The 59,526-nt window shown below is 44.4% G+C and overlaps 1 protein-coding gene and 1 non-coding gene across 2 annotated transcripts; one reads left to right on the forward strand and one right to left on the reverse strand.

The window, feature by feature from the left end:
* Positions 1-15,081: 15,081 nt before the first annotated feature.
* Positions 15,082-15,204, reverse strand: LOC122702361. Its single transcript, XR_006343229.1, has one exon. It is a non-coding gene; the product is annotated as a small nucleolar RNA SNORA26 (small nucleolar RNA).
* Positions 15,205-20,353: 5,149 nt separating this feature from the next.
* On the forward strand, positions 20,354-56,042 carry LOC122701651 (integrin alpha-M-like). Its single transcript, XM_043914823.1, has 30 exons — positions 20,354-20,490; positions 23,023-23,128; positions 26,425-26,528; positions 27,044-27,114; positions 27,261-27,378; positions 28,069-28,199; positions 28,616-28,761; positions 29,742-29,895; positions 30,907-31,057; positions 32,487-32,560; positions 34,646-34,775; positions 35,305-35,447; positions 40,733-40,873; positions 40,957-41,166; positions 45,476-45,606; positions 45,689-45,852; positions 47,763-47,917; positions 48,013-48,144; positions 48,376-48,449; positions 48,651-48,792; positions 48,889-49,011; positions 50,400-50,479; positions 51,561-51,644; positions 51,969-52,044; positions 53,116-53,223; positions 53,406-53,489; positions 53,644-53,757; positions 53,846-53,947; positions 54,172-54,282; positions 54,937-56,042. Exons 1-30 carry the CDS (start codon positions 20,463-20,465, stop codon positions 55,006-55,008), a joined length of 3,459 nt encoding a protein of 1,152 aa, XP_043770758.1. The 5' UTR covers positions 20,354-20,462; the 3' UTR covers positions 55,009-56,042.
* Positions 56,043-59,526: the final 3,484 nt, after the last annotated feature.

Consider the following 59,526-nt stretch of genomic DNA (forward strand, 5'->3'; position numbering starts at 1 on the left):
GAGCAACTGAACTGAACTGAACTGTGGCATAAAATTGGAATGGTTTTTTCAAAATGTGCTTTAGTGCTTAATAAAACTATATCCTATTTCTGAAAGTTAATTCTCCACATACATCTATTATTGCTGCCTTATTAGTTGTCTTGTTTCAGATTAATCACTTAAATCTTATATTTAGACCTCAGTCTGAGTTTGTTTTCCATTTCTACTTTCTAAATGTTGCCAAGATCCACCTTTCCATCCTTTGTTCTAACTGGACATGAGTCCAACATTTCCTCAAATTCCAGTTTGTTTCTATACTCAGTGTTTTACCTCTGAGATGTTTCTACCTTCCAAATAACCTTCATTATCGAAGGTTCTGTAAAAAGACCCCCAGGCCCTGGCTTTTCTGTCCCCACTGGTGGGCCCCCCTTCCAATCCCACTTCCTCTTGCTCTGTCTGTGAACAGGAAGTGTCTGAAACCAGATGTTCCTCTTTTGTAGGTGCTGTCAAGATCCAGCCTCCTTCCCTGCCCTGACCATGGCCCTGACACTCAGCTTTTGACCACGCGATTGCTCCAGTTTCCTGTTGCAATGGTTCTTACACTTTTCTATCTGCAGAGTAATTATGTGAGAGTAAAAACCACTATGAAACCACCTGCTATAGTTTACCCAGGCTTCTTTGGCACATTTATGACCAGGAAAAGGAATTTTCAGTATCAGCTAAGGTGCTAGGAGCTAGACCCATCCTGCGATAATATCTTCAGTTCGTCTCTCTACTATTTCCTTCTTTCTACCCTTTTGTTACCCCAGACCAGTGGAAGTCTTGCCCAGAGCTGAAGTTTCTATTACTTACTTATTCAATCTGATTTGCTAAAGTGTTTTAATGTGGCACATACCATGCTCAGTCCTGGGAATATACATTTGTATAATTCAAGACTGTTGCCTTCACAGGTTCATAGATCTAGGGGACAGACTAGTGGTTACCAGTGGGGAGGAGGAGAGGGGCAATATAGGGGTAGGAGAGTGGGAGGTACAAACTACTGGGTGTAAGATAGGCTACAGAGATGAATTGTACAACATGGTGAATCGAGCCAATATTTTATTATGGCTGTAAATGAAGTGCAACCTTTAAAATTTGTATAAAAAATAAAAAGTTAAAAAAATGCCTTCAATAAACAATAGTGGGAGAAATAACCTCTTAAACACTTAATGAGATCCAGAGTGAGAACTATTTTTATTTTTTAAAAATTTCTGGATGTTTATATTCTTTTAACAAAAATTACTTATTTATTTATGGCTGCACTGGCTCTTCCTTGCTGTGTGCAGACTTTCTCTAGTTGCAGCGAGTAGGGGTCACTCTCTGGTTACGGTGCTCAGGCTTCTCACTGTGGTGGCTTCTCATGTTGCAGAGCACAGCCTCTAGGGCCCATGGGTTCAGTAGTTGTGGCGCAGCGGCTTAGCTGTCCCGTGGCATGGGAAATCTTCCTGGACCAGGGAGCGAACCTGTGTCCCCTGCATTGGCAGGTGGATTCTTAACCACTGGACCACCAGGGAAGTCTGAGAACTATTAACAGAGCTGTGTAAGAGAGTCTGGGTCTGAGTAAAAAATCAGGGTAGGCTTCTCAGAAGTAGTGACAGCTCGAGTTGGCTCTTGGAGGGCAAATAGGAGTTCCTGAGGATGACAAAAAGCGGGAGAAGAAAGGCATTCTAAATGTGTTCAGTGGTAGGTTGAACTAGTTATGTAAAGCAGCATGACAAATGACCCCAGACTTAGTGGCTTAAAATAACAATAATCATTGCTGATGGAAATGTCAAATGGTGCAGTAACTTTTTAAGACAGTTTTGTGATTTCTTACGAAGCTAAATATACTCTTACTGAATGAATCCAGCCACCTTGCTCCTTGGTATTCACCCAAAGGAGTTGAAAACTTATGTCAACACAAAACCCTGCACATGGATATTTATAGTAGTTTTATTCATAATTGCCAAAATCTGGATGCAACCAAGATATTTTTCAGGAGATGGATGGATAAACTGTACATCCAGACAATGGGATATTATTCAAGGCTAAAAGAAACAAGTTATCAGATCGTGAAAAGACATGAAGAAGCCTTGAATTCATATGTCTCAGTGAAAGAAATCAATCTGAAAGGGCAACATACATATGATTCCAACTTTATGACTTTTTGGAAGAGGTAAAACTATAGAGACAGTAAAAATATCACTGGTAGAGCTGGTTGATGATGGGGGAGGCTTTGCAAACATAGGGCTAGGAGATGTATGGGAAATCTTCATATCTTTCTCTCAATTTTGCTGTAAACTTAAAACTGCTCTAAAAAAATAAAAGACTTGGAAATTCCCTGGCAGTCCAGTACTTATGACTCAGAGCTTTCACCATGGTGGCCCAGGTAAATCCCTGATAGGGGAACTAATGTCCTGCAAGCTGTGTGGTGTGGCCAAAAAAAAAAAACCACCCAAACTTTATTAACCTCCACTCCCCCCACGGCCCACAAACCAACACTAATTATTCCTTATCTCCCCTGATTTCTGTGGATCAGGAAATGAGGGATGGCATGAGCAGTTCTGACTCAGTCTCCCTCATGAGGTTTTGGTCTGATGATGGCAACCAGGGCTGTAGTCCTTTGAAGGCTGGACTGGTGTTGGAGGACCTGCTTCCAAAGTCACGCACTCACTCTGAGGGTGAGTTGGTCCTGGCTGTTGAGGGACGGCCCCTGTTCCTCTCCATCAGGGTCTCTCTACAGTATAATTTGAGTGTCCTCACAGCATGGTGGATGGCTTCCTCCAGCCTCCACAGACAGAGTCATTCAAGAGAGCAAGACCGAAGCTGAAATGCCTTGAGGATCACATACATTCAGTTCTCCTGTATTCTATTGGTCACCCAGGTCAGCCATGATTCAACACGGAAGGAGGACTGCTAAAGGGTATGAATAGTAGGATAGAAAGATTGTTAGCAGCCATCTTGGGTGTTGGCTACCATATAGGGCACACTAAGAGTAATGGATATATTGTGCTTGGGTTATAAATGGTTAGAAATGGATCCAAAAGCTACTTATGGACTAAATTGTCTGGGTCTATGACTTTGGCTTTAACTGTTGGTAGGAGGAAATTATTGAAAGGTTTTTAAGAAGGCACCAAGAGGGTTGGACCGTCTCTTCTTAGCCATATTGGACTGCAGGAGCTCTCCAATATGTCCAAAAAAGCCCCCTGATGTTCTCTGCTTTTTGGCTTGGGCTATTTTATATCTCGTGTAGATCTACACACACTCTGTCTTTCAGTTTTGTCTTGGACTGCCTTGTAGAAACTGTCTGTGTCATATATCTGCTTGGATATGCTTCCACTTTGTAAAACTTAAAAATCTCTGTATCAGTTAGGGTACTGTTGGTTGCAAATGAAAAATTCAACTCCAAATGATTGAACAAAAAGAGTTCATTGACTCATGCAACTGGAAAGTCCAGAGGTAGAGAGGATTTCAGGTGAGGTTGGATCCAGAGTTTCACATTTTCAAGAGGGATCTGACTCCATTTCTGTGATATGTTGATTCATCATTGGGTGGATTTTTTTTTTTTTAATAATAGTAAAAATGGCCGCAGTGGTTCCAAGTTTTACATTATGCTGGAAAGAGCAAAAACACCTTTTTCCTCAGATCCACTTTGATTGATCTGGCTTAGATCACATTCCCATACTTAAGCCAATCATTGATGTCAAGGGTCTGGAATACTGAAATTCTTAGTTTAGTTCACATGCTTCACCTTTGGACCTGGGGGTAAAGTCAGTTGTCCCCTAATAACACAGTCCTTCAAACAGGAATTAAAACTCACTGAGAAGAGGGAAATAGGACACCAGGGAGGAAACCACAGTGTTCAACACAAAATCAAATTGTGATGTGGTTCATCCAAACATTATTTACTAAGCCCCAGTCAAAGGTAATACTGGGCCCTGGGACAGAGCCACCAATTGGACACAATCTCAACCACGTGTATCTTCAGGACTTGGAATAGCATTTGGCACATACTAGACAGTGGGTCAGAGGTTAAAGTGTCTGCCTGCAATGAGGGAAACCTGGGTTCGACCCCTGGGTTGGGAAGAGCCCCTGGAGAATGAAATGGCAACCCACTCCAGTATTCTTTTTTTTTTTCCTTTATTTTTATTAGTTGGAGGCTAATTACAATATTGTAGTGGTTTTTGCCATACATGGCCCACTCCAGTATTCTTGCCTGGAGAATCCCATGGACAGAGGAGCCTGGTAGGCTACAGTCCACGGGTTGCAAAGAGTCGGACACGACTGAGCGACTTCACTCACTCACTCACTCAGACATCAGGAGGAGAAGGGGACAACAGAGGATGAGATGATCGGATGGCATCATTGACTCAATGGACATGAGTTTGAGCAAGCTTCGGGAGTTGGTGATGGACAGGGAAGCCTGGTGTGCTGCAATCCATGGGGTCGCAAAGAGTCAGACACGACTGAGCGACTGAACTGAACTGAAATATTTGTTAAATGAATAGTATAGGGGAAAGATAGATGTGTATGTAATTCATCATCTCCTGTAAGGTCTATTTCTGGGTCTAGGGACTTTGAGAGGCTGGGGCTATGATCTATTCTCTTCCTCCTCCTATTTTTCCTTCTTCAGATTGTAGCTCCTCCAGGGGGAGAGACTGGGAGGAAGAATCAGAGAGATGTCAGAGGGTTTCCCACGTGCCTGACTGCTTATTTGTGATTGGAGGTGCCCCTAATCTCACTCATGTGCAGGCTCTTGCTTATGGTCCTCAGGATCTGAGGTTCAAGCTATTCCTGGAGGTGATATTTAGCTTTACCATGGGTCCCTTCTCTGCTGAGGAGCCCCTTGGGGGCAGTAGTGCCTGTCTTTTTTGGCCTCTCCAGGCCTGTTTTCTAACCCTTGTGCTTCATTTGGAACCATGAGGTCCCCACTTCTTCCTGTTTCTTGATCTTATTTAAGCCACACAAAACTTCTCTAGAGGAAAGCTCTTGTATTGATATATGCAGCCTTTATTCAAACACCAAGGCTTATAAAGTGCTGAATAAGGGGGGCTCTGAAGCTGGATGTGACAATAAGGATACAGCATCTGGTCAAGAATCAGGCCAGGATTTGACGAACTGGAGATATTTCATACAGAGGATGCTTAGTGTAATGGTAATAATAGTGTGGGTGACTCAGTGGTAAAGAATCAGTCTGCCTGTGCAGGAGATGTGCATTCAATCCCTGGGTCGGGAAGATCCCCTGGAGAAGGAAATGACAACCTACTCCAGTATTCTTGCCTGGAGAACCCCATGGACAGAGGAGCCTGGCGGGCAACAGTCCATGGGGTTGCAAAAGAGTCGGACTTGATTTTGTGACTGAACAACAACAGTGATAAAGTGGCAGAGAGAGCTAGTTGTCTCCTAGTATCTGTCTTTCTCTTTTTCCTTTACTAATTCAATTCCAAATTTTAGCCAAGCATGTGGCTAAATCACACAGAATGAAGACTATATTTCCCAGCCTTCTTTGTCACTGTGTATTGCCATGTGTCTGAGTTTTGGCCAATGAAATGGGAAGGGAAATGTCATGTGCAACTTTTGGGTCATACCCTTAAAGAGTCACACCACATTTTCTATTTTTCCTGCCAGCTGCAGGGTGGACATGGTGGTGGGCCATCTTCGATGGAGTGGATGAGGACAGTAGCTTGGGATAACACAGCAACTTGCTAGATGGAGCCTAAGTCTCTAACACTGTGGGGCCTCTCTATCTCCCTGGACTGTCAGCAGGACAGTCTGACTTAAGTCTCTGAGATTTGGGGTCTAATTACAGCAGTTGAGGGGCTTCCCTGGTGGCTCAGATGGTAAAGAATCAGCCTGCAGTGTGGGAGACTTGGGTTTGACCCCAGGGTTGGGAAGATCCCCTGGAAGAGGGCATGGCAACTCACTTTAGTAATCTTGCCTGGAAAATGCCATGAACAGAGGAATCTTGTGGCTACAGTCCATGGGGTTGCAGAGTTGGACATGACTGAGTGACTAGGCACGCCACAGAGCAGTTGAACCTCACCCTCGGCTAATACAATTACCATTTATCAGTCACATCCTACATGCCATTCACTGTGCTAAGCTTTTCACATACATTATTTAGCTTAATCTTTAAATTTTTTTTTTTTTGGTTGTTGTTGTTAAGTAGTGCATCAGTTAGGGCATTTGGGGCAAAAATAACAGAAACAGACTCTGGCTAACAAGTAGAGAGTGGAATTTCCTGGAAGGAAATAGAGTAGCTTAAAGAATGTAAGAGAGGGCTGAAAGACAGACTCGGAGGACAGAAACCATGACTTTGTAGGTCCTGACAAGAGAGAAATAAAGCAAATGTTAGTTTTCTACCCTTGCATCATTGTGCTCAGAATTCAAATTAAGAGCAGAGTCCACTTGACCTAACTTTGGGCAAGAGGCTACCCATTTAGTTAAGGAAGGGTAAGGCACTTTTGGGGCTTCCCAGGTGGCTCTGACAGTAAAGAATCTGTCCACAGTGGGGAAGACCTGGGTTCGATTCCTCAGTTGGGAAGATCCCCTGAAGAAGGGAATGGCAACCCATTCCAGTATTCTTGTCTGGAGAATCCCATGGACAGAGGAGCCTGGAGGGCTACAGTCCATGGGGTTGCAAAGAGTTGGACACGACTGAGCAACTAACACTCGGGAAGATTCCACATGCCTAAGCCCATGTGTGAGTGATCTGGGGCCCACGAGTCACTACTACTGAGTCCCTGGGCAGCAACTACTGAAGCCCATGTGCCTAGAGCCCATGCTCTGCAACAAGAGAAGCCACTGCAATGAGAAGCTCATGCATGGCAACTAGCGAGTAGCCCCTGTTTGTTGCAACTAGAGAAAGCCGGCACACAGCAACAGAGACCCAGTGCAACCAAAAATTAAAAAAAAATAATAAATAATTAAAAAAATATCCTATAGAGCTTGGAATGAACATACACACAATACTATATATAAGATAGGTAACCAATAAGGCGCTTCCCTTGTGGCTCAGCTGGTAAAAAATCTGCCTGCAATATGGGAGACCTGGGTTCAATCCCTGGGTTGGGAAGATCCCCTGGAGAAGGGAAAGGCTACACACTCCAGTATTCTGGCCTGGAGAATTCCATGGCCTGTTTAGTCCATGGGATCCCAAAGAGTTGGACACGACTGAGCAACTTACTTTCACTTTCTTTCAACCAACAAGGACCTACTGTATAGCATATCGAACTCTCCTCAGGATTCTGTGATAGCCTATATGAGAAAAGAATCTAAAAATAATGAATATATGTACATGCTTACTGAATCACTATGCTGTACATATGAAACTAACACAGCATTGTAAATCTACTATACTAAAATTTAAAAAATAAAGTCCTCTAAAGCTACATGAAACATTTGTGCTAAGATGTTTTATGACAAAACCACGAAACGCAACCAAACCTATCCTATCATGACAAACTTGTAAACAGTATATGTGCAGAAAAGCTGATATATTATGGTGCTGGGACTTTGTGTTTGTTTTTTCTCATTTTCTTTAATATTGTCACCATACTGTTTGCATAGTTCATACAACTTGGAGAAAGAAATACAATTATAGTGGCTTCCTAGGTGTTGTTCGTTGGAGTTGAACAGCCAGGTATCTTGGGACATAGCTGATGTGATCATGCTACAGAAAAGACCTGTCCTGGGACTTCCCTGGTGGTCCAGTGGTTAAGAATCCACCTTGCAATGGAGGGGATGCAAGTTTGATCCCTGGTCTGGGAATTACTATCCCACATGCCAGGGAGTAATTAAGCCAGCACATTGCAACTAAAGCGCCTGTGTGCCACAGCTAAAGATCCTGCATAATGCAAGGAAGATCCTTCTTGCCACAATTAAGACCTGAGGCAGCCAAATAAATAAATATTAAAAAAAAAAAAGACCTGTCCTTCGGGGTTGGGGAGGTCTTTGCCCTCTGACATTTGCCTCCCTTCCTTCACCTCTGGAAGCCAAAGAGGCCTCATAAAAGAGTTTCTGGTTCTCCAGTGACTGAAGCACAACTTCCTTTCTGACTGATTCCAAGAACTAGCAGTTTTCACCTCTGGCTGCTCAGGTCAGGTCCTGAGCTACTTCTGCTTTCAAGGATGGAAAGGGTGGAGCAAGTATTTCAGGGACTGTGGCAGTGAACATCTGTCCCTGCCCTGCGATTGACCTCTGGCCAGCTAAGCTCTTAGTGTGATTTTGGTGGAGATGCTCAAGACTCTCATCAAGCCTACGGTAGGAATTTTTCTCAGAATCTGCCAGACATTTGGCTTCCTGCTTGGACAACTGAGAGAGCAGGTAGAAAAGTCTAGAATGCTTTGAACTGGGCAATAAGCAACTCTGAGACCAATATACCCTTTATGTGTCATTGGGGCCATGACAGCTGTATCATGATCAACCCAGTGGGTAGAATAATTACATCTCATATTGACTAAATATTCACTAGATGCACATTGACATGTTATCTCATTTAATCATCACGACAACCCCAAGGGGCGAGTACCATTATTACCATCATTTCCCAGTTGAGTGAGGACAATGGGAGAATAACTTGCTCAAGGTCACAGGCTTATAGATTTAGGATTTAACTCCCAGACTAGCCCCAGACATCAAAGGCTCAACCAACTTGTTGAAGATGATGTTCAAGTGGAACTTTCCTTGGCAATTCAGTGTAATGGAAAAACAATATTCTAATTTTTTTAAACCTTTTTGTAATTCTCATCTCTGTGAGTTTGCCATCTATTCTTTTTTTAAAAATTTACATTTATTTATTTGGCTGCACTGGGTCTTAGCTGCAGCACACGGGATCTTTAGATGCAGCATGCAAACTCTTAGTTGTGGCATGGGGGATCTAGTTCCCTGACCAGGGATCAAACCTGGGCCCCAGTGGGAGCACAGAGTCTTAGCCACTGGATGGATCTCCAGGAAAGTCCCCCCACCAAACACAGTATTCTGTTGTTGGTTCTTGCCAGAACCTTCTTGGGAGGGTAGATCCCGTGAGGCCAGTTCCTTTAAATGTGGTATATCAGGTAAATTGGAGGGGTTTCGACAGAGGTAAATTGTGTGAGTAGGTGAGGGAAGAGAGATTTGGAGAGACTAGTCTGAGAAATTGTGTTGGGAAGGAAAGAGCCATGATCCTGGGTGCTTTGTGAGGCAACGGGAGATGGAGACCCTGCTATCTTCATTCTCTTGGGAGCAAAGCCAGAAAAGCTTGGGAGACGAAACATGGCAAAGAGGATTTGTAAAGTTGAGTATAGAGAGTCATGTGATACCAAACCCACTTGTCTGAAAGAGAATGGAGTGAGCCATGCAGATATCTGGGGGAAAAATTGTCCAATCAGAGGGAACAGCTAGTGTGTGGGTCTTGAGGTAGAAGTGTGTCTGGAGTGCTTGAAGAACAGCAAGGAGGCTACTGTGGCTGCAGTGGAAGGAGCAAGGGGTCAATGAAAAGGAGAGGAGCTCCCGCGCCCAGAGTGGCTGTCCCCGCCCAGTGACGCTGCTCACCTGTCCCGGCTGAGCCTCGGTGGGTGTGCTGAGGCCTCGCCAGGTGTCTCTGGGATGTGTGTGCTGTGTGTTCTGTCCAAACATAAAGTTGACGCACCTGCAAAAAAAAAAAAAAAGAAAAGGAGAGGCGCTTAGAGTGGTAAGGGGGGGTGCTGGGACAACAGATGACTCAGGGCCTGGTAGGTAATGGAAAGGACTGGCTTGGGCTACCAGCGAGGTGAGGAGCCTTCGTAAGCTTATAAGCAGAGGAGTAATATATGCTTTTTAATATAATAATAATATATCCTTTTGAAAGGATCTCTCTAGCTGCGATGTTGAAAACTGACTTTGTGGTGTTGGGAGGAAGTAGAGAAGCAGTGGGGCAGAGATAAGGTCTAATGCTACAGCGCAGGTGGGATGGTGGTGGCTTCCACGCTTTTGGTAACAGTGAGCTGGTAAAAAAGGGTCATATTTTTGAACATGTTTGAAGGTAGACCCATAGAAGTTCCTTGTGATTTTCAGTCTGAGCAACTAGAAGTGTTACTGAGTAGAGTCCTCAGTCTTCCCCAATCAGCTGAGATTGAGAAGAGGCCAGTCAGGAAAGTCAGGCAAAGCTTTACTGGGGCTTCTGTGGCCGCAAGAGGGGCCTGCTCACTCCCTGAGAGGGCAGGTGAGCTGGTTTTCTGATATGGGATGAGGGTAGGGGTGTGTCCAGGGGTCAGGCCAGAGAGGTGGCTTAGGTGTTTTGCCCACCCCTCTGGTGGTGTTGAGTGCAAGGGGCATGCGTGGTACCCTGCTTTCTTTTGCTCCCAACACTTTGTTTTAGCTCCTAGCTCTTCAGAAGAGGCAGTCGGGGGTTTTTTTTTGGTTTTTTTTGGTCTTTTGTTCAGAATTTGCCCCAGCCATGCAAGCAGTTATTTTTAGGCCCGTATAGATTCTTTGTATTTTGTTGCTTGAGGAGGTGTTTGCACAGGTGCAAGCACTGCAGCGCTGAAAAGGATGCCAGACCCCATCCTGTCTCAGACGGACACTGCTGCTGTTGGTCTAAAGTGGGGGAACAGCTCCACCAGGGCGCCCCAGCCACCTGGCACTACCACATGGGCCACACAGGCAAAGTCTTGAGCCACAGCTCGTCTGAGTTTCTGCAGAACGTCTGTGATCTTCCTGGAACAGAGGATAAGGAGCTGCTCTGTGGCCACGTCCTGCCTGCCTTCTTGCCTCTCGTGGGCTCTCTCTCAAATGTCATGACTCATGTCCCAGGGCTTTCTGCCTCACCCACCACCCCCTGCCCGCCAAGAGAGCGCCAGATTGAAACTGCTTTGTCTGTTAGTCTAGGACATAGCCTTCTTTGTTTTTGAAGTATCATCTTTTTTGATGAGTGGGGCAACAACCATGGAGTTTTGCTGTCTGAAAGTGTTAGTTGCTCAGTCGTGTCCGACTCTTTGCAACTTCATGGACTAAAGCTTGCCAGGCTCCTCTGTTCATGGGATTTTCCAGTCAAGAATACTGGAGTGGGTTGCCTTTCCCTTCTCTAGGGGATCTTCCTGACCCAGGATCAAATGCAGGTCTCCCTCCCGCATTGCAGGCAGATTCTTTACTGTCTGAGCCACCAGGGAATCCCTATGTTTGCTGTCTATGTAAGTAATAAACTGTCTGAACCTAACAGTGGCTCATTGTATCTTTACTGGTGGCCTTGGCTTGGCCTAGACTTGTCTTGTTTGCTGGAGGCTGACATGGGCCCAGATGCAGAAGCATGATCGAGAGTGATCAGGAGTTCAGGTCTAGCTAGATGTACTTGTTTTACCAGACTTGTTAGACAGGGGTCAAGCAGTTGGCCACCTGAGTCTGGATGAGGAGAGGTCTGGGATGGAGACAGAAACATAGGAACATCAGCATATGATGATGTTTAGAGCCCTGAGCCCACTAAAGACAGTGTGTGTTAGTTGCTCAATGATGTCTGACTCTTTTGTGACCCCATGGACTGTGGCCCACCAGGTTCCTCTGTCCATGGGATTTCCCAGGCAAGAATACTGGAGTGGGTTGCCATTTCCATTTCCTCAGTCAGAGGATCTCCCCCACCCAGGGATCAAACCTGTGCCTCTTATGCCTTCTGCATCGGCAGGCAGGTTTTTTTTTTTACCACTAGTGCCTCCTGGGAAGCCCCCAGGGGATTCTTTACTGTCTGCGCCACCAGATGTGGCACTTAAGGACAGACTGTAGGTAAAAAAGAGGCCCAAGGACTGAGCTCTGGAATCCTTCTACAAGGTTGGGGAGAGAAGGAGGGATTGGTCAAAGAACCTGGGAGGGGCGATGGAGGTGAAGGAAGAACAGACAGGGCCCTAGAGGCCAATATGCAAATTAGTTCCCGGAAGGAGTGGTTGTTGTTCAGTCCCTCCATAGTGTCTGACTCTTTGTGACCTCATGGACTGCAGCACGCCAGGCCTCCCTGTCCCTCACCATCTCCTGGAGCTTGCTCAAACTCATGTCCATTGAGTTGGTGATGCCAGTCAACCATCTGTTGTCCCCTTCTCCTCCTGCCTTCAGTCTTTCCCAGCATCAGGGTCTTTTCTAATGAGTCAGTTCTTTACATCAGGTGGCCAAAATATTGTAGTTTCAGCTTCAGCATCAATCCTTCCAATGAATAGTCAGGACTGATTTCCTTTAGGATGCACTGGTTGGATCTCCTTGCAGTCCAAGGGATTCTCAAGAGTCTTCTCCAACACCCCAGTTCAAAAGCATCAATTCTTTGGCACTCAGCTTTCTTTATGGTTCATCTCTCACATCTGTGGAGAAGGGAATGGCAAATCACTTCAGCATTCTTGCCTTGAGATCCCCATGAACAGTATGAAAAGGAAGGAGTGGGTGAAGCTCGAAAGCTGCTGCAGAATCCCTTAAGATGAAGATCACAAACCCACTCCCTGAGTCAATCAGGTATCCTTGGTGTTGAAAACAATTTTGGTGCAGTGAAAGATGGGGTGGGGCAAACGCTGGATTGGAACCAGTTCAAGGGTGAGTGGGAGGAGCAAACCCAGGCACAGCAAAAAATACAAACACATGTTTTGGAACCTGTTTTGCAAAAGGGAAGCAAAAACAAAAACAAAAACTGGGGCAGTGGTTGGTGGGGAAAGTGGGATCAGATAAAGTGTGTTTGCTTTTTCATTGAGAAACACGTTAGCCTGATGAATATCAGATTTCTTTTTTTTATGCATTAATTATAGACTTTTATTCATTTATTTTTTCTTTACAATATTGTATTGGTTTTGCCATACATTGACATGAATCCACCATGGGTGTACATGTGTTCCCCGTCCTGAACCCCCCTCCCACCTCCCTCCCCATCCCATCCCTCTGGGTCATCCCAGTCCACCAGCCCCGAGCACCCTGTCTCATGCATCGAACCTGGACTGGCGATTTGTTTTACAATTGATAATTTACATATTTCAATGCCATTCTCCCATATCATCCCACCCTTGCCCTCTCCCACAGAGTCCAAAAGTCTGTTCTATATATCTGTGTCTCTTTTGCTATTTCATATACAGAGTTATTGTTATCTTTCTAAATTCCATATATATGCATTAGTATACTGTATTGGTGTTTTTCTTTCTGGCTTACTTCACTCTGTATAATAGGCCCCAGTTTCATCCATCTCATTAGAACTGATTCAAATGTACTCTTTTTAATGGCTGAGTAATATTCCATTGTGTATATGTACCACAGCTTTCTTATCCATTCGTCTGCTGATGGACATCTTGGTTGCTTCCATGTCCTGGCTATTATAAACAGTGCTGTGATGAACATTGGGGTACACGTGTCTCTTTCAATTCTGGTTTCCTCGGTGTGTATGCCCAGCAGTGGGATTGCTGGGTCATATGGCAGTTCTATTTCCAGTTTTTTAAGGAATCTCCACACTTTTCTCCATAGCGGCTGTACTAGTTTGCATTCCCACCAACAGTGTAAGACGGTTACCTTTTCTCCACACCCTCTCCAGCACTTATTGCTTGTAGACTTTTGGATAGCAGCCATGCTGACTGGTGTGAAATAGTACCTCATTGTGGTTTTGATTTGCATTTCTCTGATAATGAATGATGTTGAGCATCTTTTCACACGTTTGTTAGCCATCTATCTGTATGTCTTCTTTGGAGAAATGTCTGTTTAGTTCTTTGGCCCACTTTTTGATTGGGTCGTTTAGTTTTCTGGAGTTGAGTTGCAGGAGTTGCTTGTATATTTTTGAGATTAATTCTTTGTCCGTTGCACTCAGATTTCTGTATAAACACCCAATATTCATTCCATCAGTCTTATGTATTTTCTTCCAGAACCAACACCTTTAACTTTTGCTTATCTGATTTTAGGGTAGTACTGTGATAGGGCATGTTTGGCTATGAAACAAAGTTATGTAAATAGGTTATGCTTCATAATTTTCTAGGCTATTCTTGTGTGTTTTCTCTTCGAGGTGAATTTTATTCATCTATTTAAATTTGTATTTTAAAAAAGAATTTATTTATTTATTTATTTGGCTGCATTGGGTCTTAGTGTTGGCGCTCAGGATCTTTGTTGTGTCGTGTGGATCTTTCATTGTGGCACATGGACTCTAGCTGTGGTGAGCAGGCTTAGTGCTGGTGGCTCATTGGCTTTGTTGCCTGGAGGCATGTGGGTCCGAGTTCCCCAACCAGTGATTGTACTGGCGTCTCCTGCATTGCCAAGCAAATCCTTAATCACTGGACCACCAGGGAAGTCCCTAGGTGAATTTTAGAATTAGCTCATTAAATCAATAATAATCCTGTTGGGTGAGGTTACAGTGAATTGCTGAGTAATCTGATGGAGAACTGATATCTTTATAATGTTAAGCCTTATCACCCAGGAATATGGCATCTCTCTCTATTCTTCTGTGTCCTTCAGAAAAGACTAACAGTTAAAAAAATACACATATAGTTTAACCTATTTTGCCTTAGATTTATGTTTGGGTGTTTTATAGCTTTTTGGTGTTATGAATGGTGTTTTTCCTATTATCTTTTCTAACTAGATAATCAGTCTTAGATGAATAAGAAATAAATAAGACTGTTATATGTTGATCTTGCTGAATAAGGTTAAGTTCAAGTTATCACTGAACGGTCCTGGGTTTTCATACTTTCTGCACATGATGACTTTTTTGCTCATTGACTCTTCTTCCTCTTTAGTAGGAAATAGAGTTTTGACTGGATGTGCCTCCTGCCAATCGTTTTTGCTCTTGGAGAGGCAAGAAAAGTTTTTTCTCTTTGAAATGGTTTCCACAGAGTTGGGCTGTGGGTTCTGGATACCTCAATTTACTCAGACTCACAGAGAAAATAGTTGCATAGGGTTGATATATAATACAGCAATCTTGCATTATATTCACTTGGATAGAAAATAGATGAGCAGTAAAAGAAAATTTTGCCAAATATAGGAAATGCAAATTTCCTTCTAAAAGCTTATTTTAAGCTCTTTTTTTTTCTTTTTTTTTTTTTTTCTTGTCAAGCCGAAGGTCAAGTTTAAATTTAATGACTTTGGTATTAACTATACACATACTAGTAAGTGCTAAGACTTAAAATCTTCCGGTTCAGTTGTGACTCCAGACAGGATCCAGAGAGGAGTTCTAAAAATCTCTTCTCTGGGTTTTATGGAGACTTCCTTTACCCTCCTGTGTTAGCCTCCTAAGGCACTGCGTCAGCCTTAAAAGGGCACTGGAAAGGGCGTTAAGCTCTTTTCAATAAGTGGAACTGGAGGGACATCTCTGGTGGTCCAGTGGTTAGGAATCCACCTTCCAATGCAAGAGATGCAAATTCGATGGATTGCTGGTTAGGGAACTAAGATCCCCCATGCTGTAGGGCAGCTAAGCCTGCAGGCAGCAACTATAGAGGCATCAAGCCACAGCGAAGACCCAGTACAGCCAAAAAAAAAAAAAAAAGGAACTGGAAAATTATTTGTTCATATGGACAAAAATGAAATTGGCTTTCCTATTTCACACTGTGTGCAAAAAATTCAACTCTACACAAAGTAAGAAATTAAGTCACAGAAGTAAAAGAAGTATTTCAGAAGAATATATAGATGAAAAAAAAGGAACTGGGAAATTACTTGCTCATACGGACAAAAATGAAATTAGGTTTCCTATTTCACACCGCACACAAAAAATTCAGCTCTATATAAAGTAAAAGATTAAATGACAGAAGTAAAAGAAGTATTTGAGAAGAATATATAGATGAAAAAAAGGAAACAAAATTATTACTATGGACAAAACTGAAACTGGATTTCCTATTTCACACCGCACACAAAAAATTCAACTCTACACAAAGTAAGAAATTAAATAACAAAAGAAGTATGTGAGAAGAATATGTAGATGAAAAAAAGTTTTTCTAACTCTGGAGATTTCTTAAGCAAGTCACAGAAAGGCTAATAATAAATTTGGTTGCATCAAACATAAGAATTTCTTCACAAGAGAAATGAGAATTATAATTAATAATAACATCTAACTCATAGTTTGAATCTGAGTATCAGAAGAGATTATGTCTGTGAAAGTGACCTATGAATCACCAGGCAAATGGTTGTTTTTATTCTATCCCAACAAGGTGCCTTCTTTTCTGTTTAGATGGATTTGATGTTAGGAACATCCATTCACTCAAATTATTTCAAGTTTTGAAGCTTTTGTAATTAGAATTCCATGATAGGCGTCATCAATGGACAGGTTCTTAACATTCACCTTGGTTCCTAATAGTTGTACACAACCTGCTCCTGGGAAGCTTGCAAAGGGCCTGAAGGGTTGTTGGTGAAGGGTTGATGGCTCAGACAGTAAAGAATCTGCCTGCAATGAGGGAGACCCGGGTTTGATCCCTGGGTGGGAAAGAACCCCTGGAGAAGGGAATGGCAACCCATTACAGTATTCTTGTCTGGAGAATCCCATGGACAGAGGAGCCTGGTGGGCTACAGTCCATGGGTTCGCAAAGAGTTGGACACAACTGGTGCAACTACACTTTGGTACTTGCCACGGTGCTAAGAGCTGAAATACACTGAAGTGAAGCACAGGTCTTTGAATAGACTCTAGAGCTCCTAAGTAGTTACATCAGCAAGATTCTGCTGGCACAATTGCTATCTCAATGGGGAGGAAGGATTCTTGGTGCTTCCTACTCTGCCCTCTTCCCAGAATTCTCTCTCTGATCAAATCAATTTCCTAGGGGGAAGATCTCATATGATCCAGAGTGGTTAGCAAAACACACAAGAATCTCTGCTCTCTGGAGCTTTTACATTCTAGCTGGGGAGTCAGACAGTAGATAAACTAAATAAATATATAATTTAATATAATGATGAATGTTAATGAAAAAACATCTGAGTATCTGTAGCAGATGCTGCAATTGCTCCATTCACATCCCATCAGCGCTTATCATTCTCATGCAAGCTGCCCAGGTTTCTAGCTGCCAGCATCTGTCTGCCTACAGGCTCTCTATGGCTCCTGGAGCCTTCTCTGTCTTGGGGCAGGGCAGGTTGGATGCACTAGAGAAGTAAGACTTTCCCAGAGAACAGTCCTCCACTAATAGCTGATGTGGGTTGTGGATAAGAATATCCACATTTTTTTTTAATTGTTTTTTTGGCTACATTCCAGGGCATGTGGGATCTTAGTTCCCCAACCAGGCAGGGAGCCTTAACCCCCTGCATTGAAAGTAAAGAGTCTTAACCTCTGGACCACCAGAGAAGTCCTGCGATCGCCCCCTTCTCTCAGGTGGATAACTCTGAGGCATGTTCTACTCTGGATTTCAGATTTCCTCAGTATATTAAACTCTGATTGTTCACAGAGGGAACTTGTTTCGTCTCACTACTTTTGGCATTGACAGGCAGACTCTTTCCCACTGAGCCGCCAGGGAAGCCCTGTCTCACTACTTTTATGAGTTCTTTTCCATCCCCATTTCTTCACCAGTGTTTCCTAGATAACCTCTCCAATAAATTACTTGCACTCAAATCCTTGTCTCAGGGTCTGTTTACAGTGGAACCCAAGCTAAGATTTTGTCAAGAGTAGGACTAGGGGATGGGTGGGAGGGAATGGATAAAAGCCTATGTCACTAGATGCCCACCTGTGATCACCTGGTCAGGTGCATGTCTAGATGGGTCATTAAGAAAGGCTCTGGGGGTTGGACAATCTTTCTGTGATTTTTCCATTGGCCTTTAAAGTGGTCCCTTGACCACTGTTCTGGGAAAGGAGGGTCTGTGATGGCCAAGCAATTTCCTGTGGTAATCAGAGTATGAAAGCCTTTCACCAAAAATAAACCCAGCTTATTTATTAAACTATGTCCCCACACCCTTGCTGGTATCTTCTCATCCTGAGCCGATGGCCATATTTGTTTTTCCTCAGCTCTTTTTCCTGCTAAAAAGTACAGGCATGGTGTCATTAAGTTATTTATTGGTGTTTTTCTTTTCTTTCTGATTTTAAACATCATTCTTTTTTTGGTATGAAAGTTTTAAGTACAAAAATATATAGAGAAGAAAATTAAAATCACCTTGTGGCAGATTAAAGGTTGATCACAATTTCTTTAACACCTTGAGAGATGAGATCTGTGCTCCCTCTCTTGGAGGTTGAGGTCTGTGACTGCCTGACCAATAGAATATGGTGGAAGTGACTCTGTGACAGTTTCCAGATTAACGCCTTAAGAGACTGGAAACTTTCCATTTTTATCTCTTGGAATATTTACCCTTGAAGTCTAACCACTCTGCTGTGAGTAGCCCGAGCCGCACAGAGAAGCCACATGGAGGTCCTACAGCTGACAGCCCCGACCAAGCTCCATGCCTACAGCCAGCACCAACTTCCAGCCATGGGAATGATCTATTTTGAAAGTCCAGCCCGGCTGAGCATTCAAGGACTCCAGCCCCAGTCACGATCTGACTGCAGCTATCTGAGTTTCCCTAGTGGGAAATGCTGGGGCTGGATAATCCACAGCATCATGATACAATGAGAGGATGCTGTTTCATACTTGTGGTTGCCAGTGGGGAGGGGGTGGAGGGAAGGAAATGGACTGGGAGCTTTGGGATTAGCAGATGCAAGCTATTCTATGTATGTAAAACTGAGTCACTTTGCTGTCCACCAGAAGCAAATACAACATTGTAAATCAACTATATTTCAATTAAACGAATTTAAAAAAGAGAAGTTGATGTTTTAAGTTGCTAAAATTTGGAGTAGTTTGCTGTGTGGCAATAGAGAAGAACAGACTCATTGTCCTGTGATCAGGCAATAAATGCTGTTAATGTTTTGGTTTTCCTACACACGTGTATCTAAAAATTTTTTTAAATAATTTAATTAATTAATTTTTGGCTGTGCTGGGTCTTTGTTGCTGTGTATGGGCTTTCTCTGGGCTTCCCTGGTAGCTCAGTTGGTAAAGAATCCGCCTTCTATGTGGGAGACCTGGGTTTGATCCCTGGGTTGGGAAGATCCCCTGGAGAAGGAAAAGGCTCCCCACTCCAGGATTCTGGCCTGGAGAATTCCATGGACTGTATAGTCCATGGGGTCACAAAAAGTTGGACACGACTGAGCAGCTTTCACTTCAGGGGCTTTCTCTAGTTGCAGCGCACAGGCTTCTCATTGCAGTGGCTTCTTTTGTTGCAGAGCACAGGCTCTAGGGCATGCAGGCTTCAGTAGTTGCAACTCCTAGACTCTAGAGCTAGGCTCAGTAGTCATGATGCATGGGCTTAGCTGCTCCATGTCATGTGGGATCTTCCTGCGTCAGTGATCAAACCCGTGTCTCTTGCCTGGGCAGATGGGTTCTTTGGGGGAAGCTCCCACACTCGTATCTTTAAACAGGTAATTTGAAAACAAAATGTTCAGAATTTTAATGGAATTTTTTTCAGAGAGTAGGCTTCCGTGGTGGCTCAGATGGTAAAGAGTCTGCCTGCAATGCAGGAGACCCGGGTTCAATTCCTGGGTCAGGAAGACCTCCTGGAGAAGGGAATGGCCACTCATTCCAGTATTCTTGTCTGGAGAATTCCATAGACAGAGGAGCCTGGTGGGCTACAGTCCATGGGGTCGCAAAGAGTTGGACACAGCTGAGTGACTAACACACATTTCTTTGCTCTGGTTATTAAAGCAGAACTAGGGCAAGAGAGAATATATTTGAGAGAGGTTGAAAAATGATTGGCTTGGGGGCCACATTATCGGACAGACACAAGGTATGGTTTGGGGTTCTATATATTTCATGAAAATTATGCTCCTGTGTCCCTGAAAACAGTTTGTGCAGACATCTTTGACTGTACTTCTCAGCTATTTCTTAGGATAAACTTAAAAAAAATAAAACAAATTTATTTATTTGGCTGTGCTGGGTCTTACTTGCAGCACATGTTTCCTTAGTTGAGGCATGTGTGATTTAGTTCCCTGACCAGGGATCAAACCTGGGCCCTCTGCATCATTGGATGTGCAGAGTCTTAGCCACTGGACCAGCATGAAAGTCCCAAGATAAATTCTTGGAAGTGAAAATTCCTGGGCAAAAGTGTTTGAGACTTTTTTTTTTTAAAGCAAAATAATATTCAAAAATCACCAGATGTCCCTGTACCTGAGTTGTCCTTATTGATGGCCACACCAGAAGACAGCTCCTTGGGTGGGAGGGAGGGACGTTTTGCAAACTGTGCTTCAGGGAGACACGTCCTGGGAGGCAGGTCCTCAGTCTATTCTTTGTTTTCCATAATGTTTTGGCCAACTCTAGAAGCAGGTGGGCAAACAAAGATAACTTTGGGATATTGACCTTGATGGTTTGGGCCAGGGAGCTGGGTAGGGAGGCAGCCCAAGCTGTGTGCACACAGCCTGGAGAGGAAGGTCAGGCAGGACTGTGTGCTCACTGAGCCTCCGCCCTCTTCCTTTGAGTCTGACAGACTTCTGCCTCCTACTTCTCTTTTTCTGTCCTTCTTGGCTTTGGTGGCTTCCTTGAAGTGGCTCAGTGGTGACTGCAGCCTTACGGTTCCTGCTGTCTCCAGCTATGAATCACAGGATCCTTCTACTAACAGGTATGCCTGGAGCTGGGGGTTCTTGGGGAAGGAGGAGGGGAGTTTTTGAGTTTGTGAGTGGAGAGAAAGGGTCCAGAATACTTAGGAGTGAGACTGGGGAGAGCCAAAGGGGATTGGAGGAAGGTGAAAGGATTCACGAAGTAGAACTAGACCGAAATGGGATGATCACAGAAGCTTGGATAAATGACTCGGTTCATAGAGTATGCCCTGGATTTGGTTGGTCCCTTCTTCACGGATGAGGAAACTGAGGTGTAGAGAGGTGAAAAGACATATTAAAGGGTGCATAGTAGATCTTGGCTTCTCTTCTCAGAGTGATTTTTTCTTGGATTCCGCCTGTTTGTCTCCTCTTTTCCAAGGACCCAGGTGTAAATGTTTGTCAAATGACTGACTGACTGAAATGATTCAAGTTCGTTTCCTTTTTTGTCTGTGTTTTGTGGCGTTTGAGTCAAAGAGGGGAAAGAAATGCTTGTGAGTTGCACAGCAAGGAACTTACCTAATGGAGTCTTTAGGAACTTACTGTTGGGCAAATCAGTGGAGTGGGAACCTAGGGTGGGGCTCAGAGAGGGGTTGAATGTACCTATTGATGGAAATAATCAATAAACAAGAAAAGAGGTTTTTTTGTTCATTTGTTTTTTGAGTCAAACTGAGGACTATAGCCCAGGAGACAGCCTCCTGAGAACTTGGAGGAACTGCTCCAGAGAAGCAGGGTTTTGGACATAGTTTTATGTTTTGTCAGAAGAAAGCACATCAAACAAGTCAGGGAGGCATTCTTTCGAGGTTTCAAGAGACATGAAAGCCAAACAGATCATCAGAAAGTACACAGAAAGTTGGTATGGACTTGGCACCTGGGAAGGAAGTCTTATCATCAAAGCAGGAATAGCATTGGCGCCCCAGGAAAGGAGGCATTTCATCTTTGTTTTTTTATTTTAAAATTTTTATTTAGTTTTGGCTGCGCTGGGTCTTCACTGCTGCATGCAGACTTTCTCTAGCTGTGGCAAGCAGGGGCTACTCTCTAGTTGTGGTGCGAGAGCATCTGATTATGGTGGTATCTCTTGAGGCAGAGCACGGGCTCTAGGGCTTCTGTGGTTGTAGTGCATGGGCTTAGTTGCCCTGCAGCATGTGGGACCTTTCAAGACCAGGGATCAAATCTGTGTCTCCTGGATCAAACCTCCTACTGGAAGATCTCCTGGAGGAGGACATGGCAACCTACTCCAGTATCCTTGCGAGAATCCCATGGACAGAGGAGCCTGGCAGGCTACAGTCCATGGGATCACAAAGAGTCGGACACCACTGAAGTGACTTAGCATGCACAGAAGCCAGAATGACTTCCCATAGCTCAATATATCAAAATTTCTTCTGTTATACCCAATATTGGTGTTCCAAGGCCAGGAGTCAGCAAACTGTACTCTGGGGGCATAATGTGAGGACTCCACCATGTGTTTTTGTACATGGGTCCCAGATGAATATTTGGAGCCATGAGATCCAGAAGAATATTTGTAATTGATCCATGACAAGGAATACTAACTTTAAATCCCAATGAAGCAAAGTGTTAGTTCTCTTGCAAAATTCCATCTGTCTCATCAGCAAAATTGTATTAAAAGAACTTTTACTCAATTATTATATTTTTAATTTCCTTCATGAGAAATGCATTTTTTCTTTTCTTGAAAGTGAAAGTGTAGTTGCTCAGTTGTGTCCACTTCTTTGTGACCCCATGGACTGTAGCCTGCCAGGCTCCTCTGTCCAGTGAATTTTCCAAGCAAGAATACTGGAGTGGGTTGCCATTCCCTTCTCCAGGGGATCTTCCTGACCCAGGGATCGAACCTGGGTTTCCCACATTGTGGACAAATTCTTTACTGTCTGAACCACCAGGGAAGCCCCTTCTTTTCTTATATAAATACATGCATAGTTAGATTCCACTTGCTTCTTGGTCCACAAAGCCTAAAATATTTACTATTGAACCCTTTATAGAATGCTTCCCAAGTGGTGCTAATGGTAAAGAACTTGCTTGCCAATACAAGAGATGTGAGACACATGGATTTGGTCCATGCTTCAGGAAGATCCCTTGAATAAGGGTATGGCAACCCATTCCAATATTCTTGCCTGGAGAATCCCATGGACAGAGGAGTCTGGTGGGCTATAGTCCATGGGGTTGCAAAGAATTGGACACGACTGAAGGGACTTAGCATGTACCCCTTTATAGGAAGAGTGTGGTGACCTCTGCTCCAGGCTGGGACCTGGGGGGGACCCATCTCCATGTAAGGCTAGGGTGAATCCTGACAGGAATATGCTTGGGGCAAGAGAGCAGGCTGCTTTCTTTCTTTTTAAAATCTTTCTTATTTTTAAATTTAATTTAATTTTTTGGCCAAGTTCTGTGGCATGTGGGATCTTAGTTCTTCAACTGGGGATGGAACCTGTGCCCCCTGAATTGCAAGCTCAGAGTCTTAACCACTGGACCACTAGGAAAGTCCCAGGCTGCTTTCTTAACTGTTTCCATATCACTTCCTGACTTCCACCTCCTTGTTCTCCCTCCAGCCTTGGCCTTATGTCATGGGTTCAACCTGGACACAGAAAAAGCAGTCATCTTCCAAAACAACGCAAGGGGCTTCGGGCAGAGCGTGGTCCAGATTCAGGGATCCCGGTAAGGGTTGCAGGGGCACTCCCTGCCCACACTCTTTCCATTCAAGATTTAACATACCTAGCTAGGACATGGAAGCAACCTAGATGTCCATCAACTGATGAATGGATAAAGAAGATGTGGTAAATGTATACAATGGAATATCACCTGGAGCCTATTATACAGAGTGAAGTAAGTGAGAGGAACAAATATCTTATATGAACACATACATATATGGAATCTAGAGAGACAATTACTGATGAACCTATTTGCAGGGCAGCAAAGGAGATGCAGACGTAAAGAACAGACTTGTGGACACAGCGAGGGAAGGATAGAGTGGGACAATTTAAGAGAGTAATGCTGAAACATATGCATTACCACATGTAAAATAGATAGTGGGAATTCTCTGTGTGACTCAGGGAACTCAACCCGGGGCTCTGTGACAACCTAGAGTGATGGGATGCTAGGAGGTGGCAGGGAGGCTTAAGAGGGAGGGGACATATGTATACCCATGACTGATTCATGTTGATGTATGGCAGAAACCAACAAAATAATATAAAGTAATTACCCTCCAATTAAAAAAAAAGACAACATACCTGAAAAAATTAGAAATTTCCTTGATTTCCTGTTTTTCTTAATTTATCGGAGTAATAAATTCAAAACATATGAAAGAGTGTGATAGAAAACCTCTTCCTCCCTCTCCTCCCCCAGTTGCCTCCCCAGCAGGGTCCCTGGTAAGTGGTTTCTCATGTGTTCTTTCAGAGGTGTTCTACACTGCATAGACCACATTTTTTCTAACACCCATCCTGCACACAATTTGTAGCACATGTTGTACTCGAACCACAGCCTGCTGCCTATTTTTGTAAATACATTTTATTGACAATCGGCCACCCCACCCCCTACTTGCCATTTATTATTGTTACTATTATTGTGATTATTATTTTCTAATACTTGAATTTTTTATTGGAGTATAGCTGATTTACAATGTTGTGCTGGTTTCAGATGTACAGCAAAGTGGTTTGGTTATACATGTACATATATTCATTATTTTTGAGTCTTTCCCCATATAGGTTATTACAGAAAAAATGAGTAGAGTTCATTGTACTATATACCATAGGTCCTTGTTTTGGTTATCTAATTTATATACAGCAGTGTATGTATGTTAATAGTAAATTCCTAATTTATCTCTCCCACTTACATTTCCCCTTCGGTAACCATAAGTTTGTTTTTGAAATCAGTGAGTCTGTGTCTGTTTTGTAAGTTCATTTTTATACCTTTTTCTTTTTTTTTTTACTGGATTCCACATATGAGTGATATTGTATTTTTTTTTTTCTGACTGACTTCACTTAGTAAGACAATCTCTAGTCATTTATTATTTATGGCAGCTCTGGAGCACAGTAGCAGAACAGGGAGGCTGGGACACAGAGTCTATAGCCTGCAAAGCCTAAAATATTTACTTTTACAAAAATAATGCTTATGGAAATAGCACCTTTCTTCGAGAAAAAGTTTGCCAACTTCTGCTCTAAACTGTCTTCTGCAATTTTTTAAAAATCAGCTGAGCTTGCTGATTTTACTGAATAAGTATATAAAGAGCTTCCTTGTTCTTTTCTATGCTGACATCATATTCTATTTTTATTATTATCTATTATTTGGAAATACTGTAATTTACTTTTTTGTTACATTTAAATCTCTTCTGAGCAGATATTGGATTGTTTCCCAACTTTTGCTTTATAAACAATGCTGACATTTTGTACATGAGCAAGTGTATTTTGGAAGTAAATTCTTAAAACTAGGATCGCTGGATCCAAGGGTATATGTGCGTATGTAATTTTAATAGATTTTTCCAGATTACTTTCTATGATGGTGGCAACACTTTGTACTCGAACCAGAAATTTGTGCAAACACTTACTTCCCCACCACTTAGCCAACCCAAAGTGTTAGCAAACTTAACGATCTTTGTAAATCAAATAGGGAAGAAATGGTATCTCAATTTAGTTTTAAATTGCACTTCTCTGATTCATGTCAATGTATGGCAGAAACCACTACAATATTGTAGAGTAATTAGCCTCCAACTAATAAAAATAAGTGGAAAGAAAATAAATTGCATTTCTTCTTTTAAGAGAGATTTATTTCCTTTTCTGTGAGCACTTTTTTTCCACCTTATCTGTGGCCCATCTTCCTCTCTCTCTCTTTTTTTTTTGCCTTCTTGATCTGTGGGAAATCTGACTACTGAGGAAATAGTCTGGGTGTTCATCTCCCTCCCCCAGTTTATCGTTTATTTTTTGACTTTGTTTTTGGTAGTAGATCACATACAGAAATTTATTTTAAATGACTGTTGGGGGGACTTCCCTGGTAGTCCAGTGGTTAGGACTCTGTGCTTCTGTGGCAGGGGGCACGGGTTTGACCCTTGGTTGGCGACTAGGATCTCAAATGCCTTGTGGCATGATAAAAAAAAAAAAAAAAAAACTAAAAAACTTGTGGAGTTGACTGTATTCATTTAAAAATGACTTCTGGATATATTATGTCCTCCTTAGAAGGACTCTTCTCACTCCAAGATTAAACATTTTCCTATCTTAAAAAATTAAAAAAAAAAAAATTTGGCTGTGCCATATTGCAGGCATGATCTTAGTTCCCTGACCAGGAATTGAACCCATGCCTTCTACAGTGAAAGTGCAGAAGTCTTAATCACTGGACCACCAGGGAAGTTCCTTGACCAGGAATTGAACCCATGCCCTCTACAATGGAAGTGCAGAATTTTAACCACTGGACTGCCAGAGAAGTCCCCAGACATTTTCCTGTTTGGGAACTGTACATGGACTAACTCGTTTAATCATGATAATAACTTTGAGGTAGGTACTACTGTTCTCTGTATTTTAGAGATGAGAACATTGAAGAATAATAAGGTAATTAATTCAGTCCTTCAAGGTCACACAGGAATTAAGGGTGGGACTAAATTTTGATTTCAAACAGTAAAACTCCAAGGCCTCTATTCCTTTCCACTCTGCAATATTGCATCCTTGCCTGACAGGAAGAGGGAAATGCTTTCAAGTTAGGAAAGTAGACTGTCTACCTTCACGATTTAGAAATTTTTGAACTTACTGAAGTGACCCTTGGGACCATAAATTCAAATGACTGGATTACGAGAATATTCACAATAAACAAACAATGGTTTAAAAATAAATTCCTCATTTTTTCTTTGCTGAGTCTTCTTCCTGTTGTGGGGAGGAGGGGAATCCCTGCGAGGGTGGCCCCCCACTTTTCCTCTGAGTGGTCTCCTCCCTAGTTGTCATCGTGGTGACCTGTTTCCCCTCTCCCCCCAGGCTGGTGGTTGGAGCCCCCCAGGAGGTAAAGGCTGCTAATCAAACAGGCGGCCTCTACCAGTGTGACTACAGCTTGGGCAGGTGTGAGGCCATTTCCCTGCAGGGTGAGTCATCGCGCCCCTGGCCAGGACCCAGGGCTAGGATTCCACCCCTGCACACAGCTGGACCTGTCAGGCCTTTGTCCTGGGGTCTGTGGTGGGGTGCTCGGGGGGCAGCTCCTCGGCCTCTGAACTGTATGCAATCACTCTCAGGCACCCCCCTCCTTGTCCCTTTCTATGACCTACGTGCCTCTTTGGATCTGTCAGACCTCCGAATCTCCCAGGTTGAGGTGACCCCAGTCCAGCTCTTGTTGTTTAGTCGCTGAGTCATGTCCAGCTCTTGGAGACCCCATGGACTGTAGCCTGCCAGGCTCCTCTGTCCATGGGATTTCCCATTCAGGCATACTGGAGTGTGTTGCCATTTCGTCCTCCAGGGGATCTTCCTGACCCAGGAATCGAACCCCAGTCTCCTGCATTGGCAGGCAGACTCTTTACCGCTGGGTCGTCAGGGAAGCCCATCTAGCTCTTCCAGAGTCCCTTCCATCCCCCAAGGCTGACCATGTGTATATCTGTCCTCTCAGTTCCCCCGGAGGCTGTGAACATGTCCCTGGGCTTGTCTCTTGCTTTTGCTGCCAACCCTTTCCGGCTGCTGGTGAGTTGCCTGGGGTCATGGGAGCGTTCCGAGGGAAGGAGTTGGGGGCCCAAGGCTGCTGGGCCTGGGGTCTTGATGGGTGGAGGTGCTGGGTTGAAAGGACAGGGAACAGAGACAGCGCCTCCCACTGTTTCCCTGCCCCCTAGGCCTGTGGCCCCACAGTGCACCAAATTTGCAAGGAGAACGCCTATGCAAATGGCCTCTGCTTCTTGTTTGGATCCAATCTACGCCAGCAACCCAGGACGATCCCCGAGGCTCTCAGAGGTGGGTACAGAGGAGCAGTGTGAGACTGGAGGGCCCTGGGCAGGCCTGGGCTGAGGGGCTCGTAGTCTGGGGGGTTATTTACAGATCTTGGTGCAGAAGGGTGAGGAAACTGGGTTCCAGTGTCTCTCTTCAGTTTTCACTCTTAAACATTCCAGGCTTTTCTTCTTTCTTTTTTAAGAAAATTATTTATTTTTGGTTGGGCTGGGTCTTCATTGCTGGTCGGGGGATTTTTTCTAGCTGCAGTGAGCTAGGGCTAGTCTCTAGATGTGGGGCTCAGGCTTCTCATTCTAGTGGCTTGTCTTGTTTTGGAGTATGGGCTCCAGCGCACGTGGGCTTAGTAGTTGTGGCGTATGGGCTCACTTGCCCTGCGGCATGTGGATACTTCCTGCCCCAGGGATCGAACCCATGTCCCACTGGGAGATCGGATTCTTAACCACTGGACCACCAGGGAAGTCTGCAAATTATTTCTTATTCTTCTATGAGGTAGCTGTGATAACTCTACTTTCCCTGCCTTGAGCAGAACGAACTAATTTTAAGTTTCCCACACCACTTTGTCATATGTTTTTGTTTAGCTAGGCACATGGTTGTCATTTTGTCTGCCTTTCATTCTCATTGCTCAGCAGACAGCTGATTAAAAAAAAAAAATGAGCCCGAGTCTCTTGTACTTAGTTTCTCTTCCTTTTCCCGCAGGGTGCCCTCAGCAAGACAGTGACATTGCCTTTTTGATTGATGGCTCTGGTAGCATCTTCCCAGAAGACTTTGATCGGATGAAGAAATTTGTCTCAACTGTGATGAGTCAATTCCAAAAGTCCAAAACCTTGGTAAGTGCAAATGGGTAGGTTAGGAAACCGCCTGCCTAAGGCGGGTCGTGTCCTACTTCCTGTCCAGATGGTGCCAAATTGCCAGTTGATCAGCATTTTCTTTCATGATTTGCTGTCTTTCTCTGACTGGATGCAGCTTCAGCCTTCTTCCAGCCCTCTGTAAAGCAGGCACAATAATTGATAGGGCTTGGGTGGGACATGAAACCCATTTGTCATCTCTGGCTAAGTTCTAGTCTGAGAAGTGGGAGCTGATGGCCAATCGGGGTCCTCCTGGTGAGGCAGAAGGGCTGGGATGGGGCAGAATTTGGAGGAATTTGGAGCCTGGACTATTTCAGGATTTATGGAGAGCTTTCTGGGAGATAGCTAAGTGGGAGGAGTGGTGCCTTCTCCAGTCTAATACAGGTGCCTGTTCCCAGTTCTCTCTGATGCAGTACTCGAATGACTTCCGGACTCACTTCACCTTCAATGATTTCAAGAGAAACTCTGACCCGAAATTGCTGGTGGGGCCAATAAGACAGCTGCAGGGGTGGACACACACAGCCACGGGGATCCGCAAAGTGGTGTAAGCTCTTCCCTCTTTGCTTAGGATGAAAGGAGGAATTTTTCTCTTTTTTTTTTTGGCTGAGCTTTGCAGGATAAAGGGGTATTGTTCAGAAAGGGCTGGGGTAGAGGGTATTTCCAGTGGATGGGGCGGTTTGAGTTAGGTGTGGAGGAGGGACTGTGCCTGGTATGTTCATGACATACAAATTGTGAGTAAAAGTGAGAGTAAGGGCTTCCCTGGTGGCTCAGCAGTAAAGAATTCGCCTGCAATGCAGGAGACATGGGTTCCATCCCTGGGTCGGGAGATCCCCTGGAGAAGGAAATGGCAACCCACTGCAATGTTCTTGCCTGGGAAATCCCTGGACAGAGGAACCTGGTGGGCTCTGGTCCATGGGGTTGCAAAGAGCTAAACATGACTGAACGACTAAGCAACAACAAGGCAGGGATTAGGGGGAGAGAGGGCAAGGCTGGAGGGAGTGTAGAAAGATCAGTTGAGGCCAGGTTAGCAAGGCAACTGAAAAGCCAATGCATCCATTCAAGTTTTCAGTGGGGAGATGTACCCATATCTTGTTTTGGAAAGTTCCCTCTGATCTGTGTGTGTGTGTGTGTGTGTGTGTGTGTGTGTGTGTGTGTGTTTAGAGGCAAGGGTAGGGGTTGAGACAAAAGTGCAGGAAGACGAGCTGGAGAGTCATCAGGAGAGGTGTGATGAAGGCATAAATAAGCTATCAACTTTTTAATTTAGAAGGAATAGTACTCAATTTAAAAAATCAGCCTATGCCAAAGAATATAAAAGCAATGAAGGATTCTTTTCCTTCTACTTTCCTGTTCTTCTGGTGCCCTTCCAGATCTTGGGGCACCTACAGCTCAGCGTTTGTCCCAGGGGAGCATAAGTGCCTTCTAGACAGAGTCCAGTTGCATCTGTAACTGCTGATGTTCCTTTCCTGGTATTAAGCGCATCTCTGTCTGCTTGAATTTGACTTTTCTCTCCTTTACCCTGGATAGAAGAGAACTGTTTCACAGCAGCCGTGGAGCCCGGAATCATGCCCTTAAGATCATGATTGTCATCACAGATGGGGAAAAATATCTCGATCCTTTGGAGTATAGCGATGTCATCCCTGAAGCTGATAGAAAAGGGATCATTCGCTACGTCATTGGGGTAGGAAATGTGGCTCTCCGACTTGATACTTGTGTGGGTTTCTACTCAAACACACCCTCCTTTGAACTTGCAAGCATCAATAAAGTCAAAATGGGGCCAGGGTCATCTCTGCTAGCACAGATGCACCTGTCTAGCGAACTACTGTTGCAATGATGCTGTATAACAAATGATCCCAACATTCAGTGGCTTAAAACGGTAAGTGAGTCTGTGGGTCAGGCTGGGCAGTTTTTCTGGTCCCAGCTGGACTCACTCATGTGTCTGTAATCAGCTGCAGGCTGGTTGGTGGCTCTGCTGATCTTGACTGAGCTCTCTCCATGTCTGAGGGTTGCCATGTTTGTCTCCTGGGGCTGGGGTAGCTTGATGCTTGTGTTCCATGTGTCTCTTCCTCCAGTGGGCTAGCCTGGGCATGTTCTCATGGTAAAAGCGGAGGAACAAAAGAGCAAGTAGAAATGTTGCGAGCATTTTTTCAAGCCTCTGTTTGTATCACATGTAATAATATCTGAGAGCTAAAGCAATACATGTGGCAGAGCCCAGAGACAATGAATGGAGCAGAATACTCTACCAGGAGGAGGAGGGCACAGCAAAGCTTTGGGGAAAGGGCTTGGATACAGGAAGGGGTAAAGGGTTGGGCACATCAGTGTCATCAAATTACTACAGTATCTTGTATGGCATAGAAAGATGTATCATCTGGGGTCCCTGGCTTGGCAAGTGGGAAACAAATTCATGTGAAGGAGAAAACTCCCTGTCCTCTAAAGAGAGGTCAGTTCCATGTCAGGAGGCATGGCACAGCAAATGGACCAAAGGCTGAATTTCAGCCGCAATTTCCCCCTTGACAGAATGTAGAGTATACAACCTGCTCCACCGTACCTGGCAGCCCCGTCCCGGGGGCCTTCTGGTACATTCCTTCCTTGGACAGATATTTTCAGATTCTTTTCCTGTAGAATGTTCTTTGCTGGAGGAGAGTGCTACTTCCAGAAATTGTCTGATTCGACCTCTGTTTTTTGCTAACAGGTGGGAGATGCTTTTAGGGGTGAGAACACTCAAAAGGAGCTCCATACTATTGCATCTAAGCCATCTGCTGACCACGTGTTCCGGGTGAATAACTTCGAAGCTCTGAAGACCATTCAGAACCAGCTTCAAGAAAAGATCTTTGCAATTGAGGGTAAGCTAAGGTTTTGTAATCCTGGAGCAGCTCCAAGGCAGCCCCTTACCCCCAAACATGTATTTCCCTCAAGAAACAAGGACCGCCTAGCCCTTGGCATTCTGACCCTCATCATCAACTCTCTTCTTCCTCTTGTTCTCAACAACTCCAGCCTCTTGCTCCATTTCTTTGAAATAGAAAGATCTAATTTTGCAAGTCTTGGCTGCAAAATTAGAGGTAGGGGAGACAAATCCCATATGGTATTTTCCCCAAATTTGGATGTGTTGCCAACATTTGTCTGTTTCGTTCACTGCTGTATCTCCAGTGCTTAGAATAATGCCTGGTACATGAAGCATGTTCAGTAAATGTTTTTTGAAGGAAAGAATTTAAAAATTGGGGGAATGTTCACATACAGTCAATTTATGGTTTCTCTTGAAAATTTGGAAGATTAGACACCTTGAGGACCATATACCCACTGGACAAAAAATAATTGGAACCAAATAGCCACCATCCCTTTAAAAGGGGCATATGCGGCCTTCCCTGGTGGTCTAGTGGCTAAGACTCCATGTTCCCAATCCTGGGAGCCAGGGTTTGATCCCTGGTCAGGGAACTGGATCCTGCACCCATATCTAAGACCCAGTGCAGCCGAATAAATAAAAATAAATATTAAAAAGGGGCCACATGCTGACAACAGTCCATATAGTCAAAGCTGTGGTTTTTCTAGTAGTCATGTGAGAGTTGGATCATAAAGGAGGCTGAGCAACAAAGAATTGATGCTTTTGAATTGTGGTGCTGGAAAAGACTCTTGAGAGTCCCTTGGACAGCAAGGAGATCAAACCAGTCAATCCTAAAGGGAATCAACTCTGAAAATTCATTGGAAGGACTGATACTGAAGCTGAAACTCTAATACTTTGACCACCTGATGTGAAGAGCTGACTCATTGGAAAGACCCTGATGCTGGGGAAGATTGAGGGCAGGAGAAAGGAGTGATAGAGTATAAGATGGTTGGAGGGCATCACAGACTCAATGGACATGAGTTTGAGCAAACTCCAGGAGATAGTGAAGGACAGGGAAACCTGGTGTGGTGCAATTTATGGGGGTGCAAAGAGTTGGACACAACTTAGTGACTGAACAACAGCAATACGGCTAGATAAGCAACAAAGATATAAATTATAGCCATTATCTTGTAATAACCTATAAAGGAGTATAATCTGCGAAAATACTGAATCACTATGCTCTTCACCTGAAACTGACATTAATATTGTAGATTAACTATAACTTAAGTGAAAAACAAAAGAAAAGCATAACAGAGGAAATGTAAAATAAGGGGAGTGGGTTGTATGGCCCTCATCTGAGGCTCCTTTTGTCTGGTTGCGATAGCATTTGAGTTTCCAGCCCCTGTTCTTGGTTCTTCTGCTTTCTTTAATGTAGAGTGCTCTTTTCTTCACAGGTACGCAGACAGGAAGTACCAGTTCCTTTGAATATGAGATGTCTCAGGAAGGTTTCAGTGCTGCCTTCACCTCCGTAAGTGGCCTTTTGTTTAATTGGAGTTGAGGGGTGAGACAAAGTGGGAGAAGAGGTGCAAAGGTTTGGGGGCTGTTCTCTGTGCTGGGTACCTGTTGGGAGGTACATCTTTTTTTCTTTTTTTAATATTGAAGTATGGTTAATTTACAGTGTTGTATTAATTTCTGGTGTACAGCAAAGTGATTCAGTTCTCTCTCTCTCTCTATATATATATATTTATATTCTTTTTCATATTCTTTTCCATTAGAGGCTACAATAAGATATTGAATACAGTTCCCTGTGCTATACAGTAGGACCTTGTTTATCTGTTTTATATGTAGTGTGTATCTATAAATCCCAGTTTCCTAATTTATCCCTTCTCCCACTTTCCTCTTTGGTAATCATAAATTTGTTTTCTATGTCTGTGAGTCTGTTTCTGCTCTGGAAACAAGTTCAGTAGCATCATTTAAAAGCTAATTTATTTATGTTTGATTGTGCTGGGTCTTCATTGCTGCACATTGCTTTCTCTAGCTGTGGCAAGTGGGGGCTACTCTAAGAGCAGGGGCTACTCTCTAGTTACGGTGCACAGGCTTCTCATTGCAGTGGCTTCTCTTGTTGCAGAGCATGGGCTCTACGTGCATGGGCTTCAGTACTTGAGGTGCATGGGCTTAGTTGCTCTACAGTATGTGGGACTTTCCCAGACCAGGGATTGAACTTGTGTCCCCTACATTGGCAGGAGGATTCTTAACCACTGAACCACCAGGGAAGTCCCAGACACCTTTTCAAGTTAGTATTTTCATTTCTTTTGGATATTTACCCAGAAGTATGATTGCTGGGATCATACTAGTTTTAATTTAAAAATTTTGAGGAACCTCCTTATTCTTTTCCATAGTGGCTATACCAATTACTTTTCCACCAACTGTGTATAAGGTTTCCTTTTTGTTCACATCCTCAGCAACACTTATTTCTTCTGTTTGTGATGACAGCCGCTCCAACAGGTGTGAAGTGATAGCTCATTGTGATTTTGGTTTGCATTTCCTTGATGATTAGTGATGTTGAGCTTTTTTTTTCATGTATGTCTTGGCCATCTGTATGTCTTCTTTGGAAAAATGTCTTTTCAGATCTTTTGCCCATTTAAAATTCAGGTTTTAAAACAAACTTTTGAGTGGTATGAGTTCTTTATATATTTTGGGTACTAACCCAAATATGGATATATGATATATTATTTGAAAATATTTTCTCCTGCTCTATAAGTTACCTTTTAATTTTGTTGTTGGTTTCCTTTGCTATGAAGAAGTTTTTTAGTTAATGTAGTCTTACTGCTTATATTTTTGGTGTTAAATTCAAACAATCATCGCCAAGACTGATGTCAAGGAGATTACTACCTATGTTTTCTTCTTGGAGTTTTATGGTTTCTGACCTTATGTTCAAGTCTTTTGTCCATTTTGAATTGATCTTTATGAATAGTGTAAAACAGTGGTCCAGTTTCATTCTTTTGCATGTGGCTGTCTAATTTTCCCAAAACCATCTATTGAAGAGACTATCCTTTGCCCAATGTATATTATTCTGTCCTTTGTTGTAAATTCACTAAGTCGTGTCCAACTGTTTTATGACCCCATGGACTTTAGCCTACCAGGCTTCTCTGTCCATGGGGTTTCCCAGATAAGAATACTGGAGTGGATTACCACTTCTTTCTCTAGAGGATCTTCCCAACTCAGGGATTGAACCCATGTCTCCTGCCTTGTAGGCAGACTCTTTACCATTGAGCTATCCAGGGAAGCCCACAATACATAAGAAGAACATATGTATGGGTTTATATACATTCATATATAAACGGTTCTCTATTCTGTTCCATTGACTTATGCGTCTATTTTTATGACAATATCATCCTGTTTTGATTACTATAGCTTTGCAATATAGTTTGAATCCAGGAAGTGTGATGCCTCTAACTTGTTCTTTTTCTCAAAATGCTTTGGTTATTTGGTATCGTTTGTGATCCCATACAAATTTTAGGATTGTTTGTTCTATTTCTGTGAAAAATACCATTGGGATTTTGATGGCACTGAAGCTCTAGATTTCTTAATCTTATTCTACCTTCTTTCCCAGGATGGTCCCTTGCTGGGTGCTGTGGGGAGCTTTGATTGGGCTGGTGGAGCCTTTCTGCATACGTCAAAGGATAAAATCACTTTCATCAATACAACCAGGGTAGATTCAGATATGAATGATGCTTACTTGGGTAAGTAGAGAGGGCAGAGTTACTCTAAGAAGGGGTCAGGATGTGGCATAATTCAACCAGTGTAGATGTCCTTGGATCTTTCACAGGCTCTTGGGATAGATTTAAAGACAGAAATATCAAAACCTCATTTTAATTATGCTAATGAGGAGGAATGGGCTTCCCTGGTGACTCAGAGGTAAAGAATCTGTCTGCCAATGCAGGAGACTCAGATTCAATCCCTGGGTTGGGAAGATCCCCTGGAGAAGGAAATGGCAACCCACTCCAGTATTCTTGCTTGGAGAATCCAATGGACAGAGGAGCCTGGTGGGCTACAGTTCATGGAGTCAAAAACAGTTGGATATGACTTAGTGACTAAACAATAACACCACTACCAACAACAACAAATGAAGAGGAATAGAGTGCCGGGTTCAATTACCCCAATCTCACAACCGCGGGGCAGCCCCATTGCCCCTACTCATGGGACAGTCCTGTTGGTGGAGGCAGAGTCTCTGAGGGAAAGCACTTTCTCCTCTTAATTCATCATCTTCAGGTTATGCTGCCGAAGTCACCTTGCGGAACCGGGTGCAAAGCCTGTTTCTGGGAGCACCTCGATATCAGCACGTTGGCCTGGTGGTGATATTTAGACAGAATGCAGGTGTTTGGGAGAAAAACGCTGAAATCAAAGGAAGCCAGGTGAGTGCCGAGTATGTAGGGCATGGATGTACCAACAGAAGTACCCTGGGAACTGAGGGCTTCCAGGATGGGCATCACCAGGTGCCAATGGAGCAGAGTTTTTTTTTTATTAAACTTTTAATTTTGTATTGGAGTATAGCTGATTATCAGTGTTGCGGTAGTTTCAGGTGGACCGCAAAGGGACTCAGTCATATATATAAGGTGTGGCAGAGTTTTGTAAAGCAGATTTCAGAGGGCTTTAAGCTAGAGAGCAGTGGGACCAACTCTGGGACAAACTTGCATTTGAAAATATTGTGTCCTCACTTTTCTGATAATAGTAAATACCAACACTTGACCTGTCCAGAGCTCTCTACAAGTCTATTTGTACACAAAACTGGCATTTGACCAGTCCATAACCAGGATGGCTATGACGGTAAAGAATCTGCCTGCAATGGGGGAGACCTGAGTTTGATCCTTGGGATCACAAAGAGTGGGACATGACTGAGTGATTAGCACTTTCACTGTTTTAACAAGGAAACTGTATTAGTTATTAAAATATTGAAATAATTCTACATCTGTCAATAAATAACTGCTTCGTTGAGACATCCTCCCCCACCCCGACCCCCACCATGCACTCTGGTCCCCTCACCCAGTACTGTTTGAACTTCACCATAATCTAGCAACTATGATGTCAGACACAACCTGACTCAGAAGACTTCTAGGACCGACTTCAGCTAAGCCTGTGGTTGCTGCCTGAGCAGTCCTAGGAGGTCAATATTTTGAATATCACCCCTGCAAAAACTGTTTTTAAGAAAGTGTTAGCAACTTGAATTCATCAATCTATAAAAAGAATAATACATCATGACCCAGTGTGGTTTATCCCAGAAACATAGGGCTTGTTCAACAATGTTGCAGAAATGGGCCAACTGATTCTGAAGTTCATATGAAAATGCAACAGACCCACAGTAGCCAAAACAATCTTGAAAAAGAAGAATTAAGTTGGAGGAGTCACAGTTTCCAATTTGGAGCTTACTTTAAAGTTACAGTAATCAAGACAGGATGGTACAGCTAAGGACAAACTTATAATCAATGGAATAGAACTGAGAGTCCAGAAATAAGCCCATATAACTATGGCCAGTTGATTTTCAACAAAGGTATCAAGTTCATTCACTAAGGAAAAAAAGATTTTCAACAAAGATGTTGGGTTAACTGGATATCCACATGCAAATGGATAAATTTGGATCCTTACCTCACAATATACAAAAATTAATTTAAAATGGATCAAAAACCTAAATGTAAAAATAAAAGCTATAAACCTCTTAGAGAGATTCTTAGGTGAATTTCTGTAACCTTAGACTTGGCAATGAGTTTTTGAACATTCCACCATAAACACAAGCAAATATAAAATAGGTAAGTTGGACTTCATTAAATTTAAAACCATTGAGCATCAAATTACACTGTAAAGAAAATGAAAAGAATGGGAGAAACTATTTACAAGTCATATATCTGATAAAGATCTGGTATTTAGAATATATAAAGAACTTTTACAATTCAACAATAAAAAGACAACTTCATTTAAAAATGGACTAAGAATTCAGATAGATATTTCTTCAGATAAGATATGCAAATGGCCAATAAGAACATGAAAAGATGTTTGACATTACTAGTCATTAGGGAAATGTAAGTCAAAACCACAATAGAGATAGCACTAGAAAGGCTATTTCAGAGAAAAAAAAAATGAAAAATAACATATGTTGGTGAGAATGTCGAGAAATTGGAACCTTCATACTTTGCTGCTGGGAATGTAAAATAATACAGCTCTTATGGAACACAGTTTGGCAGTTTAAGTTAACTATAGATTTACTATTGTTGTTGTTGTTTAGTTGTTTAGTTGCTCAGTCATACCTGACTCTTTTGTGACCCCCCATAGACTGTAGCCTGCCAGGTTCCTCTGTCCATGGTATTCTCCAGGCAAGAATACTGGAGTGGGTTGCCATTTACTTCTCCAGGGGATCTTCCTGACCCAGGGATTGAACCTGTGTCTCCTGAATCTCCTGCACTGGCAGGTGGGTTCTTTACTATTAGCACCACCTGAGAAGCCCAGACCATGAAATACTTAAGTATAAATCTAATAAAATGTGTACAGTATCTTAATACCGAAATGTACAAAACATTAATGAGAGAAATCAAAAGCCTAAATAAATGGAAAGATATACTGTGTTGATGGATTGGAAGACTCAATATTGCTAAGATGTTATTTCTCAAGTTGATCTATAGATGCAACACAATGCCAATCAAAATTCTAATTTATTTGTAGAATTAATGAGCTGGTTCTAAGATTTATATGAAAAAATCAAAGAAAGTAAATATTCAAAACAGGTTTGAAAAAGATCTTAGGTGAACACTATTAGGTATTTAGTGGAAGATTCATAGACTACCTGAATTTTCGGACTTCCTATGAAAGTTGCAGTAAGCAGAACAGTGTGGCAGGAATATCAGAGAAACAGAACAGGCCTCAAGTAAACTGACACATATATAGTCAATTGCTTGTCAATAAAGACACAAAGACAATTCAATGGAGAGTTCAATGGTGCTGAAACAATTGAACACCCATAGTAAGAAAACAAAACAAAACATTCTACACGTATCTTGTCAACTGATCCATGTTAAGATTAATTCAAAATAGATTATAGAGCTAAATGTAAAATGTAAAACTGTTATACTTGTGAAAGAAAACATTAGGAGAAAATTTTTGTGACCTTGCATTAGTCGAAGAATTCTTAGATATAACACTGAAAACATGGCCCATAAAGAAAAAAAAAAAGATAACTAAGAAAAGTTTTGCTCTGTTTATTAAGAGAATGAACAGATAAGCTACAGATTGGAAGAAAATATTTGCAAATTTCCCTTCCTTTTTAAAAATGACATATTTGAAATAAAATAAAATTACATATCTGACAAAAGACTTATATCCAGAATACATAAAGGATTCTCAAAACTCAACAACAAGAAGTTAAATAATTCAATTCAAAAATAAGCAGAATATTTGAACAGACACTTAACCAAAGAAGATATGTGAATGGCAAATAAGCACATGAAAGAATGTCCCATATCATTAATTCATCACAGAAATGCAAATTAAAACCATAGTGAGGTACAATTGCACACCTATTAGTATGATTAACACAAAAAACTTGCAATATCAAGTTCTGGCAAGGATGTGTGGCAATTAAAACACCCATACATTGCTGTCAGAATGGAAAAATGGCATTGGAAAAATGACTACTTTGGAAAAGTTCATCAGTATCTTATAAAGTTCAATATGTAGTTGCCATAACACTCTTAGGTATTTATCCAAGAGAAATAAAAATAGACATTCACATGAAAACCTACGTATGAATGTTTCTAGTGGCTTTATTCATAAATGCCCCAAATTGGAATCAACCTGAATATCCCTCAACTGGGTAATGGATAAACAAACTGTGGTACGTCTGTACAATGGAATACTGGTCAGAAATAAATCAGAACAAATTAATGATACATGCAACAACATGGATGAATCCCAAATGCTTACTCTAGTTGAAAGAAGCCAGATCTGAAAAGCTACCTACTGTATAATTCCCTTTATATAACATTCTGGAAAGGGCAAAACTATAGGGACAGAAAACAGATTAGTGGTTACCAGGGGCTGATGACTGAGGAAAGAGGTTGATTACAGCAAAAGGGAATATTTTGGGGGTGAGGAAACTGTCCTGAATCTTGACCATCATGGTAATTACATGACTTTATGTATTTGTCAAAACTCATAAAACTGTAGTAAAAAGGTTGGATTTTATTATGTGGAAATTATACCCAATAAACTTGACCTAAAAGAAAAAAAAATCCTATTGAATTTATGATGAAGCTTAAATGCCTTTATTGAACTATGGGGGAGGAGGCGGGGGCTGGGTGGGGTGGGGGAGGTGGGGCTTCCCCGATGGCTCAGCAGGAAAGAAGCCTCTTGCAGTGCAAGAAACACAGGAGACATGGGTTTGATCCCTGAGTGGCAAGATCCCCTGGAGTAGGGCATGGCAACCCACTCCAGGATTCTTGCCTTGAGAAATCCAGGCAAGAATTTATTAAGATCTCCTGGGGAGTCCAGGCAAGAGTCTCCTCTGCATGGAGAGAGGAGCGTGGCAAGCTGCAATCCATAGGGTCGCAAAGAGTCAGGCACAGGTGAAGCAACTTAGCATGCATATGCTCAGACTTATCAGGAGGCTTCCCTCAGAGGTGTGTGGGGCAGAAATCAGACAGTGGTAAGTCACTGTCTTGGTGCCATCTGCAGTTTTCCTTCCTAGAACTTGCCCCACAAATGAGAAATTTCCATATACATCTCCCTTTTATCTGGTACTGTTCTCCCTTCCAACCTCCTGAACCGAAAGCCTTGAAGGCACCGTCTCCACCACCCAGCCTCACACTCAGCAAAGAGCAACCCTTTGTTTGTTGAATGAATGAATGAATGACTTAACGGGTGATTTCTGTGGATGAAGTCTACCCATTTACAGAGAACATATCTTGATATTTTTTTAACATATTTTAAAACTGTTTTAAAAGGTAAACATTATTTCTCAATATCATGCAAAAAAAATTCCTGTAGCAATAGTTATTTTTCATCCAAGCCAGTTGATTCCTTATTAGCCAGACTGCCAACTTTGATTTACCCCCTAAAGACTTCCAACATATTGAAAGGATATCCTGTATGGCCTTCTAGGCTTTTCTCTCCGTATTTTTTTTTAATTAAAAAAATATTTATTTTATTTTTGGCTGCTCCGGGGCTTAGTTGCAGTGCGTGGGATATTTCATAGGAGCCAACTTGAGGACTCTTTGTCGCAGATGCAGGCTTCTCTCTAGTGGTGGTGTGCAGCCTCAGTAGTTATGGTACTCGGGCTTAGTTGTCCCACAACATGTGGGACCTTGGTTCCCCAACCGGGGATAGAACCTGCTTTCTCTGCATTGGAAGGTGGATTCTTAACCACTGGACTACCAGGGAAGCCCCTGTCTGTATTTTCAAATCCAACTTCTTTGCTACCTTAATCATCTCCCTGGAACATGGTTCAGGGTGAATCCTCACCACCGCCCATCAACTCTATAACAGGCTCTTCAGCTGGCAGTACATTCAAACAAGGATTGATCATGAAACAGGGAGAGGATCTCATCTACTCCAAAGGGCTTGCCTCAGCAGGCGTGATTTTACGTCCCAGGGAGAAAACCCCCATGCCCTGTTTTAGGTGGGAAGAGGTATGTGATCTTGGCCTTATCTCTTTCAGATCGGCTCCTACTTTGGGGCCTCCCTCCGCTCCGTGGATGTCAACAGAGATGGCAGCTCTGACCTGATCCTCATCGGGGCCCCCCATTTCTATGAGCAGATGCGAGGGGGCCAGGTGTCCGTGTGCCCCTTTCCCCGGGGGGTGAGTAGTGATGAGACCCCGGGCTGGGTGTGGGATGGAGGGGTCGCCTGGGGTGGGACCTGACACTATTTTTTGTTCTGCAGAGAGCTAAGTGGCAGTGTGATGCTGTCCTGCGAGGGGAGCCGGGCCACCCCTGGAGCCGCTTTGGGGCAGCCCTGACAGCAATGGGGGATGTGAATGGGGACAGGCTGATGGATGTGGCCATTGGGGCCCCGGGAGAGCAGGAGAACCAGGGTGCTGTCTACCTGTTCCACGGAACCTCAGAACTGGGCATCAACCCCTCCCACAGCCAGGTGAGGCCGGGTCATCTATTCCTTTCTAAATTGACATTCCCGCAGCTGCCAGGCTAGTTCTCCCAGAAGCCCTTTTCAGAACCTTCAAAAACAATACAGAAAAGATTCATTCTGACAACTAGAGGAGGTGCACAGGGCCAGCATCACTGCTGCCCCTTTACAGGAGGGAAGATGAAGGCTCAGAGGTAATGAATGGTGAGCCAGAAGTGTTAGGATGTAGACGTTCCTCTCCTCTGAATCTCAGTCTTCGTAGGATGACCAGTAGACCTGGTTTGCCCCACATCTGTCCTGGTTTGGGGCTTCCTTGTTGGCTCAAATGGTAAAGAATCTGCAATGCAGGAGACCGGGGTTCAAGCCCCGGCTTGGGAAGATCCCCTGGAGGAGGAAATGGCAACCCACTCCAGTATTCTTGCTTGGAGAATTCCATGGACAGAGGAGGCTGGTGGGCTACAGTCCGTGGGGTTGCACAGAGTCAGACACGACTGAGCAACTAATAGTAACTAACTAACCTCTTGATTTTAGCAGTGAGAGGCTCACAACACAGGAAGCCCTGTGGTTGGTCATTCTACCAGGACTGCATTCTTCACAGGTGTGTGACCTGTGTAGTCACTCAGGGCTCCTCTCTCAAACAGGTGCTGTACTTAGATTAATGCTCTGCTCCGGCCATCTTGAAATTCTTAACAACTTTTGAATAAGGAGTCCTACATGGTTTTCCCCCCATGGGGTCCTGCAAATTGTGCAGCTGATCCTGATGACTGGTCACTTGAAATGTTGATTGCCACAACTTGTTTCCTTCTGAAGAAGTGCCCTCTTTCCTGCCAGATGAAGCCCACCATCTAGAGGGACCCCCACAGTCTGGCTTTCTCCCTTACAGCCCACTGAGGCCATCCAGTCTTCTGGTCTCTGACTTTTTTCCAGCATTTTTCCCCCCAAATTTTTCTTATGTCCTTTCTCTGTTTCTTCATCACTCCTGCCAAATCCCTCACAAGGTTCAACCCCACTAACATCACCTGAAGTTCTTAAAAACTGGGTGCCTGGGCCCTGCCAGTAAGGGTTCTGATTTAATTGGTCTGAGGTCAGGGCTCCAGGGGCTTCCCTGGTGGCACCAGCAGTAAAGAACCCATCTGCCAATGCAGGAGACAAGGGTTTGATCCCTGGATCGGGAAGATCTCTTGCAGAAGGGCATGGCAACCCACTCCAGTATTCTTGCTTGGAGTATCCCATGGACAGAAGAGCCTGGTGGGCTACAGTCCATGGGGTGGCAAAAAGTCAGACACGACTGAAGCACATGTGGACAGAGCCCCAGGCATCAGTAAAAATTTTCCATTTTATTAAGAAAAATTTTAATGTACAGTGAACATCCATGTATTTATAAGCTAAAATCTATGAATATTTTACTTGATTTACTTTTTCACATCTCCATCCTTATATTCATCCTTTTCTGCCTGTTCATCAGTTCATCACATTTTAAAATGCATTTCAAAGTAATTTGCAACACCAGTCCGACTTCACCCCTAAATACCTCACCATGTATATCTTTAACTAGAATTTAATATTTGCTTACCGTTAATTTTAAGATAAAATGTATAGACAGAAAATGCACAGATCTTTGGCCAGTCAATGAATTTTGAAAAACATAACCCCAAATCCTGGGAATTCTCTGGTGGTCCAGCGGTTATGACTGAGTGCTTTCATTGCCATGGCCTGGGTTCAATCCCTGATCGGGAAACTAAGACCCTGAAAGCTGTGTGGTGTGACCAGACAACCAAAAACCAAACAAACAACCCCCAATAATTCTACAAAGATACATACCTGTAAAATTCCATGGACAGAGGAGCCTGGCAGGCTACGGTCCATGGGGTTGCAGGGTCGGACCCAACTGAGCAATTTCACTTACTGTACCGAACATCATTATCACTTTAGAAAGTTCTCACCTGTCCCCTCCCAGTCAATTTCTGACCCCACTCCATCCTAGAGGAAACTACTGTTCCAATTATTTTCCACCATAGATCAGTTTTGCCCATTCTAGTGTGTGGACTATTATGCTATGTCAGCCCTAGTATTTTTCACACACTCCTTTTAAGAAAATAATTTTACTTATTTATTTATGGCTGCACTGAATCTCCATTGCTTCTCCGGTTTCTCTCTAGCTGTGAATCCACAATTTTGTGAATGTTATAGTTAAGCTTTTATCTCATTGGCATCTGTTGCTTCTTTGTGTAAATGGGATTTGAAGGCTCTGGTTTTACTTTATTTTTATTACAACACTTTACATGCTTGTATAAGTTAAAATATCTAAAGTAAACAGCAAAAGCCCTAGCTCCTTCTGCCCTTTTATCTTCACCAGAACTTGCCCTGGAAAGGAAAACAAGGGTAAGGGGAGGGTCCACACATTCACCTACCCTCACCCACACCCCCGTGCACCCATCCCCACCCATACTCACACCCACTCACACCCACACTCACACCCACCCACACCCCCCCAGACACCCACATCCACTCACACCCATACACACACTCCCATTCCACTCACATTCTCCTCTCCCACACCACAGACTTTGGAATTAAAAATAAATACAAAAAGGATCATGCAAGTTTGTTGTTCTACTGTTTGTAATTTTTAGTTGTTCTTTTTCTATGACTGGAACTGGGGATGGTCAGTATTTCAACAAGCAAAGGTCTTGTGGATCTCCCAACTACCATGTTATATAATTTCAAAACAAAACTTCCTCCCAATAGGATAAAATAATTTTTTCTCAGAAAAATTTGCAGTATAATGTATGTTCAGTAAACACACAAATCTTAAGTGTTGAATTTTCACATCTGTGAACCCGAGTAAGCACCACCCAGATGAAGATATAGCACATTTCCAGCGTCCTGCACTTCCTCATTCTTCTTTCCAGTTGACAAATTCACTTAAAAAATGGCAGCAAAATATACACGACCTAAAACTCACCACCTTAACCATTTTTAAGAGTATACACTTCAGCAGCATTAAGTACATGACAAAGTCACTTTTAAAATTTTTTAATATATTTGGCTGTTATCCTTTCAGTTAGACTTTATTTTTTTGGGGGGCTCCAAAATCACTGCAGATGGTGGTTGCTGCCATGAAATTAAAAGATGCTTGCTCCTTGGAAGAAAAGCTATGACCAACCTAGACAGCATATTAAAAAGCAGAGACATTACTTTGCCAACAAAGCTCTGTATAGTCTTATGATCTTTCCAGTAGTCATGCATGGATGTGAGAGTTGGACTATAAAGAAGGCTGAGCACCGAAGAATTGATGCTTTTGAACTGTGGTGTTGGAGAAGACTCTTGAGAGTCTCTTGGACAGCAAGGAGATCCAACCAGTCCATCTTATAGGAGATCAGTCCTGGGTGTTCATTGGAAGGACTGATGCTGAAGCTGAAACTCCAATACTTTGGCCACCTGATGTGAAGAACTGACTCACTGGAAAAGACCATGATGCTAGAAAAGACTGAAGGCAGGAGGAGAAGGGGACGACAGAGAATGAGATGGTTGGATGGCATTACTAACTCTATGCACATGAGTTTGAATAAGCTCCAGGAGTTGGTGACGGACGGGAAAGCCTGTCGTGCTGTAGTCCATGGGGTTGCAAAGAGTCAGACACGACTGAGTGACTGAACTGAACTGATCCTTTCAGTGTTAATCTTCCACATAGATTGAAGAGTCAAAATTGTTCCTAACAGCTTATTATGAAAAGTAACAATTTTCATACCCTCACTGTGATTTCCTCTTTGTTTTTCATCCTCTTGAGGAAACCACTTTCAGCTCTTTCAATAATTCTCCATACTTCCCAAGGACACAATTATATTGCTGCTGCTTGATTTTTGTGTTTGTGTTGACTTCCTACTATGGAAGGTGAGGACTGAGCTCTCTTTGAGGCCTCTCTTTTCAGGTATTCACATGCTTTCCATCCCACCCCCCCACATTAAATTTATTTGATAATTTTGGTAAGGTCAATACAGAGTGTTTGCATTTTCTTGACCACGTAAGAGAGATCCAACTGAGTCAAGAGATTCAGCTTAGTCAAATAGTATACTGTCTCTTCTTTCCTGTGAAGCTTCTTGTTTTCTCTGAAAAACCCAGCAATTATGGAAATTTTTGATATCATCTCAAGGTTGCAGTTTAAAGTTGAATAGTTACTCTAATTTTTAAAGAAATTGTGGGAGGTGTGACTTGAGTGGAGCTCAGACAATCTCTCCTTGGGTCACCCTGGGAGACTGAGTTACTCTCTTCTCTGTTCTTTCCCATCTCTTTCTCTCCTCCTCTTTTCTACCCTCAGCGGATCACAGGCTCACAGATCTCCCCCAAGCTTCAGTATTTTGGGCAGTCACTGAGCGGGGGCCAGGACCTCACAATGGATGGACTGGTAGACTTGGCTGTCGGGGCTCAGGGGCACGTGCTGCTGCTCAGGTGAGATCATACCGGGTACCTTCTTTTTAAGGAGTGAGTTTGCTGTACGATGGCTCCTGATGGCCCTCTGGTGTCCCCCCAGGTCACAGCCTGTGCTGAAAGTTGAGGCGACGATGGAGTTCACACCCAAGGAAGTGAAGAGGAATGTGTATGAGTGTCGTGACTTAGTGATAAAAGACCGGATTGCTGGGCAGGTCAAAGTCTGTCTCCAAGTTCGCAAGAGTACATGGGATCGGCTGGGAGAAGGTGAGGCTGGGTGGGTGAATTTCAAGAGGTTAAATGACTGGAACATTGATGGGCTCTGATAGCCTTCTTCAAGCTTGGATGGAGTAAGCAGATGGTTCCCCTGCTAGGGCATGGGTGGGGAGGCCCAGAAAGCACCCCCAAAGAAGTAAGTCTCTGGCACTTCTTTACAATTTCAGTTCTCTATAGAATGAAGGGCCCCACCCTGTGAACTAACCAGAAACATTTTTTTAACTGAGAGATGGGCAGAGGAGCTTGGAAATCTATAGTTCATGGGGTTGCAAAGAGTTAGACACGACTTAGCAACTAAACAGCAACGATAATTTGGTCAAAGGGGAGATTGAGTTGATGAAGCTAAACACAAACTCACAAAGCATTCAGACATGTATTTTATCACAACTAACTTGACTTCCTCCCTTGTCTCTATTCTGAGTGGCATTGTGCTTGGGGTGAGGAAGAGTAATGGTGGTTCTAGAGAGAAACAGGGGAGAAGATAAAATTAGTTTTCTAGCAGTAATCTTACTGGACTGAGGAGATTGCAGTCAGGGTTTGGGGCAAACAACATGGCTAGAAATTGAGAGTGAAATCTTGGAGAGTAGAGAATTACAGAGAAGATCCCCCAAAATCTAAATGGAAATTCCATACAAGTCATTGGCTGACTTCTAAGTCATGCATGTCCAGGTCAATACTTCCAGAAACTCAGTGGAAGCTAGCAACTGGAGAGCTAATGAGTTAAAAAGAAATCCAGCTGCTGAGGAAGCAGAGATTTGAGTGGGGCCTTGAAAAACACCTCGGTCCTTCTATTGGGAAAATGTCCACTGAGACCAGCAAGCAAGAGAAATAACAGATAATAGATACAGACCCATAGATGATTCAGAATTATCAAATCAGAATTTAAAATATAACTAAAATTAATATCTTCAAGAAAAAAGAGGAAAGGATGGAGAACTTCATAAAAAAATCTGGATTTCCTGAAAGAGTTAAATGGAAACACTAGCACTGAAAAACACACGGAATGGAATTGAGAATTCAGTACATTTAATAGCAGATTAGAAGCAGAACAAACAGATATACATTACTATATATAAGATAGGTAAACAAGGATTTACTGTATGGCACAGATAATCATATTCAATCAATATCTTGTTTATAATGGAAAAGATGCTGAAAAAATATATATGTATAACTGAATCACTTTGCTGTATACTTGAAACCAAAACAACACTATTAATCAGCTATACTTCAATATAAAACAGAATTTAAAAAAGAAATGGTGGTAAAGACTTCTAAAACTGGTGAAAGACATCAAGATTCTCTACCAAGTCAGAGCAAGATAAATATAAAAGGAACCATAAATTGGTACATTACACCAATGCCCACAACACTAGACACTGTATCATCCCAAGGTACAAACTGCTGAAGAACAAAGACAAAGAGAAAAAGTGAAAAGCAATATACTTAAAAAATATACTTAATTTTCTAGCTTTTAACAGAATAGCTATTATTTACTGAGCACTTATTATGTGGCAGGCACTATGCTCAAGGCTTCATAGGCACAATTTTATTTTCACTGTTGGGAAGTTACAATTATTATCTTCAATTTAAAAATAAGGAGGAACTTCCCTGGTGGTCCAGTGGCTAGGGCACTGTGCTTCCAGTGCAGGGGCCAGGGTTCAATCCCTGGTCAGGGAATTAGATCCCACATGCTGCAACTGAAGACCCCATGTTGTTGTTCAGTCACTAAGTCATATCCGACTCTTTTTTTTTTTTAAAATAAGGAGCTGAGAGACACAGAGAGGTCAGCTAACGTGGCCCAAGTTGGACAGTTGGGGAGCAGAGGAAAGGGGCCTCCACCTCTTGCCAGTCTGACTCCAAAGCCAGGCTCTTTACCACCATTCTTCTCTGCCCCTCAGGAGATACCCAGAGCACTATCACCTATGAACTGGCTCTGGACCCAGGTCGCCCCCATTCCCAGGCCGTCTTTGATGAGACAAAGAACAACACACGCAGACATGTAGAGACGCTGAGGCTGCGTCAGAAATGCGAGACCCTGACGATCCGGTTACTGGTGAGCAGGGGGTGACCACCCTCCTGGGTCCTCCAAGCAGGGGTGGCCTTGTGAAGCTGAGAAGGCTGGATCACCAACCCCCCACTGTCTCTCAGGACTGTGTGGAGGACTCAGTGACCCCCATTGCTCTGCGCCTCAACTTCTCTCTGGTGGGGGAGCCCGCGCGCAATTATGGGGGCCTCAGGCCAGTGCTGGCTGTGGACGCTCTGAGACTCTTCACAGCCTCGGTGAGTCGGAAAGATCCCCTGGAGCAGGCAAGGGCAACCCACTGCAGTATTCTTGCCTGGAGAATCCCACAGGCAAGAAGAGCCTGGCGGGCTGCAGTCCACGGGGTCCCAAAGAGTCGGACACGACTGAGCAACTAACACTTTCACTTTATTTCAAGATTTCACTTTACTGTTTCGTTTCACATCCTGTCCTGATTTCCTTTCGTTTTTCTCATATTCTGTGTTTGGCAGCTTCCCTTTGAGAAGAACTGTGGCAATGACACCGTCTGCCAGGATGACCTCAGCATCACCTTCAGTTTTCTGGAGTGAGTTCCCTGTCCTCGTTTTTACCCCCAAACCTGCACCGTAAGCTGGCGCTCTGTTCTCCTCCTGGCCCCCAAGGGAGCCCGGCGCAGAGCAGCTGCTGCCGCCTCATCCACTACCTTCTCTCTCCCAGTGTCTGCGCCTCCTTCCCTCCAGAGCACATTCCCCCCAGCCTCTCATGGCCTGGCTTCTTCCTTCCACAGTCTGGACACCCTGGTGGTGGGTGGTCCCCGGGACTTGAACGTGACGCTGACTGTGAGAAACCAGGGCGAGGACTCCTACAGAACTCAGGTCACCTTCTTCTATCCATCCGGCTTGTCCTACCGGAGGGTGTCAGGCGGCCAGGTAGCCAAACGCTTCTCAGGCTCCATCTGACTTTGCTTGCCCTGCCCGCCCTGGCTCCCAGCTGACTTCACCAGCTCTGCCTCCCTGGCCTTCCAGAACCAGCGCTCACATCGATCCTGGCGCCTGGCCTGTGAGTCTGATGTCTCCACCGAAGGGTCTGAAACCTTGAAGAGCACCACCTGCAGCATAAACCACCCCATTTTCCCAGACAACTCGGAGGTCAGACTGCTGGCTCCTCCTCCCTTTTTCTCCTTTGTTTTCTTCTGAATTCTTCCCTAGTTATTCCCCTTCTCCTTCTTCCCACACTGCATGGCCTGTGGGATTTTAGTTCCTGGACCAGGTATTGAACTCAGGCCCTTGGCAATGAAAACGTGAAATCTTAACCAATGATCGTCAGGGAATTCCCTTCTCCTTCTTCTTTTTAAAAGTAGATCTTTCTTTCTGTCTTTTTTTTTTTGAAAAAAAGTTTTGCTGAGATAAAATCCATCTACCATTACAATACACCCATAGGGCTTCCCTGGCAGCTCAGACAGTAAAGAATCTTCTTGCAATGCGGGAGCCCTGGGTTTGATTCCTGGGTTGGGAAGATTCCCTGGAGAAGGGAATGGCAACCCACTCCAGTATTCTTGCCTGGAGAATTCCATGGACAGAGGAGCCTAACAGGCTATATAGTCCATGGGGTCACAAAGGGTCAGACACGACTGAATGTCTAACACAAACATTTAAAGTATATGGTCCAGGGACTTCTCTGATGGTCAAGTGGTTGAGAATCTGACTTGCAATGTAGGGGACCCGGGTTTGATCCTGGGTTAAGGAACTAAGATCCTATGCCACATGCCACTCGGCAATCTAAGTCCAAGTGCTACAGCTAGAGAGCCCACACACACCAAGACCAGATGCACTCAAAAATGAATAAATAAATAAACTGAGAAAAGTATACAATCCAATGGCTTTTGAAATGTTCACAGAGTTGTGCATTCATCAGCGTGATCAATTTTAGAGTATTATATTTTTAATTTAATGTTTAAAATATTACTTATTTGGCTGCATTGGGTCTTAGCTGTAGCATGTGGGGTCTTCACTGCATCATGCAGGATCTTTCACTGCAGCTCTTGAAATCTCTAGTTGTGGTCCACAGGCTCAGTAGTTGTAGCATTTGGGCTTAGTTGCTCCAAGGCATGTGGAATCTTGGTTCCCCGACCAGGTATTGAATTCGAGTCCCCTGCATTGCAAGGCAGATTGTTAACCCCTGGACAACCTGGGAAGTCCTAGAGTATTTTATAACCTCCCCCTCAAAACACCTTGCTCCCCTTGGCCATCAGCCTATGTCTTCCCATCTGTCCCAGTTCTAGGCAACCACTAATCTATTTTCTGTCTTGATATTTCATATAAATGGAATCATACAATATGATGGCTTCTTTGAGCATCACGCTTTCAAGGGTTACCCATGTTGCAAGATGTAGTAATACTCTGATTCTTTTTACTGCTGAATAACACTCTGTTGTATGGACGTACCACATTTTATTTACCCATTCTTCAGCTGATGAACATCTTGGAAGTTTCTTCTCTCTTACTCTTGTCACTGTCTCTCCTTTCTCCAACTCCAGATCACCTTTAATGTCACATTTGACGTGAACCCTGATACTTACTTTGGAAACAAGCTACTTCTCAAGGCCAATGTTACCAGGTGAGCTATGCCTGGCTGCTCACCACATCATCAGTTTTGAGGTCCCAGCCGCATGCTGATGGTGGACCATTACACTCTCCCCACTGGTTCTCCCTTCAGCTCATTCATTCACTCAAGAAATGCCAACTGAGCACCCATCACATGCCAGGCATGTTGCCCAGGGCTGATGGGATAGCAGCAGACCAGATGGCTGTGGTTCCTGCCTCATGGAGGTTATAATTTAGTGGCAAGGATGGACAGGAAAGTTGATGATTACCATACAGTATGAAATGAATGATGTCCAGTGTTCTTGGGAGTTTGGTGTTCAGAGAGGAAGATTCATTTGGGCTGTGGGTTAGCCAAAAAAAAGTGAAAGGAAGTGTTAGTCGTTCAGTCATGTCTGACTGTTTGTGACCCCATGGACTATAGCCCACCAGGCTCCTCTGTCCATGGAATCCTCCAGCCAAGAATACTGGAGCAGGTAGCCATTCCCTTCTCCAAGGGATCTTCCTGACCCAGGGTCTCCTGCATTGCAGGCAGATTCTTTGCCATCTGAGCCACCAGGGAAGCCCAGCAAAGGCACAAATTGAGGGTGGGCATCAATAGAGAGAGAAGGAAGTATGGACCAAGCCATGCCTGGATACTGCAAACGTCAGGCTAAGTTTGAACACAGGAGGCAGAGTTGGATTTGGTTAGATATGGCCCATTTCATGTAGTGACCGGCAGGTCCTATTAGGGAGTTTGCAGTTGAACTTGGGAGGGACAGAATGTGATCACCTTTACATGCTAGAAAGATCTTTCTCCAGGAGGGCGGGGGGGGGGATTAAGGTGGGAGTGGTTTTGAGTTCAGGGGACCGGTGAGAAAAAGAAGATGCTCCAGGCATCCATCCAGGTGAGTTGGGATGGGCCTGAACTCCATGGGGCAGCCCTGGTCTTTCCTACAATCTCTATTTCCCCTGTTGGATTTAAAGGACAGTGTTTAAAATGCTGAGAGGAAAAGACTCAGTGGTTGGTTGGTGCTAGAGGGTGAGGGAGAGAAAGGAGAAGGAAAGGCAGATTCTCAATTCTCAAGAGCTGGTCAGAGCTCTCTGTTTCCCTTCAGTGAGAACAACATGCCCGGGAACAACAAAACTCAGTTCCAGCTGGAGCTGCCTGTGAAATACGCCGTGTACATGGTGGTCACCAGGTACTGGCTTCCGGGGCTTTTCGCTCTGCCTTCGCCCCTGGGCTGGACGTGGCGCATCGAGCATCTGCGTGCGAGTCTGTGCGCGTGTGCCTCTGTGTGTCTGCAGTTATGTGTGCACACGTGTGCATTTGTGTGTGTGTGGGGGGCCAAACTGGCACATGATGTGGGCCCCCTGACACGGTCCTTGCACACCATCTTGCTCTCGCTCTCTCAGTTGCATTTCCCATGTGCCTGTTCACCCCTTAACACCCTTAGCCGGAGACCCCCTCCCAGGACTCCCCTGATGTTCTGTCACCTCCTGCCCTTTCTTCTTTCTCCCGTCAGCCTCGAGGCCTCCACCAAATATCTCAACTTCACAGCCTCAGAGAAGACCAGACACGTTATGGAGCATCAGTATCAGGTGGGGAGTGGAGAAGGAGCCTGGGGAGGGAAACCAGAGTGATAGGAAAGAACAGCGGGAGGGACTTCCCTGGGGTCCAGTGGCTAAGACTCCACGCTTTGACTGCATGGGACACAGGTTTGATCCCTAGTCGGGAAACTAAGACCCCACATACCTCAGGACAAAAAACCGAAACATGAATCGGAAGCAGTATTGTAACAGATTCAATAAAGACTTTTTTAAATGGTCCACATCAAAAAATCTTTTTAAAAAGTTCCACTCTTCCACTGCAGGGCACAAGGGTTCAGTCCCTGTCAGGGAACAAAGATCTCACATGTTATGTTGTCAAAAAAAAAAAAAAAAATGAAAGATGGGAAACATGCATGAGGTGCCTGCTTTGGGCCAGGCTCTGTTCTAAGCTTGCTCTGACTCCACACACACACAAGCACGTGCATCACACATGTACACACACACATATGTGTATACATGGGACTTCCTTGGTGGCTCAGCAGTAGAGAATCTGCCTGCAGTGGAGGAGACCAGATTCAATACTGGGGTTGGGAAGATCCTCTGGAGGAGGGCAAGGCAACCCGCTCCAGTATTCTTGCCTGGAGAATCCCCATGGACAGAGGAGCCTGGCAGGCTACAGTCCATGGGGTTGCAAAGAGTCAGACACGAATGAAGTGACTGAGCACACATGTGTATACACACATGTATGTAATTACCTCTTTTTTCTTCATTTTCATAACGACTCTGTGACGGAGGCACTGTCATCTCCCCCAGTTTATAGATGAAGAGACTGGGGCTCAGAGAGGTTAACAGAACACCCCCCCCCCAGTGTCACCCCCTAGTAAGTGGAAGAGCCACTGCTTACAACAGCCTGTTTGGCTCAGGAGTGGGTATTTAACCACCACACTCTCCTACCTCTCAGAAAGCATCAGAAGGCAGGGTGCTTGGGTCTGGGAGGCCTTATTCAGTCCTGGGCCCTCTCCCAGGACTCCCCTGATATTCGGGAGTGGGGAACCTGATTCTAGTTGCTGGTGGGGGTGGAAAGGCCAGAGCCCTGATACCCACCCTTCCCCCACCACACAGTTCAACAACCTGGGCCGGAAGAAACTGCCCATCAGCGTGGTCTTCTGGATCCCCATCCAGCTGAACAAGGTGGCCGTGTGGTCCCAGCCCCAGGTCACCTTCTCCCAGGTAAGCCCAGCCGGCTCTGAGGAGTGGGCCCAACTCCTCCCTCCACAGCCCCCTGGTTTTTCCTAAAATTGTTTCTGCTTCTTCTGTTGGGTTATGCAGCCATTTCCGACCCTCTCCTGACCTGGAGGGTGGACCCAGGAGCCTCACTTCAATCCCTTCCTCACTGTGTGCCTCTTCCTCAGAATGTATCCAGTGGATGTAACATGACGGAGGTTGCTCCTCGTCACTCTGACTTCCTGGCAGAGCTTAAGAAGAGCCCAGTGCTGGTGAGACTAAGTCCCAGCCTCGGGGCTGCATGCAGACTCTGTGCCACCCCCTCACCATGCCCAGGACCACCTCTCAACTGAGCAGCCTGGGCTCAGAGGGCATGTCCCGAATCCAGCTTTCCTGCTCACCTGTCTCTTTTCCTCCCGTCCCCAGAACTGCTCTGTTGCTGTCTGCCAGAGAATCCAGTGTGCGATCCCATCCTTTGGCGTCCAGGAGGAGTTCAAGGTCACCCTCAAGAGCAACCTCTCATTTGACTGGTACATCCAGGTCTGTGGGGGCCTGAGGCTCGGCTGGGCACGAGTCATGATCCTTCAGGGCTCAGGGGTCCAGCTCCCACCCTGTCTCTCTCCCACAGACTTCACACAACCACCTTCAAGTTGTGAGCAAAGCGGAGATCTTATTTGATGAGTCAGAGTTCACCCTGCTTCCAGGGCAGGACGGGTTTGTGATGGCCCAGGTATGTGTCTGGGACACAGAGTGATCACTGGAGGCAGGAGAGGAGTCTGGGCTTGTGGGGGGCAGAGAAGGATGGGCAGGAGGAGTGAGCGCTAGGCCTGAAGGAGACAGGGGGCAGGGAGGGGTTAATCATGGGGTTCAGGGAGCACCCAAGTCTGATGGGGGACCCCCAAGAAACCTGGAGTCTTTCTCCTTGATGTTCCCCCTCCCCCATCCCTGCTCCAGACAGAGACCAAGGTGGAATCCTACGAAGTACATAACCCTGTCCCGCTGATCGTGGGCAGCTCGGTAGGGGGACTTGTGCTCCTGGCCCTCATCTCTGCCGGTCTGTACAAGGTAACTCCCCCGGGACCCTCTTCTTGCCCGCTCCCCCCCGCCCCCCCCCCGCCAGCCACTGCGTCTCACTCAGCACTGCCTTCCTGGGCTCAACTCCCACTTCTGCCGCCAGTTGGGTGACCTGGGCGGGGTCACAGAACCTGTTTCTTCAACAGTACAATGAGACTAAGTGTAAGTGAAAGTCGCTCAGTCTTGTCCGACTCTTTGCCACCCCATGGATTGTAGCCCACTAGGCTCCTCTGTCCATGGGATTCTCCAGGCAAGAATACTGGAGTGGGTGGCCATTCCCTTCCCCTTCCCGACCCAGGGATTGAACCTGGGTCTCCTGTATTGCAGGCAGATTCTTTACCTTCTGAGTCACTAGGGAAATACCCATTTTGTGGAGGTCACTGGGTTCATAACTCTAGAGAACTGAGAATGGTCTCTGGTACAATCGCTGTATAAGGAGTAGTTCTTCTTATGTTTTCTATTTCTTTCCTGCTTTTCTTTCCCAGCAGCAGTGCCCTTCCACGTTCCCCGGGGCTCTTCTACACCCCACCATGTTTTTTCTTTGCATCTCTCGGTCCCACAGTCTCCCTGCCTATCCTGCATGACTTTCACCCACCCCCTTCCCCCAGCCTGGGTGCCCTCACTCACTTGCTTCTGCCTCCACAGCTCGGCTTCTTCAAACGACAGTACAAGGACATGATGACTGAAGCTGGTCCTGATACGGCCGCCCCCCAGTAACAGCTCCTTCCCCACAAGTGGCCTCCTCCGCAGCAGTCAGGACATGATGGGACCAAAGAGCGGGTGCCCAGGTTGCTGGATGGACACCTCTGTTAGGCAATCGGGGCTGTGACATTTCACTCAGGAGCAACCTGCTTGGGTTTCCATTATCATCTGTGTGCACAGGTGTGTGTGTGTGTGCGCGCGCGTGAGTGTGAGTTGTGTGTGTGCCTCAGATCTCCCTTGAGCCAAGATAAGTGCCTTCAGCACAAGGTCTGGGGCCAAAGGGAGTTGCTTGGGCTTCCTTGTGTGTGGGTGAAGATGCCACTGATCCTTCCTTGGGGGCAGAGGTGATGGCAGCTCTTGTGGGTGAACACAAAGGCAAGGCCAACAAATCCTCCCCTGCTCTCCCCGGAAGGAAGTAGGACCTACTTTGGTGGGTGAGCCTGCAGGCTGGCAGGAGCCCGAGCAGCTGGGGCTGAGCACCAGCAGGAGCCTGTTCGACCATTCCACACTAGAGCTGATGTGTTCAGTGCACAATGGCACACCTTTCTTCGTGTATTTACTTATTTATTATTTTAATGGTAATTTTATTTTTTGAAACGATGAACCTGTCTGTAGTATCAAAATCAAAAGGTGTGCAAAGATATATGATGAAAAGTCTCTCCTTTCCATTCTGGTCTCCCAGCCATTCAGACCTCTTGTAAAGGGTAGTCCAGGTTATGTATTTGGAGGTCTCCTTTACTAAGATTCTTTTTTTTTTTTCCTCTTTTTATACAATGATTCTAGGGATATGCAAACACACACACACAATTTTTTTTACACAAATGGCAACATGCATTATTTATACTGTTCTGCATCTTGCTTTTTTCATGAATATGGCTCAGACATTGTTTTTTTATCATGACATAAAGTACTTTCTCATTCTTTTATATAGTGGCTCTGTATTCCACTGTGTGGGTGGATCCTAAGTCCGTCTCCTTCTGGTATATTGTTTCCAACCTCACAGTGACAAAAATGGTGAATTAATAAATTGAATGTATGTGGTTTTTGCATATGTGTAAGCTAATTTATAGGATACATTCCCAGAAGTTTGAGTTCTCTGAGAGGCAATCCCAAGAGAAGAATTTGAGTGAAAGATGCTTATTTAAGAGAGACCCCAGGGAATATCAATAGGGGAGGAACATGAGCTGGGAGGGAAAGGCAGACGGTAAAGGATGTATTATCAACAGAGGCACCACTATGAGCTTGTCGAGTGTAACTTGGCTGGGGACGTCTGGGAGATAAAGAAGAACACCCACCTCGACACTTCCCACCTGTGCAGAGAAGGTACACAGATAGATATACCATGTTGTTGTTCAGTTGCTAAGTTGCATCTGATTCTTTTCAACCCCATGGATTACAGCACACCAGGCTTTTCTGTCCTTCACTGTCTCCCACAGTTTGCTCAAACTCATGTCCATTGAGTCAGTGATGCCGTCCAACCGTCTTGTCCTCTGTCATCCCCTTCTCGTCCTGCCTTCAATCTTTCCCGGCATCAGGGTCTTTTTCAATGGATACACCATGCCCCATAGTTATTGGCTGAGAGTTGCTCTTAGTGGAGAAGGAAGGGTGAATCCCCTGACACTTCCAGCCAGCCCTGAATGTAGGCAGAGCGGGCTCTGGTGGCCAGCGAAAGGGCTGCAGATGCTGCCTGTTGGAAGTCCGCCAGGGGAGCATAGCTGTGCCCTGGCACGGCCTGCAGGGGTCGGGGCAGGGCACCAATAGCACTTGCTTGCCCGAGTGTGTACAGGTGAAGTTTTGCTACCCGTTTCTAGGTAGCCTTCCCTCCTCTGGGGAGTTCTCCCACTGCCCTCCTCCCAACCTTCGCCAATGCAGCACCTACCACTCTGCCCTTAGCACCCACTCTACTTGTCACCCCAGTCCTGCTAAGTGGCCATATCTTGGTATTTACCCTGGATTTCACTTTCAAGGAAGCTGAGGCTTTGCAAGATTATCCTAATTGCTTGAGGTCATACGCCAAGTGGGGCTACCTTGGTGGCTCAGATGGTAGAGAATCTGCCTACCATGCAGAAGACCCAGGTTCGATCCCTGTGTCGGCAAGGTCCCCTGGAGAAGAGAATGGCTACCCACTCCAGCATTCCAGCCTGGAGAATCCCATGGACAGAGGAGCCTGGCAGGTTATAGTCCATGGGGTCACAAAGGGTCGGACAGGACTGAGCAACTAACACTTTCACTTTTCATACAGATAAGGAAGGGATGGAGGTGGGATTCAAACCTGGCTCAGTCTGGTTCCATAGCTTTTCTCTTTTGCTGTCCTGATGGCCTCAGAGGAATGGCCTGCAGCAGGCGTGAGGGAGGTTGATAAAAATGGCAAGTACATGCAGTTCATTTAGAGACAAGGAAGTTATGGCTTAGATGGACATCTGCTCCAGAAGGCTAAGCAACAAGGAATTGATGCTTTCAAAGTGTGGTGCTGGAGAAGACTCTTGAGAGTCCCTTGGACTGCAAGGAGATCAAACCAGTCAATCCTCAAGGAAATCAACCCTGAATATTCCTTCTTTGAAAGGACTGATGCCAAAGCTGAAGCTCCTATATTGTGGCCACCTGATGCAGAGGGCCAACTCATTCGAAAAGACCCTGATGTTGGGAAAGACTGAGAGCAGGAGGAGAGGGGGGCGACAGAGGATAAGATAGTTAGATACCATCACCGACTCCAGATGTGATAGGACGGAGGGCAAGTGAGGGAAGATTCCTGGGGGAGGCGACCCCTGACTCAAGTACGGGCAGGAGCCTTCCAGTCAGGGGGCAGCAGGCTCGGGGCTGGAAGACTGGGCGGGACCCTGGGCTTATGTGCTTTGTGAGCCAGAGTGAGGAGTTTCAGTTTTATTCAAAATGCAATAAGATGTCATCGAAGGGTGACGCATAAGAAAATGGCCCTTTGTATCTTTGTTGCTATTCAGTCGTTAAATCATGTCTGACTCTTCGCAACCCCATGGACTATAGCTCTCCAGACTCCTTTGTCCATAAGATTTCTCAGGCAAAAATACTGGAATGGGTTGCCATTTCCTTCTTCAGGGAATCTTCCTGACCCAGGGATCGAACCCATGTCTCCTGCATTGGCAGGCAAATTCTTCACCACTGAGCTACCAGGGAAGTCCACCTTGAAATAGTTCTACCCAATTTCTTTTTCTGACTTCAGAACCCTTGAAATGACTTTCTCCCTCCTTAAATTGAATGAAAAAAGACCTCAAGATCTCCAGAGTCCTTAACTGACCCAGGAAAGAAAAGGGCCTCTGTACCTCAAGGCAGCAGTCCTTGGACAAGCAATCAAGGCTCAAAGTCCACATAGCCTCTTTGCGTTGGAAGCCTGTGTTGAATTCAGCCAGCTAGGAGCTTAATGATGGGTTAAAAAGTAAATTATTTCTAGTGACAAATTACCCTAGCACGACCCCAAAGTTACTAATAAACAGGGCCATAAATCTCTGGTGAAGAAGCAGATAAACCTGGGAAAGTCTGTCCTTGGTTTTACTTTTGGAGATCCCTTGGTTCAGAATAAATCTCTGCAACCTCCACCCTTCTTTTCTTACTTAGCTGTCGCTTAGTTGCTAAGTCTGACTTTTTGTGACCCCTGCAGTATGCCAGACTCCTCTGTCCTCCACTATCTCCCGGAGTTTGCTCAAATTCATGTCCATTGAGTCGGTGATGGTATCTAACTATCTTATCCTTTGTCGCCCCCCTCTCCTCCTGCTCTCAGTCTTTCCCAACATCAGGGTCTTTTCGAATGAGTTGGCCCTCCGCATCAGGTGGCCACAATATAGGAGCTTCAGCTTTGGCATCAGTCCTTTCAAGGAAGGAATATTCAGGGTTGATTTCCTTGAGGATTGACTGGTTTGATCTCCTTGCAGTCCAAGGGACTCTCAAGAGTCTTCTCCAGCACCACACTTCGAAAGCATCAATTCCTTGTTGCTTAGCTTTCTTTATAGTCCAACTCACATCCATACATGACTACTGGAAGAACCATAGCTTTGACTATATGGACCTTTGTCAGCAGAGTGATGTCTCTGCCTTTTAACATGCCGTCTAGGTTTGTCATAGCTTTCCTTCCAAGGAGCAAGTGTCTTTTAACTGTAGTCTTTTAGCTGTAGTCACTGTCCACAGTGATTTTGCAGCCCAAGAAAATAAAATCTGTCTCTGCTTCTACATTTTCCCCATCCATTTGCCATGAAGTGATGGGACCAGATACCATGATCTTAGTTCTCTGAGTGCTGAGTTTCAAGCCAGGTTTTTTACTCTCCTCTTTCACCCTTATCACAAGGGTGTTCATCTTTAGTTCCTCTTCCCTTCCTGCCATTAGAGTAGTATCACTTGCATATCTGAGGTTCTAGGTATTTCTCCTGGCAATCTTGATTCTAGCTTGTGATATTAATACTTACAGTTTAGAAAAGAGATTTCCAACTGACAATCCTTGGGCCAAATCCAGCCTTCAGGTTTTATTTAGCACTCACAGTTTTGTTTACTTGTTTTTGATTAGTTCCT

The sequence above is a fragment of the Cervus elaphus genome, chromosome 10, assembly GCF_910594005.1.
Source record: "Cervus elaphus chromosome 10, mCerEla1.1, whole genome shotgun sequence".
Lineage (NCBI taxonomy): Eukaryota > Metazoa > Chordata > Mammalia > Artiodactyla > Cervidae > Cervus > Cervus elaphus.

Bases quoted from the DNA above. Each gene is read 5' to 3' on its own strand.
- LOC122701651 (XM_043914823.1), top strand. From the start codon at position 20,463: ATGAATCACAGGATCCTTCTACTAACAG. The intron at 47,918-48,012 runs GTGAGCAGGGGG...ACTGTCTCTCAG, and splicing joins CCCTGACGATCCGGTTACTG to GACTGTGTGGAGGACTCAGT. The intron at 53,224-53,405 runs GTAAGCCCAGCC...CCTCTTCCTCAG, and splicing joins CCCAGGTCACCTTCTCCCAG to AATGTATCCAGTGGATGTAA.